The sequence below is a fragment of the Polyodon spathula genome, chromosome 15, assembly GCF_017654505.1.
Source record: "Polyodon spathula isolate WHYD16114869_AA chromosome 15, ASM1765450v1, whole genome shotgun sequence".
NCBI classification, from domain to species: domain Eukaryota; kingdom Metazoa; phylum Chordata; class Actinopteri; order Acipenseriformes; family Polyodontidae; genus Polyodon; species Polyodon spathula.
Genome location: NC_054548.1, coordinates 17274700 through 17346788, shown reverse-complemented (window position 1 = coordinate 17346788; position 72089 = coordinate 17274700). Strand labels below are relative to the sequence as shown.

At 35.9% G+C, this 72089-nt stretch overlaps 1 protein-coding gene across 1 annotated transcript; it reads right to left on the bottom strand.

The window, feature by feature from the left end:
• Positions 1-28139: 28139 nt before the first annotated feature.
• On the bottom strand, positions 28140-71310 carry LOC121327676 (cAMP-dependent protein kinase catalytic subunit PRKX-like). Its single transcript, XM_041271820.1, has 8 exons — positions 70548-71310; positions 55648-55816; positions 54450-54713; positions 51628-51747; positions 44099-44194; positions 37834-37891; positions 28761-28838; positions 28140-28268 (listed from the first exon to the last, which is right to left on the bottom strand). The coding sequence occupies exons 1-8, from the start codon at positions 70735-70737 to the stop codon at positions 28143-28145; spliced, it is 1101 nt and encodes a 366-aa protein (XP_041127754.1). The 5' UTR covers positions 70738-71310; the 3' UTR covers positions 28140-28142.
• Positions 71311-72089: the final 779 nt, after the last annotated feature.

Below are 72089 nucleotides of genomic sequence, written 5' to 3'. Positions count from 1 at the left end.
TGGGAGTTTCCTGCTAAACTGCACGAGAATCAAACAGGGCCTTACGCATGGCTAATTTAAATATCACCCACCTGCCCTCCCCATTCATTTGCATAACGTTGGGCATTCCCAGGAAAATGAAAGGCTTCACATGGAAATACAAAAAGGTACCAAGTCCATGTTTATTTCATGAGACAGAAGAGTCTCGAGTAAGAGTACACACATGTAAACTAAGCGAATGAAAAGGGAAATTACAGGTACATTATTTAAACAGTTGTGAACATGTGGGGACTTATAACATTGTATTTTTCTTTAAAGTATAACTACCTCCTGCAGAAAGTAAGTACAATGGGGTTTTTTAATGGCACAAAAATATCACCAACACGATTCCTGCCCTCCCCCATTGTATAGTGTGCAGTGTTTTGGGCATTGGTAATGAAGGCCTTCACGCTGGAAACACTGAAATAGATGAGTCTTCCAAGCGATGTTTCTTCCCAACATCGTCGGTGTTTTATACACACATTTAATTCCTACAATGAAAAGAAAAATTACAGGTACATTATTTAAACAGTTGTGAACATGTGGGGACTTATAACATTGTATTTTTCTTTAAAGTGCTTAAGAACCACAGAAAATTATACATGAAGTGTGATCTGCTGGCAAGTAAAATGGAGGTCCACTTTAGAAAATAGAAAGATATTTTTTAACTGATTAAAAGGTGGACAAATTCAGTAGATTTTGCCGTTTCCACCGAAAATGTAACCCCTTTCCAAAACCTGGCCCTGTCTTGTCCCCCGAAATGAAGTGGCTTTACAATAGGTTTAAAATTAATAACTACAGACCAGGTGCTTTTCAGATATTGGGGTCACAAAACCCAACCACCTCTCTACATTCATTAAAAAATTCTGCTATTTTTATGTACTTTAAAATCTTAGAAATCATGTAACTATAGATTCAAGGTACTATATATATAATTAGTCTTGAGAACTTCCTCTTTAAATTGCAAAGAGATGACATTTTATCTGGACAGTTGCGAGTTCAGAAGCAGGAGGATCAGTTGAGCACATGGTTTCCTTTGTGAATGGCGTTAAACCAAACACAACTGCTTTAAAAGATACACATTGGTTAATAGGATGTAGGCCAAAGAAGAAATATAAGCTTCACTCAATCATGGGAAATTGATTATCTTGTTGCAAAACCAAATCTCCTGAGATCCTTGCGTTAAGAAACATGTTGGAACGCAACTGCTGCACTTCTTTAACTTTGAGCAAGAAAATTAATGTTTCAATATCAAATTTTTAACGTTGAAACATACATATAATTTATACAAGTTCTCCCTTTTGTATACTACCTGCTGTTAAGAGATATATGTTTTTATTTTATTTTTTTCAGACATTCCAGTTTATTCCAACAGGAGCACTAACCAAGGTTTTAAAACCTGTTTTCTTACCTCTTATAAGCACGAGCAATATAACATAAAACTATTATTATTTAAAACTGAAGAACTAAAAGATTCCCAGTAATGTATCTATAGCTATTTAAAATATTTGATTATCCTGAATTAACATTAAAAAACAACAACAAGTTTCAGTTAAAGCAGATTTCATCCAACTAGAAGTCAACTCCTATATCCAAATCCCTCTGCCAGGAGTGGCGTCAGAAAACAGAGCACTTGATAAACCTGAGGCAAGCAGAGTGGAATGCAACTTTCCACAGTCTAATAGACACACAATACTGTAGCAATTATGAACTAGAATGTGGGTGTTTGGCACTAGATACAGCCAAATTCAAAAACCTGTTTGAGCATACTGAGGAGTTCACACCAGGGAGACCATTATACTGTGCTACAAGTCACATTATTTTATCAAGATATTTTGCACACATATTTTAATTTGACTGAATACTTTACATCTTTGAACTTGTGGAGGTTTATAATGTCTCTCAGCAAAGATTTCCCCTTTCCTGGAAACCTGACTTTTTACAATCTGCGCCATCAACTGCAAAATCCCAGGAAGCAAGGCATGTTGGTTTTTAAGACAGTGGTTATATTTATTTTCCAGATAGCAGGAACCTAACATTGCTGTGCCAAATATTCTGGCCTGTCATCATTCACTGTGTGGTATACTGTCTACACTAAAAAAAAACAGTATTGTGCTAGAACCCAGCAATGACCTATCAGGTAACATGGGGGAGCTGCAATTTGGGATTAAGAGAGGACTGTGGAACTATAAATGCATCATTCTGTCGTGAGGCAATGTCTGTTGGTTAAATTAAATCTTCCTTAGCTTTATAGCTTTAATAGCAACATTTCCAGAGCCCGTCTGTTTAGCTCTAACAAAGCCTTCAATGTAACTGGGGGAGTGTCAGGTATTCCAAGTCTGGCCTATTTGTTAGAATACTTCAAGTGCTATTGCTATGGTTTCAATGTAAACATTTAGAGGGATGTGATATTTCAAGGGTAATTGTGCACACCAATGCAGAGTTAAAGCTGAAATTCTTCTCAACTTTGTCAAACACGTGACTTCACTTTTAAATGCTCAAGTGTGTTTCTGCCAAATACATACATGTGATATACATACAGTAAGTATATAAATAGAATAACGCACCTAGACTGCGTCAACATGAAACCTAAATGTAAATGTAATGCGCAAAAGATACCGGAAGAGAAAACAATAACATTTTATAAAAAAAAAAAAAATTAAAAATGGGGCATGATGTAACAATTCTAGTGCTCATAAATTGAGAGTTATCATGCCATATTTTAAATACAGACTGTATCTGGAAGTTTGATTTCTGACATGAATCATATATATATACCAAGTACAGAACTCTGTTTTTCTCCACAGCCCACCAAAATGCACAACAGATGGTACAGTCCCAAACAGCCAATATCGAATTGACTAAAATGATGACCTCATGGCTTTCCTGACGACCTTTGAAAAGATCGCCAGGGTAGCTGGACAGAGCAGACCTGGGCAGTAAGGCTCATGCCATATCTTATAATGGAAGCCCAGGCTGCTTATACAGCCCTGGATGAGGACGGGGCCCAGGATTACAAGTAGGTGAAACATGCTATTTTGGGTCACCTCGAGGAAACTCTGTTGTTTATGTAATTGAAGGTACAGTACACACCTGGATCAGGCGGCATCATCCATCTACCCTACAGGAGGCAATCGAGTTAGCGGAGGCCTTCATGGATGCCGATCCAGGCAGCAACAGAGAAAGCCCAGCCCCTGTTCTTCACAGACAGGCAACAAGACAATGTTGTTGTCACTTCTCCTACTTCCCAGGTTGCTTGCTTTAAGTGTGGAGATATTGGAGGCTGAGGGAAAACACTGGGTGGGAAACGGATGACCTATGCCTTAGTGGATTCCAGGTGGGGGAGACGCTCATTTGAACTGTGCTCTTAGCTGGGACTCTGGTGCCCATTGAAAGCAGTGGGAATCTCCTGTATCCATGGAGAAGTCAAAGAGTATCCGACTACTTGAGTTAGAGTGCAATTAAGACTTGTTATTGTCTTTGTCTGGAAAAGCCCATCTACATTATACACATATTTTATTTTAGTATATACACAGTTGGGAATACTATAATAAAATCAGCTAAGGGATACAAATGGGGTTAGATCTATCATGGTAACATTTTACACCAGATGCAAAACATTTGCACAAGCATAAGTACATGGGCCAAGACTGTAGAGGGTTTGAAGTGTACCAGTGGTTTTGTAAACTTCAAGGGGACTAACTTCAGCACTAGAAAAAAAAACTAGACCCAATTGCAGCCTACTAATCAGATGGTCTGACCAAATGAATCAAGTTAGACTGATCATGGGAACCAGCTGACAGACCAGTATGTAGGAATAAGAAACCTGAATTATTTGAAAAATAATGTTGTGTGTTATAGTGCAAATATTATAATCCTCCTCTTTATAAAGTTAATTTATACAATTCTCATCATGCTTCCATTGTATTGTTTTTTTTTAACAGCGGCAGGACTTATATTAAACTATTAAACGAATATTATCTGTCATTTAAAATGTTATTGGAATATACTGTTCTACACAGTGGATGTGCTGTAAATTAGAGAATGGATCACATATTTCCTATAAACTGATTGGCCAATACAAGGGTTTTAATTGCTGATAAAAGGACCTCAAACATTATCTTTCAAACTATGTTTAATCATTGCTCCAAATCAATCCATCCGAAAATATGTAAATACAGTATTCCTATATTTTACCTTTTTTTTTTTGCTTAATGAAAGCAAATCTTAGTTCTTGTACTTGCCCTCTGAATGTTGTCTGTTAATGTACACTAATTCTGCTTCCTTGCTGCCCTATCTATTTATTAAAATTTAGTATGGCAAATAAAGTAAAAAAATAATAATTGAGAATTGTGTTTGCTGCCAGTAGCAAACACAATAATCACAATAGCAAATACTAGCGTTGAAAAAATTAAAAACTAGATGCAGTCTGACTACTTTCAGCAACTTTATTTCAATATATCACAATAACAACACAGGCACGGTGCGCTCTTCTCTAACAAAGCAAGGAAGGAGGCTTTGAATAAACTTTATGAACACATACGGTGAACAAGTTACTGAACAAACAGCATGATCAGGATTAACACATAGGCAACTAGATATTTAAACTTTTTTGTATTTACTTAGTTAATAAATGTTACAACCTAACGATAACTTAAATACCAAAACTCATACAAATACACAAACATGCACTCAAATCCCCCCCAAAAAAGAAAGTTAGCTGTACTTTTATTCTTTACATCTTTTACAAACCCTGTTTGCTCTTTTGTACGAGGTATCTGAACCGAAGAACAGCTCTATGCAACTAGAAGCTTTTTTTTATTATTATTATTTGGCAATTGGCAAATACTTATGAAGCCCGAATGAAGGCTACCAGACCACAGTTGGAATTCTGAGCAAACCAAATTACTCATGGAATAATGAGGAAAATGTCTGTATTTCATCTGCAACAAAACTAGTGCTGTGTAAAATCAATAAAAAAAAACAAAAAACAAACAGAAATGTTTTTTTTTTTTTATGTGTCCATTTTGTAATAGCAAAAGAACCCTCATAGAGGGCTTTACTGCATGGTAAGGCCATTCTCGTTATGTTAAATAACCTCGCCTTTGGCTCAGGACATTTAACCACTCAAGGTTAAATGTTATCAGACGATAAAGCCCTCTTTTTCAGGTTCTATTTCTTAAATTGTCTACTGTGACAGGGTGAAAGCCCTGCACATGTAAATAACGTCTTTATGTTGTGTATTGTTTCAATACAAATTTATTATTTTGTATTTAGGTTTGTTTTAAGGAGGTTCAGTGAAGGATAATGCCCTTCAGTGAAGGATAAAGGAGGAGTATGGAGAAACGATGAACCTTTAGTGAAGGCACTTCCCAACCTAAAAGGTACCCAGTGTGTTTTGTTTAAACCCTTTATTTTTGGCTCCTTTGCCTAATTTGTTTATTTTAGTTCTTGTTTCTGTAAATAAACGTGTGCAACAGCACTTCCAATGCAGCTTACTGACTCTGAGTCTCATTACTGATGCTCTCTCATCTACACTCCCCCATTGTGCTCTAAATAAATGTTAATGATGTATAACCTGCTTGATAAAGGCTGTTTGGCTTTGTAATATTATTTGTGTAGTTATTATAATATGAAAAAATCCCATCCAAACTGCAAATAATAATCTGCATACATTTGCATGTGGAGTAGCAAAAGGAAAATATACAAACAAATCAAAGATATATTTTAGTGAAACAACACAATGGGGTAGATGTAAGTATAGGCACAGTGCAAATAACTGCAGATGCAAAATTCAAATTGCATTTCAGCCAGATAATTATTTTGTACTGCACCTTATGTAAGCTTGTAAGCAATGTAAATTACTCAACACTCACAAATAATGATCTGCAATTATGATAATGAGGGTCTCAGTGAGCACATCGGTCTATTTAGAGACCGCACTTGCAGCCCAGAGTACAGAGGGTGGTGTATGACATTTGTGGAGCACAAAAAATACAAAGCATTTTATATATATATATATATATATATATATATATATATATATATATATATATATATATATACATACACACACAGTATATTGTTATAGTTTAACTGTATTATAAATGTGAACACATGTGAAACAATATTACTCCCCTCACAATCTACCGAGAGCAACGCAATCTTGTACTATCAGAAGTTACTTTAGGTAAGGTAGTCTGAGATAAGTGCTTTTCTGGATCTGTGAAAGCTGCTGTACTGTATGTGCAATATTAGATCTTGGCTGGTGTAATGTGGGCATAAAAGACAGACTAGCACAGCCTCTAACTTAACAGAACTAACTTAATCCACTTACTGTGGATATTTTTTGTGACCACAAGGGTCTGGTTTAGTACGCTGCAATGAGCTACAGTAACCCGCTTTTGTTTTTTTGTTAGTTCAAGGAGGTGGATCAACAGGGCATTGTCCTTTTTAAATAAGAACATTTTTGAGTTTTGAAATTTGACATATAACTGACATGTGACTCCAGATGATTTGTACCCTCGTGCAGTAGGGCGCTAAGCTGTTTGGACCCTGGACAGGGCTAGGTTATCTTGCAGCTCCATAGGCATCATGTCATCTGATCTTTGCATCCATTCTTTACAGGCTGTAAACAATATTCTTCCTTTAACCTCCATTAGTTTTGATACAAGAATCAAGCTGTGGTAGAGCAAAGCTCTGCCGTTTAGAAATTAGCAGGGATGGGGTTAATTTCCGTTACCTGCCTGGGTTTATTATATTCAGGTGGCTGGGGTTGATTAGTTGATTAAATGATTAACTTAATTAACTATCAATCAGCGCCCAGCCACCTGACATAAAAGGAGGCCTCTGCTTCTCATTTGGGAGGAGGGAGCTGAGGAAGCAGGTTTTTGTTTTTTTTGTTTGCTTGTTTTTTTAAAATTTTGAATCCAGTGAAGGCATTGCCCAGCCTGGAAATCTTATTTTTGTAAGTTTGCTTTTTGAATTGCTTTATTTGTGTTTGAATCCTTTTGTTTTGCCCTTGACCACTTTTATTTTGTGTTATTTATAATAAAATTAGTATTTACTTTTTTGAACTGCAGTCTGTATCTGGGCCTCTTTCCACTCACCAGCCTGCCACACAAGCATATTTTCATTTTCTGTACAGGCTGTCCTCAGATAACAATAACAACCAGTTCCTGACACTGCCTTTGTGTGTCATTCGTTTTAGACTGAATTACATGTTTTATAGTGTGTCAGAAAATGTGTTTTGTATTCTACCAACCAAAGGAGAGAGCATATGGTACAGTTTATGAAACAATACAGAAATAGGTTCCAGATTAAAATGTTTCCTGAAATGCCACAGGATTTGCTGGAACTTGAATTTTCCAATTTTGACACATGCTTGTTAATGAATGTAGGAATGGTCTTAGTAACATTTAATTTTTTTTTAGAAAAATAAGCCACTTTACCAATCATCATTTTGTGTTTGTGTTGGAGATTATACATTATAAAAATGTCAGTTTCTTTCAAATAGTCATCCTGAAATTTAATTGGAGGCATTTCACATGCTCAGTCATCAAGTTAACACCATAACCTTGGACCGTATGTTTTCCAGAATAAAATACTGTATATTAATACACAGGTACATTTAAGGTTTGCTTCTGATTGTTTACTTTGTCTGTATGATATGTAATTTACAGTTCTATAATTTTATCCTGAAGAGAGAAAGCTAGGCAGATATTAGCTTAAAGCAAAGCAATACTGATTTAATTAAAAAAAAAATAATAATAATTGCCGTTGCTCTGGGAGAGGCACTGGTGATTATCATTGGTTGTAGCAGCAAGCTGGAGAGTAATACAAATTACACGGATGGGAGAGGAAAAGTTTAGGAACCAGGTTTCTTACTATATATATAATATGTATTATTTAAAAATAAAAGTGTGGTTAAATGCAAAACTGCATTGTGTTCTATATGGCCGGGCTTCCATGGAAAAAGTAAAAGAAGTCTCACCTTTTTCTCATGCTATTTTGATATTACCTTTCAGGTAGTGTGGGATTCCATGCAGTTTGCGATATGACTGATATAACACAGCTTTCTTAAACTGGGTTTCCATTGAGTTTTTAGCTTGTGTTGAAGCACCACAAGTGCAGCCTGCCTCATTTGGCCACCAAAAAAAAAACTAAAACCCAGACACAGCGTTACACAAATAAAAAAACACACGACAGAAAAAAGCGCTGTGTACTATCCTTGTATTATTTGCTAAATATTTTTGACTGCATGTATTTTTATTTTAAACCTATTATACACATATATACTGTAGCGATCTGTACTAAGTGTTATGTGTTATATTGTGTCGCTGTTCCATGTTTTGTCTATGTCCTGAGTGCCTGTGCATGTGAACGAGTGCGCCTGTGGGGTGGGACAGGGGGAGAGCGTGATCGAGTCATGGCCCCAGTGTGCTTGGCAATGTTGTCCAATCGTGTTGTGTTTGTGCCTTGTTCGGTTTGTAGGGTCTTGTTATTTCTGCATTGTATGACTGATTATGTCTAAATGTTCCATGCTTTTGCAGGGTTTTGGGGTATAAAGGGGCAGCTTGCACGCTGCTGAGGGCTGTGTTGTGGTGTACTGACCTTGGTGAAGTCCGCTGTTTGGAGAATGTGAACTTGTTGCAGTTGTCTGGCTCCTTTTATTTTTCACATATATGTCACAATATATAATACATGCAACTTTTCCTACAGAACCATAGCTTCAGCAAATCTGATCCATATAGTCTACGAACTGAGCTAAAATACAAGCACTTTAGGTTAACGATATAAAAATTATCCAGTGAAACTGTGGCAGCCAATTACACATTAATTTTATTACATATCAGCTCTGAATCTGAAAATAATGAATGACCTACGTACATTTTAATAACTTACTGAATTTACAGAAATGCTTAAGTTATATATAGTAGATGTCAGTTATTAGCAACCCTGACAAAGACAACTTTTGGTTATTAACAACATTTTCCCAGGAACCAATCCCGTCCCATAGACTTTAATGTTAATGGAATTCAGATATTAGCAACTGTCTGCCACTTAATGACAACTTAATGGCAACACAAATTGTTTAGTCTAAAAGGAAATATTTTAAATATTTATTTAACAAATATACAGTAGGCCTACCTTGTTTTGAAAAATTAGATCATTACTTGCACTGTTGTTTTATAATACCAGTTCTGAATTTTATGAAAGTATAATAGTTCAAACTGTCTTTTTGAGGGACACACGAAAATATCAGAGCTTTGTTTTTATTTCAATAGATGTACCAAAGTAAAGTCAAGGGATTTATGAAACTGGAATCCACAATCAATATTTGTAAAATGGCTTTTCCTGTTCACTTTGAGGAGCACAGTTATGATGGCTACTGATAAAAGACCTACAACTTTTAGAGTGGCAGGCTGAAAATGATTCAGGTGCATTTGTAATGTCTGTAGTTTTAAATATGGTTTATATGACTGTAATGCATTTCGAGAGCACACATGATACCTTCCTCCAACTGATCAATTTAAAGACATAAATAGCAAATATTTTCACATTAAAACATATATATATATATATATATATATATATATATATATATATATATATATATATATATATAATATATCATATATATATAAAATCAATCTTTAAAATGTCTGGACCATTCCATTGGGAAACATTTAAATATATTTTATTGCAATGCTTGCAAGCGGTTCCACAGATAGACCATAATAGGCGATCTAATGTGATTGCTTCAGCTTTATCCTGTTAAATAAATCCACTTTGACCACACGATGTTGAGTGAAAAACATTTCATACTGTACTGTAATAATGTTTAAATGTTATGTGATGGTTTTGTCGTCATAATAATCAATTGTGGCCTTGTACCCAATGCACAATGCACTGTCAAGATCACATATAGTAATGCACTCAATATCCTATGTTACAAAGAGAACATTGGTTTAGGGAACAATCTATTATTTTGTAGGGTCCTATAAGAGTCTATAGGACAATCAGGTAAAGGAATCAGACGATGATTGATGACTGAATAGCCTTCAGTTGTTCATAACTTTTCTAATGTTCTTGTAATTAAAGTCTCTAGTGTCAGTGGTCTATACAAAGTTTTAATAAACAGATGTGTTTTCTTTTTCAATCATACCATTATATAACTGGACCTGGTGCTGCCCTGATGCATAAGAAGCTGAACAGTATTCACAGCCACAACTGATAGCATTTACTCATTTACTCTATGTAAACTTTCTTAACCCTTTTGACTGACATTATATCTCCCCCACCCCCCCAAAACAAAAAGGCTAGGATCATTATTACAGTATATAAAATGTTGTACTATTTAGGTGACCTGTAATTATATATTGCTCCCCTCTTTATTTCACAATTAAGCAAATTAATTGATTAAAGCTTTTTCAAGATTGACTTTAAATCTGCAGGATCTTCTGCTATCCTAGTATTCGAGAGAATCCAAATTTCATTTTCCCAATACAATAATCTAAAATGAAATACTAACCACGCGTTTTTAGACAAACTACAACTTGTTCTCCGATGTACTGATACTGTAAAACTAAAAACATCTTAGTTCATAGAGAGACACTGAGACTTCCATGGTTACATCAAGCCAGCCAGCATCTGCTGGCAAACATCTTTCCAAATTTCCCCAGTAGCTGTTTCAGACTAATTAGCAACATATCAAGATAGCAGTCATTATTAGAAAGACTACTAGTGGTTCAACTTTTTCAACAAATGAAAAGGGTTTAACTTAATAGGGAATTACACTGATTACACCCTAATGTAGATTGCAATTCCAACAAAACTGCTAAAATACCTTAAAAAAAAAAAAAAAAAAAGTATTTAAAAACATCTTAGTCTTAGCAAGGAAAAGAATGTTTCATAAAGCAATTTCTTTTGGTCACACAGACTAATTTCTACCCCAGTTATAACAATCCTTCATTGACCTATGATTTCCTCAAAGCAAGAACATTTTCGAGGGCCAGTACAGGGGGAGGGCAGTAATCTATGGTTAGTCTAGGTCTTTGGAATTTATTGTAATCAGAAACAGATGGCCAAATATATATATATATATATATATATATATATATATATATATATATATATATATATATATATATATATATATATATATATTTGAAAGCTCTTTTGTCTTGTAGATGGGAGTATTTTTGCAGAATGTTAAATAATAGTCATATGTCTCTATTTTAGGGTCAGTGGGGTCACTTTTTTTTAATCTGAATTTGTGATGATCCCCCAATAAATAAACACTTCTGAATATTTTTTCACTTGAATAAACAGTTGCTAATATAAGGGCACTGTATAACCAACCCAACGAACGCACATTTTTAATTTCACCCTTTCTACTGACAATATGCATATGTAACTGCTGTTGTGAATTCTGTCTCCCATTGGTGAGATGAGATAAGCTTAAATGAGCTAAAACCACAAATGAAAAAAAGCCTATCTCTTTTGCACAGTGGTTAAGATGCTTGTTTTCAGTATGCCTCGTCACATTGGTGCCATGACTCAGGTCTCACAGATCGGCTGCAGTCGGTCACCAAGGTTAATGGGGGAAAAAAAGTAAGGGGCAGTGCTGTGTGATTGCCATTGCTGGTTTTGTCCTGTGTCAGTGAGATGAGAGGCTCCTTTACATAATGTGTGGGGTCGCTGACTTGTGCATGGCCTCCACACTGTTACACATACAAGACACAGATAATCCTTTCACAATAAAAACAGTTCAGGCACATACACATTCTGAGGGTCCTTATAATCCTGTAATAAGTGCAATGTCCTAGTGAAATGCAATCAGAAACTTCTAAAGGAGGCTAGGAGTGTATAGTAAAATAAAGGTTTGGTGAAGATTGGATGCAAAATAAATGCAGTTATCGTGTTCATCAAGTAGGAGTGGGACAGAAATGTGGGCCAGTTACATAGTTAAATTCAATGTATAATTTAGATTTTAGTAATACTTAACATAAGTCATACTAGATAGTGTACTTTATAAAACACTGATTGTATCCATGTTACTGCTTTAATGTAGACACATTATATAATAGGAATAGACTAGGTGGTAGTTTTAATATAAAGTAATGTTGCCTAATTGTCAAAAGAAATGTGTTGTTTAAATTTGTATTCATACCAACAATAGGCAGAAGAAATACATACATTTCCCACTGCATACTCAGCAGTGTTGCATGCTTCATATGATGGATAGTTTTGGATCTAAAGACTACAAAAAAAAAATAATAAAGGGAAGCACACACTATTTACCATCAATGTGACAAACACATAGTAAAACAATTAGTGATTCAAAATAAAAAGAAAATTGTAACATACACATACCTTCTACAAAATAAAATACTGTTAATAATTGCATTTACTTAAGGTTTGTATATGAATTTAACTCTTAGCATCGGATCTGAAATCCAGTGTCAACAAAGAGTGGTACAATCGAAAGAGAATCTTCTCTGGTTAGCGAGAGTCACTTTTTAAAAAGTTTGCATGGGAATCCAGTATAAATACACGTCCCTTACATCACTAAATGGTGTGGACATGTTTTTCATCATTTATTTTCAGTTACAGCTGTGTTTACATTATAAATCAGGAACGAAATAATGTTTTGCTTGTAGACAATGGCACAGAGTGAAAGGTAAATATGTTTGTAATAAAACGGTAATAAAACTAATGGCTTAAATATTACTGTTTTTCATGTTGCATAGCATAGAAGCGACAATAAAATGGTACTTCAATAGCTTTCCTGGCTTTTACTTTGGGAAGGAGTCTGCAATATGTATTGCCCGCATAATAAGCAATAAGGTTTACTGTCCCAACTCAATTTGAATAACGTATGATGTAATGCCTTTGAACTGGCAATAAAATTAATTAGTGTATGTAACTGATTAAGTGCAATCTGAAACACCTAGTAGGAGGCTATATGATAAAAGTGTGGCAGACTGTGTTCACTCGACAGCATAACAAACGGATGGACGGACAGACGGACACCATCAACGCATTAGAGTCGCCTTTTTTTTTTTTTTTATAAGCCCTAAAAAAAGTTTTGTTCCAGAAATGTCAAACAAACATGCACTCCCTCTAGCATTCATCCCTCACTAAGCCTGCAAATAGAGCATTGGATTTAGCTAAACTTTTAGAGTAGCTTAACATTTCTTCTTTTTTTTTTTTTTTTGACTCAAACCGCACAATTTACCAGACTAGTTTTGGCTTCGGAATTACAAACAGAGAGGATTAATTTTTGTAGGGGTAATTAATAATATATATATATATATATATATATATATATATATATATATATATATATATATATATATATATATATATATATATATATTCAGACAATGTCCTTCCTTCTTTTATTTTAATGTAACCTCAAAGGCTAATAAGCCTTTGAAATCCTACATTTAAATACTGCTAAAGTGGTAACGCATGAAACAATCTGGGGATTACTAGCACATCTTGATTCATATGACTGTAGTTCAAACAGCATGAAGTAATAACTGGCTTGCAGTTTGGCATGTGCAGTACAGACTAAACCAAATCAAGGAGGATAGTTGTTCTTTCCAGAGTTTTATAGCTCATTTACATGAGTCTGGTAGTTTTGATATACCTAACAATGCCAACCCCTAATTTTAATTACATGTTGTTTATTTAAGATAATCTGTTTACAGCATGGTGACATTAAAGCTTAAATCGAATTTGCAATACATGCCAGAATGTATGTTTTTTTTTTTTTTAATAAACCAAAGAATCAGCCTTGTTGTCAACACTCATTTGGAATGTATTCACATTTTTACAACATGCATTTTCTAAAACAGTTGTATTTATAAAATGTAATATGTGCTACAGTGTTTTGCCTTCAACAATACTGCTGGGGCACTTAAAATACACTCAAGAATTTAGAAAACAAAAGCTTAATTCAGTTTTTAATCAAAATCAATTACATCAATTGCTGCTTCTGAAAACACAGAACAGCCTCTGAACCAAATGCAGCACTGGCATTGCCATAGCACAGACATAAAGCAGCACAACCACTGCTAAACAGCTTTAATCAGTATGACCAACCCTTGGATATTTATCATGATCTTATGTTTTGATAAAAAGGCTGCCTGTTGCATATTTTCCATTGAGCAATTGATACCAGAGTTTTAGCTTCTCGCTCAATCTAAATATTAGTATCATCATTGGATAGCGTCAAGGATTTAACAGGCTTTAGGACTAAGAAGATGACTAAGAAGCTGTTCATCAAAATACATTGATAGAAGGCATCAATATTTTACCTTACACTATGACTTGTGTTCTGTACTTCTCAGTCTCAAGTAAACATGGCAGTGCACTGAGAAGATATATATATATATATATATATATATAATATATATATCTATATATATATATATATATATATCGTGATCTATACGCATGTATGGAACCCCTAAAGGAGACTTATTATCTCATTAGCACAAGTTTGAGCTTAATACTTGTAAGAGATTGTGTCATTTTGGTAGATGAGCCATTTTGCATTGAAGTTGCCCCCACGTTCTGAGAACAAATACAGGATCGGGCTCACTCATCAATGTGCTGGTCCTAATAATAACTTGCAAATCACTGAGAAAACACTTTGTCAACCTCACAAACACTTCAACCCCACAAACACTTCAATCTCACAAACACTTCAACCTCACAGAGTTTCAGTTCTGTGGGGGAAACAAGAGAAACAACAACACAACACAGCTCACACTATCTATGGGGCACCAAGTATCAAAAAAAAAAAAAAAAAAAAAACCTTGAACATTTTAGCATGTCTTTTTTTCCCCAGATTTAGCCTATATCTTTTTTTTTATTTTTTATTTTTACAGATTTAAACAAAAAATGCCTATCTTTTTTCAGATTTATAAATCTCATGAAAAACATTTAAATGTTTAAATGTGTACTTTCAGATATAACTTATAAATCTGAAAATATTTAACAAAGTTTCAACATTTAAATCCACGTTGTGAAATAAATCAGAGAAAAAAGCTAGTTTTTTAATCTTTTTTTCACACTTGGCGAGTCAAGATTTAGCTAGCTAAATCTTTGCTGTTTGCAAATAAATATTTATTTTCAAAATAAACATATAAGTTCACTGCTAAATCTGGACATGCAATTTTTCAGATTTATAAAAATGATTAAATGTATACTTCCAGATATCATTTATAAATCTGAAAATATTTAGCAGAGTTTCAACATTTAAATCCAGCAAAAAAGAGCTCCAGTTTTTAAATCTTTGTTTTACACTCAGCAAGCACATTTAGCTAAATAAATAAATCTGGAGTTAGCATGCAAATGAGTTCTGCCCATTTGAGTTTATGTAAGCATTGTTTGCATGGAGGAGAGTACTGCTGCGTGCGCAACTTGTAATCTGCGTTAACCTCCTGCAGCCGAACTGTGTAAGAGAATAATTTTGTCCTCTTCAACTCAACTCCAAAGTTAACAGAACCGTCCTGGTGATAGCCTGTGCTGGGGGAGCTTGCCAACGGTGCGACCTGCCCCGTGCCGGAGTGCAGAGAGGGAGTAACGTGGCCATTTTCAGAGACACCTCATGTTCTTGGTGGGATCACGGAAGGATCTCTTCCACGGCTGGCCCAAAATATTTCCCCCGGGGATATCGGCACACCTCGCGTTTGCAACAGCCACTACAAGACTTGTCAAACTACGGCTGAGGGCTTGCCCTTGAAGACCAGAGATATGGAGAAGCGTGCCCGAGAGGAGGCGCGATTCAGTGGCCACCGGCTCCGGGAGTGGGGCCTCTTGCAGTGTGCCGTCCTTGTAGGCCGCCAGTATACCCGCCGTGTTTGCCAGGCATGTTACCTGTACCTCCGCTGCATTTGCCCTTCTCAGGTGTGTCTCCGTAACCCTGCATTGCAGGTTTGGGCTGTGGCAAAGTGCCCAACCCCTGTGTGTATTTTGTGTTGCATGTTGTGTGTTAATGTTGGTGTATAGTCATTGGTACACGGGATATAAATGGGTCTGTGTAGCACGATTGTTTACAATGTATATTTGTATTTAGGCACGAGGATTGCACAGCACTGCACATTCATTATTAAATGCTGAGTGAGACCATTCGCTCAGCTTCACCAAACTCCATATCTGTTGTTTATTTCCTGGTTCCTGGTTTCTGGTCTGACATCACCAACTCGCAACCTTTGTGACAGGGCCCACGGAGTCTTTGGGCAATCCCTCCACTGGTGGGGTCTTGACCAAAGCTGCAATAGTGGAGTCTACTGGGGAAAATCCCACCAGGCCCATTTTCTCTGTGCCTTCAAAAGATGCAAGCTGCAAGGCTTGCTTCAGCACATCTGATGCCGAGGCCTTACGATCCCAGGTGGAGGGTACCTCCTCCATGAAGTCCGGGAAGGCTGCGGGCGAGAAGCCACAGCCTGTGTCCAGAACATAGACTGGCATGGTTCGGCTGCTGTAGCTCACGGGACTTGCAAGAAAGTTACAATGCGTCCCAACAGTGCTGACGTTGAGCCAGATAGCAGTGGCACACTAGCTTCTGAGGCCACCTCGGAGTTAGGTTCCTTCTCAGCAGAGAGCTTAGGCTCCCCTCATACCTCCATCTTGGTGGGGAAGGAAGTCTCACCCCAGGAGGCTGCTATAGAAAGCGTGTCCTCCTCTGTCAGATGGAACCACTCTTCCCATTCACCCTGATCTCCCCTGGACGAGTGCACCGGTTGTACCAAGCACAGAGAGCACTACACACACCGAGGTACCTAACGGCGTGCACTTTTAACCCTGTGCGCAATGATCACCATGCGCACCAGGCACTGTTTGCACCACATATCAGGAGGACACACAGTGACAACCAAAACAAACAAGGCCCAGTCCAGCTGCCCAGACGGCGGCTGGTGGAATCACTCGACAGCAGGGTTGCAGCAAGGCCTAGGAACTGTGTTCTCCCAAGAGTGTAGACTAGAAAAGACGTACACACGCACTCCTTGAAATCAATACTGCACAGGGAGTCGCTCACACATGACAGACAGTAAGGAAAGGCAGCCTACAATGCAAGTGAGCAGGCTGCTAAAAGAAGGTGGAAAGAAAAAGAGGCTTCAATTTTGGAGCCACTGATTCCAGGAAAGCGGCAAGCCAGCTTTCAGCACGAACGCAGGGGAACCGGTCAAGGCAAGGTCTTACAGATTAAAAAAATGACATGTAGCTAAATATGCTCGCAGAGTGTAAAACAAGGATTTAAAAACTGGAGCTCTTTTTCTCTGATTTGTTTCACATGCTGGATTTAAATGTTGAAACTTTGCTGAAGATTTTCAGACTTATAAATTATATCTGGAAGTACACATTTAATTATTTATTTAAGAGATTTGTAAATCTGAAAACGTGCATGTCCGGATTTAGCAGTCAATTTATATATTTATTTTGAAACTAAACATTTAAATGTTTTTCATGAGATTTATAAATCTGAAAAATTGCACGTCCGGATTTAGCAGTCAACTTATATATTTATTTTGAAAATAAATATTTATTAGCAAGCAGCCAAGATTTAGCTAGCTAAATCTCAACTCTCCAAGTGTAAAAAAAAAAAGAAAAAACATTTAAAAACTAGAGCTTTTTTCTCTGATTTATTTCACAACCTGAATTTAAATGTTGAAACTTTGCTAAATAATTTCAGATTTATAAATTATATCTGAAAGTACACATTTAAACATTGATTTTAATGTTTTTCACGAGATGTATAAATCTGAAAAAAAGATAGACATTCTTTGTTTAAATCTGTGAAAAAAATACAAGATTTAGGCTAAATCTGGGGAAAAAAAGACATGTTAAAATGTAAACACTTGCCACCCCATAAATATCTACTATACATGTTTATCTGAGAGCTTTTGTTTTGCCATCACTAATAGTAAAGGTTTTGTCAGCTATATCACACATACTATAGTATAGCCATGTGGTCCAAGCACAGCGTCTTAAAAAACACATTTGGATGCTGTAGGAAGCACAACATGCGTTAAACAACTGCCTAGTTTTTATCACTGTGAAGGGACAACAGTCTGCAGGTTTGGAAAATTATGTCCACAATCTGGGGCATAGATTAAAAAAAAAAAATTGGTACTGGCAGTAGAATCTCAGAGTGTGACATAGAAGCAAGCTACTCCTCGGAGAACACAGACATGCTGCTGAACCATTAGAAATACCTGTTAAGGTCATTCAGTGAGGCCAAGCATTCCTCAGGTTCTCCAGTGTTCCCCTAGCACACTAGTCATTTTAAAAATGAGGAACAGACAACAGGGCTGCATTTTATTCAGGCATAAAGCAAGAGACTACAAATTTGGGATACACCAATACAATATGTAAATGTTTACTAGGTTTGATGTTTACTATTGCAACACTTAAACTAAACGGGTTCATGTGGAATCAGCCTGCAGCAGTGAAGGGCAGTGTATGGGAAATGGAAGTGACTCCCTCACATAAGCATGAGATTCATGGTGGTGTCTTGGCAAAGTGTTTAGACTGGGGATTAAACAGTGAAGCTGACAATGCAGGCTGCTCAGCCCAATCAGCCACCTCTAGATTTAACATACAGGTATGGTTACCAAGAGACTACACTGACCTTGGCAATTGACCAAGCACTTTCTGTAAAATATAAAGGCTGACATTTTAAGTTTATATTATTATGCTGTGTGGTATATGCATGTATCTTGAAAATACATGACACAGGAACAGGGAACATTTGCATTTTTAGCCACTGAAAATACTTTGTGTAAAAAATAAACATGTTTCAATAATACATCTTCCGTGATTTAAATATATAACCTTTGGTCTCCAATATTTAGTATTTAGAAAACTGTATTTAATGTTGTCCTGCCAAAATATTTGAATTATAAAATATAGCATAGATTGGAAACATATCATGGTACAATTATACATATTTTACGATGGCTTGGACCATGGCACACAACTTTGCTTGCTTTATGTAAAGGATAAAGAACAGAAAGTGTTCAACTGACAAAGTAATTCATAGCTTTGAGTGCCGTTAGACATTGCGGGAACTTTCAAATGTATTTAACCAGGATAGAACTCTTGATTTATCCATCTCATTTCAAGGGGGTCCTGGCAAGAGTAGGTGGCAAGAAATTATAAAAGCAATGGCAAAAAGAGAAATAAAATAATTAGAACAGGACTAAAAAAGTTTAAACTATCTTAAAAACAGTGATACAAAATAAAAACAAGTAAAACAACACTAATTGATCCTGGTCATAGTCAGTATTTACAGGATTTCTAACCCTGGTCAGATTTAAAATACATATTTATGAGATATTTAAAAAGGTATTGTGAAGAGGCCGTTTTTATGGTTTAAGGCAAAGATGAGATGCCTAATATACAAAGGTGCATTGGCCCATATTACATCTCAATTTAGGTATTTTGAAAGTAGGCACATCATTTAATTTTAGTGCATAGGTAGAATTGCAAGGTAACTTGGAGCATTTCCAGTGTACACCTTATAAACTAAACACAAAAATAGCACAGCCTTCTATTCTCTAGACTGAGCCACCCCAAAGTTTCTTCCAGTGATGCTGGTTGTAATCTTGCAGCACTATTATAGATGGGAAACAACACTGTCAGAACTGTATGGGATGCGCTCATGTATATTGAATCAGCATCATCTACTAATATTGTTTAGGTTACTAATCGAAAATTTGTGTACCAGATTCTCAATACAGTTCTTCATCAATCAAGCCGCAAACCGAGGTATTTATATTTTGTAAGGCATCATAGTCTTTTTTTAAGGTTACATTGGATTTCACTCGAATAACATCCACTGACATAGAGGACTGTATAATACACATATAAATGAAATGTGAAATACTTAAGAACATTAGACATGTCATTTATTTTGATGAAAAAAATAATTGAACCTTGAGTAAAGTTTGAGGAAAAGGTTTATTTTACATGGTTATTGTGTACCCAGTTGTTTATATAATACATGCATTTGCATTTTTTTTAAAAATCATTTGCGATTATTGAAATGGGGGAAACTATCTAAAACATTTTCTTTGCACGTTGTATTACTGGTTTATCTGCAAGGGGACTGGGCGCAGTTTGTGAATACAAAAGGACAACTAATATGCAATTCCATCATCTCTAAAATTATTCAGTGTAAAGATAATTAATCTACTACTGCTGATCAGAGTGATGGTCAAACTGGTAGATAGGATTTTAAAATTACTAAGGTGAATAGATGTATTGAATTAGTTTTTGACAAATATTGGATCGTTTTTGGGATATGCTGCTAAACTTTAACTTTAAGTCTGAATAATTTAATTATACGGACATTTCCCTTTTAAATGTAATAAATGTAAGAAATTAAACTGTGTTTCAGTTGTAAATGAAAGCGTATACGGTAAATTGGAGTAGGCTGATTTAGTTTTTTATTGCCATGGTTTTGTTTCCGAATTCAGTTTTCCATTGATTCCGAAGAGAAACTGTGCATTTGAAGTCTAAAGTATGAATTTGTTATTCAACAAGTTCATTTTCCCCTCACTTGCCTTATTTTCAAAGCCGCATTACAGACGTAATTCGGAGAATGAATTCATTAAATGATCAACGGGTGACATCACAAATATGTTTTAAAGGATGTTGTTATGAATGTAAAGAAATGAAAGGCTGTTGTCAGTGAAAGCTCTTATAGTAACAAACAAGTGACAATCACCTGATACTCGTGGAATACTGAGATCCTGAAGCTGCCCCAATTTAGTATAAATGCAGCTGTCTGATCCCTACAGACTGACATCAGTGTTTCGTTTTTTTTTTTTAATTATTATTTTTTAAGAAAATAGACACTCCTGCACATGTTAAAGTCTTGTGAGTTGCCTAGATTATAAGCATGAAAAATGCACTCTGGTGATTGCCATAATGGTCTAGTTTAATCTTCCATAAATTACAAAAAAAAGACTCTGAAGCAGGACATATGATAAACATATTTGGTGTTAATCAGCCATACTTCCAGGAGTTTTTAGTTTAGTTTGCTGTATGCAATGTGCAGAATAAGCAATACCAAATTCAATACAAAGCCCCTGTTGCAAAATCTTAATTGCACCATTACAATTACATTTTGATTTTGTTTGTGCACTGTTTATCTAGTTCCAGTTTTAATGGTTCCCTGTTCCTACATTGGGGAATTTTACATTTTAATGTCACGAACATTTTAGTGAGATGCACTGACAAAAAGAGTACACTGCGACTAAAACCAGCCCCTCTACTGCCTCGCTGACTTTGTGTGCAGGCCAGTTTCAATGGGGCAGAGGCAAGGCCCCAGTCCCAGGAGTGGTTCATTGCTATCTGATGCTCACCATTTGCCAGCTTTTTTGCCTCACTAATTGACACCTGCCAAAGATCAAGTGAACTAAAACTATGGCTATGCAGACTAGCGCTTATGTAAGCATCTCCTGAATAAATATACAGTACAGAGACACCCTGTGGGATAATAATGTTTATTTATGAGTGGTACATATGTACAGCAGGAGTCAAATCTGTATATTTAGACTGCTGCAGGTGTTACGTCAATAAATCACTTGTGGTAAAGGTCCAGCAATTCATCTACAGTAGCAGCTCACATATTTTTTTTCCCTTATTCTACAGTTGTATAAAAATGTAGGCAATCTGTTAATGATGTTCACAAAGCAGTCTGCTGTCTCAAGCAGTTATAAGTATGCTGAATTGAACAGTGCTGAAAGTGACATGGGGGGGTAGCAGCCAGCTCGAGGCTCCAACCCTCAATCCTCAGCGTTTTTTTTTTTTTTTATTTTTTTTAGACATTTTACTAAATTTTGCCAATAGTATGTTTTGTGCAAGCACAACATCAAACCTATCAACATATCTGCATTTTTTACTCATCAAAATAAATACATTAACATTTTAATGTTACAGAAAATATGCCATTTTTACACCAGACCTACAGTACAAGAGAGCTAATTGAAAGAAAATTGGATAGAAAAGGGTAATATGAACTCGCCAGAATGATGCATTGGTTTCTAGCATTTTAATTTATGACATTTCGGGGAGTGGTAGTCTGCCCCTTCTTTTTTTCAAAAAATGTGTATATTTTTTAATCAAAGTGTTGTGCACTTTATAAAATACAGATTGTCAGATTTATTCTGAAGATACATGTAGTGTAGCTTGCTCTCAATAGTAAGAGCCACTTCAGAAAGGCCTTCCAATCTTCTCAAAATTAACTAGCATTAGACCCTATAATATTGCAAATACGAGGCTCTACTGATCCAAACAGTCTACAGACAACAGCTCAATCACATTTTAATAAATCAGTGAGTCCATTACACATGGGTTTTTGGACAAGAAAGATTTAATGATCTATGATATGGCCCCAAGTCAAGTCAAAGCTACCAATGACATTAGCTAAAGTGCACAGCAGTTTTTATATTCTCTCTGTGTTTAGTTTTCTTTAAAAGTGGAGTACCTAAGGTTTTGCTACCATTAAATAGATATAGTACATATTTAAGACATTTTCTTAACTTGGAATAACTCTACACTGTAGAGTAGCATTAACATTCTTACACACATTGGAAAAAACGTCCCTTTTTTCATTTCCGAAAATTTGATCAAAGCAAAAATGGCAGTGTGTGTGTGTGTGTGTGTGTGTGTGTGTGTGTGTGTGTGAGGCAGTTTCTACTTTTACTATTTTCTACCTAGGGGGGGGAAAAACAGGTGCTAAGAAAGCCTGCTCTGCATTTTGTAACTTTTTGACACTTGAAAGAGAATGGAAGTTAAATGCGGACCAAATGGGAGATTTCTTAGTTGAACACACGGAAAATACAGCAGTGCCAGCAGCTGACAGAGAAAGAAAGCCGAACCAGAGCCAGCAGTGAAGGAGTTAATTTTAATGAAGTCAAATTTAAAGCTACTCTTTGTCAAACTGTACAGGTGGTCTGACACTAATGCGTGCAGTGTTTCACCCACCTCAGATGGTGTAAAAGCACCATTTTAAATCGAACCTAAAACACACATCAGATACACCAATAAAAGTAATGACCTTATACAAACAAAAATGCAAATACATTTAAAAAAAAATGTGGGCAGACGATCGAGCAATACAAAAATAAAAGTAAATTCACAGTTTATAACAAACATTTAATGCTTTGAAGATCCTGCATTAATACACAGGCAAAGATACAATTGTTCATTTTTAGATGCAGTTAGAATTAAAAAGACTATGGTTTGCTTACAAAATGCTACTGAGGTTTCTAATTACATTTGTGATAACAGTGATTGCTCTATCAGTTTAACATACAATAAAGGCTTCGTTGGTACGCAGTGATGATACATCCAGTTTTAAAATAACATCAGAAGACACATTTTATTTTTGGAACTTGTATGTAATAGAAAGTTGTGGACAGACAATAATATTAACAGTCAATGAAACACTCCTAGTAAAAGTATTTTACAATGGCATTTATAAAGTAAAATAGGCAAAATGAAGGGCAATTCCACACATGAAACTGGGTAATAAACACTTCATTCATCAAAACATTTCTTGCCTTCAAAAAAAAATAAAAAAAAAATAAAAAAGCCAAACTGCATTTCATTTGTGTTAAATCAGCACAGGGTATCTGCAAATTATGGCAAAATATTTGACAAAAAAAGTTTAGTATTTTGGAATAATAAGCTTTCTAAATCTTAAATGTTTTGGTCACGTGTCTTGATGAAAACTGGTTCAAACACTTTTTTTTTTTTTTTGCAATTCTACATTTGTTCATGGAGGTCTTAATAATAACTTGCTACAATGCATGTATGAATATACCCCCCCACCCCCAACCCCCACTAAACTAAATCAGATGGAAAAGTTGCCTGCTCAAAATCTGTCTGAGATTCACTACTGTCTTAGATGAAGAATAAACAGAGTGATCCAAAGTATTAACTATTTCTTTCATAATAGTGAATTGGCAGCTAAACAAACAATTAACACACAAATAAGATATCATTCACATACTTAAAAGGTGATAACTGTTCCATTTCCTATAAAACAACATTTTGCAGCATGGTCCATTATGACTCTTAAGTCGCAACAGTTATTTTTCTGAACGGAGAACTCCACTATCATCAGTCTGTATGACTACGCAAACCTGCTGTACATCTATTAGGACTGAAATCAGACCAGTGTCCATCATGGTCTTTTTGTACCCCTATTTAATATAGGGTGCAAGTGGTTAATACTGCTTTATATTCCATGCATCATGCTCTATCTAAAGATGCGCACCACACATCTAATTGAAAAATTTAACAACAAAAAAACCCCAAAAAACACGATACACCGTTCTTAGAACAGGAACAAGAAGGTGGTTATATGGTTTATACCAGCATCATAGTAATAACCTGATGCTTTTACCCTACATCTCGATTCCCCTAAAAAAAATAAAATAATAAAAACATTCATCAGAAAGCTGGTTTAAAACAGCTCCTCAGAGCTTCCAGACAAAATAGTGCAGACAGTACTTTCTACGATTTTAAATTAAGAGGAGGCAGCTTGCTTTTTTTTTTTTTTTTTTTTTTTTTTTTTTACATTTATGGCAGTCGTAACCATGAGTGGTTTTGAGTTCGGTTGCTCCCTTATTGAGTTATTTTTCTCAAAATCTGCCTTTACCTGGTTGAGCTGCTTGTTTGGAGTACCCTAAGTGAGGGCACTGAGCAGCCTGTCTCATGCCATTCAATTCATTTGACAATGCATCTATTCTACCTATATACACAAGCGAGCATAGGTTCAACAGTCACATTGTCACATCACTTTACTGGAATGTGGACTGCTGTTCACAAGTCCCTGCATTTAGGATTCACCAGGCTAGCAAAGAGCATTCTCAAAGGCAGGTTAATTCAATATTGGAGCATTGGAGTAGTTAAAATGACATTTGAAGCTACTTACTCTTCAAAATGACTTACATCCCTCTGAGGGGACATATAGCTAGTGATGGATTCAGCTAGACCAAGGACTCTGGGTAGGACCCCAAAAGACACATACTAAAAAAAAAAAAAAAAAACCTTCTGTTCAAGGCTTTTTGAACAGATGTATATGAACAGTGGGATTATCTTCACACTGTATTAGCTGTCTGGAAGAGTTTTAAGACCCTGTTTTTTTATCAGCAACATCTGTGCTGGACCCCATTAAATTATAATTGTCCCACAACACCATTATTTATCCCCTATGGGCAAGCACAATTGGACTTGTAGACTGAACTGATAACAGACACAAAAACAGCAAATTCAGAAGAGTATCATACAGTGTGCACGTTTACCAAATGTTCTTTCTTCAGCACATGTAATTATTCATTTCTGCAATAAAATAATAAAAAACAAACCTATGGTATAGGATGAAAAAACAAATTCAATTTACAAACAGAGAAGGAATGAAATGCCATCCTTTGAAGAAAATGACTAATTTACTCTTAAATTCAATGTCCCAATTACCAGTATGACTATTAACATTTAGATTTTTCGACAGCATGTGTATTACAGTTTTTACCTCTATGTCCAGTACAACACAAGAATACAAGCATACCGTCCCTCCTTAAGGCTATATAAACTAGAGGTCATCTTTACGAGTTAAACATTTCTGGCTCAGAGACCCCTACCTGCATCCTTGCAACTATTTCAGCCTGAATTATGTTCAAAGTTACATTAAAAAAAAGATAAAAGTAAGGCCTCTAATTATGAAAGGTACTCTAATCTAATACACACATCCTTTTAGTTTCTTTGTTTTATGAATGTGTAGCACATGAACAGCTTTATAAGGGGTTTTGCAGTGATGTTCACATGCTAAGAGCAAAAACAACACCTTTCCTATGAATGAACATCCATTAATCAAAACCACCACACTCAGAAATAAATAACTCAAAACAACTAAAATGTACTAAATGATAGCCCTCAGATTACTCATTACATGAGAATGTGGCCACCTTGACCGGTTAATGAAGGGTGTTTTACTCAACATAAAACTGCTCTATAGCACTGCATTTTAAAGCACAAAGAAAATAAATCCCTGTGAGGACTTACTGGCATGTATACATTTGACCATTTTTTGTGCTTCAGTACCATGAAATCCTCACTACATACTATATACACATATTCAACAATGTGCACCATTAAATTTACAACTTTAATATAAACTTAGAGGTAAATGTTACTTCTGTTTCAGTTATTTTACTTTGAACGTTTTACATCCCACACAATTTTGTAAAAGTTGATGCCCATAAAAGAAATATATTAAAAAAAACAAAAAAACAACAACAAACCTGCACACGAAGGTTTATGCACGTTTATCACTCTGATCTTTAAAAACGGTCTTTTATTCCTCTGGTTTAATTAAAGGGAGACGTAGGGGGCTTTGATTCTGGCATATATTGAAAGGCTGAAGGATGATAACCAACACATTCCCAGCTAACTAAGAAATACCCCCCCACTTTCCGACTTCCTACTATTTGGTTGTGTAAGGGTCGAGAAAGACTTTCGTAAGGAAATTAATACCATTATCATATAATATATATTATACATATATATATATATATATTATATATATATATATATATATATATATATATTAGATATATATATATATATATATATATATATATATATATTACCAGAGTTAAACAGTGTCTATTCACTTTTAAAAACATAATTTTTCTTGTAACATTGATAAACAAAAAGACCAATTTTTCAAGTAACAAAATAGTGGTGGCATTTAACTCTGGCACTGTTTATTTAGATCAACTGAATAGACATCAGCTTATGTATATGTTACACGTCCAGTCAAAAAGTACTACCAAGTTTGTTTTAGTGCTATTTCGATTGCATGCTTTCAAAGTCATGAATGCAGTACAATACCTACATCATCACAAAATTAAAAGCAGCTGAGGCAGAGAGGTGAACACAGTGTAAATGTTGCACTCTAGCTCAGGAGATGTAATACCGGTCTACATATACAGAAATGTGGCTGTTGGGTGTAGAAGAAATAACTACAGCAGCCTCACTCCAAGGTGTGATATAAATGTGGCTTCAGGCACCTCCTCAAGTTATGTTTAAAGTAGCCCTACTGTGGTTGCAGGTCAGGGCTCTCTTAATACCTTCACAGTTAACATCAGGATGTCAATGCTTTTCAAGTGGACTTGCAAATGTATTATTGAGGAACGATAAATCATATTTGGTTTTGTAACAGTTGTATGTGGGTTTACGAGGAAAAGACTAACAAAAAATGTGCTGTAGTATTCATTTTCAGCACTGAACGTGGTTACTATTGTATTTGACGAGAAATGACCAGTACCAGTTATTGCTATTTGTAAAGAAAAATGTGTATGTCCTAAATGTCTGAACTTCTAACCCCACGATCAGTTTTAGGAATCTCAATGTCGAGACGGATAGTGAAAACTTACTTTCCTTAATAACAAAGTAGGTATACAACTCTTTCAGTAGCTTTACATGTGCTGCGTCCTGTTGTTTATTTATTTATTTATTTTTTAAATTTTTTTCATCTCAAATTACTTATCGTAGGTACATGCTATTTTACTTTAAAATCATGGGAAACAGGTTTAAGTCACTTTACCAAGATAAGTATGCTGGTGGTATTTGCTAAATAACTGTAAATACTGTAGCAAAATGTAATTAAATGTCAACATTAAATAACTATAGAATGAGGACAGCCTTTAAATTACATTTACCTATATAATTTGTGATAATCACAACATAATGCCATGCAGTAAATATATTTCCTTTCACAAAGTGTAAGTTTCATGTGCAAAGTTGCCTGATCTAGCAAAATCACAGAACAATAAGTAGTGTCTTTAGAAATTAAATAGTGGTGTGAACACCCCCCCCCCCCCCCCCAAATTATATTATCAGCTTAGGTTTATAATGTATGTAACAACCTTCATCATTTACAAAATAGGTTTACAGGTGGTTACTTGAACCACAATTAGCACCAATACAAGAGCGTTGCTGATCAGTTGTACTTTCATAACACAAAATAAAGGAATAATATAAAAATATAAAATACATTTAGATTTGATCCTTACCAGATTTCATCAGAAATTCTTGAACATTTCCAAATCCTTATGAGGTAATGGGGGGTCCTTTTTCCAGTCATCTTCTGGATAAGCTTCAAAGTTTGACGTATCCCCTTCGTGAGATACTTTGGGCACAACTGGCGGCTAGTAGAATTAGAAATGAAATGACATACATGGAAAAAAAAAAGTGTATTTAGATAAAAGACACAGATGTAAAACAAAGCTGTATTGAGAGTTTTTACTATGCAGTAAAAAAAAAAAAAAAAAAAAAACATTTCTACTGCAGAAAGCAAAGTACCCAAGGCATCTATCCAGTGGCTCCTTAAAAAAGTCACATATAGTTTCTATGACAGAAGGTGAGGTAGGTAAACAAAAATCAAATATACTCTAATTAAATTCTGCTTTAAAATAAGTTATTAATAATGTCTCAGACATGTGTTTGTTTATTCGCTTCATTCTCAAATACAGCAGATTGTTGAAAGCTACTGTAAATATTTTTGTTTGTTCATGGACTCCTCTGGTTTCAGAACAGTATAAGGCTACTCAATGAACAACACCTGGCCAGAAGCATGTATCATACATTAAAGCACAGTTAGAAATACGGATACATAAATAGGCCGTGTCAGTAGAACTCACCTTAAGTTTTCTCTGGGGCACTGCATCCCAGTCTATATGCTTGAACCATCTGTGTTTCTTCACATCATCTGCTCCATTCTGTAGAAAATGCAGGGTTTTAATTCTGGTTTTGTTCACTTGAGTAAACTTTAATTCAGGTTAGTGTTCAGTGGTGAAGATTGTAGGCTGGCTGTCTTAAATGAAACTAGCCTCAATTTACCTGCTAACTCATTTGAAAATAACTTTGAAAACCACTGTGTGAAATAAAATATTGTATGACAGTTATAATGAGTTCAATTTTGTATCAACTCTTCCAGCTGTTTTTGACATTCCAAAATCTGTTTTCGGTAATACCAAATTGAAAATTTAAAACCAAACTGCATTTGTGCAGCCAAGCGAATGGGGCATGCCATTATAAAACAAAAAAAACATGATGTTTTTAACTGTTATAAATAAGCTTAATACAGTGTTATTGCATCATATCAACATATTGTACTATTAGACACAATGTAGAAAGAATAAAATAATGTATTAAGAGATATTTTCCTGGTAAAATGATACATGTGGCAAATCATGTTTGAATTGAACTGTAGATGAGGGTTTTGAAATTGTACTTATTAAAAATCAACAGCTTGGCTTCAAAGTGGCTGAGATGTGTGGCAGCATTTTATAATAGTTTCTGGAAACACTTCTAATTTAAAATGTCACCCACAGATTTATGCGAGCAAAAAACTAAAGCTAAAACTCATACCTGACGGAAGACATATGCCAAGTTCTGGTTTACCGTAGTATGCTTATTATAGCCCATTACTATAATACATGACTCTTTGGTAAGGCTGTTAAACCTGAATACAATCAATATTCCGATAGAATGCAGCAACAAAGTAACCAAACGAAACAAACTAATTTCAATACATGCACAGCAAATGAAGCTACCTAATAAAAATAAACTGACCTGCTCACAGAAGCATCTACTTTAAAGCAGCTTATATGTATTCTGCATATTCCAGTGTTTTTTTTTTTTTTCTTGGATGTTTTGGTCCACTTAGCATCATTATGTAATTTGTATTAGGTCTACTCACGAGTAATTAAACAGATGAGACAGCCTCACCAAACTTTTTTTAAATAAAATTTCCAGTGTTTGCTTTTCAGTGTTAGCTTTTTCATATGTCTGTCTGTACTTTCATTAACAAACCTATAAACAAAACAGCCCTAGACATCTGAACATCCAGACTAAGTATGAAGCTGCAGTTATCCCTACTGAGGGCAATCAGACAAGTCAACTTGATTTGTTACCAAATTAAAATTATTGAGCATGTCTACATGTACCAATGTGTGTGATGAGCTCCCTAAAATGCCACCAGCTTAGTGCTGTAACTGCCAAATGCTTTTTCATTGTACAAAATAAAATAAATAACAAAAAGGAAAACTGTTGCCATCATTCATTTTTGAATGTTATGCAAATGTTGGTTTCAGTTCGGTTTGGGAAACTCAGAACCGTTAGATTTCCTTATTACTGCTTGTTGAGGAAACAGATAAGTAAGTACATGTATTAACAAAGACAATCCTTTTACGATTTTAGCAAGTATTTTACTAAACTGTGTTAAGAAGCTAAATGGTGTTAAGATTGGGACGAATGAAATCTGGGAAAACTGACTACTGTTACAATGGATCAACCCTTTTTTTAAAGAACACTGTAAACGGTATATATATATATATATATATATATATATATATATATAGATATATATATATATATATATATATATATATATATATATTTGTATATATTTGCTTTCTATTATCTTGCGTCTGGGTTTAATCAGCAGGCTTTTTTTGACCTCCCCATATCCGTTACAGTTTAGACATTTCCAAAACTAATAATGCATACCATTTTTATTAATTTCATCCATGTGGACGTTTAACAACTTAACCAAACTGTTAAAAAATATTAAAATCCATGCATATGATAGAATATCCACAGATTGTATACACATTGAATTACAAACTCCATTCCTTGCTGACATCACTGAAAATACCAAAAAAAAAAAAAGAGTGCATGCCACTGCCTGCTATGCAGCACTTAAAACAGAGTTTTGTATCTGTAAACATTTGGAAAAGGTAATGCAAAAATCAGAGGCGAGGGGGCTTGACTGTGAAAAAGAAGAAAATAATTATTTTAAAAGTAATTTACTTCTAATGATCATTGATAATGACACCACCACAACACATGTGACAGACAAAGAAAATATCAGACTCCAAACAAACTCTTTCAGTATCAAGTAACTTTACAGAAAGATTACCAGGGATAATTGAACAGTTTTAGTGATACATTTTTCCTGATACATAAGTGAAAAGAAAGAGACATGTCTGTATTAGGTTTACTGTTCTTCTATTTTTAGGAGAGTTATCTTTTCTATAATACAGTACTTGAGGGGTCTGGAGTTGAGTGGAGATATCCTTACTAGAGGGGTCTGCAGTGTTGAATGAACACGTTGCGGAAATTCTGAAATAAGACACTCTGCCTAATCCAGGACACTCATTTTAAAAACACTATGTGGACTTTATTCATACCATGTGTGCTTACCAGAGCTAGGTTTGACATCCAGACAACTTCTAACATTTTAGAATACAGTATAATATAGCACAGGCGCATTTCATTGATAACACACAGAAAATGTGTCCAGAGCAAACTTTAAAACAGTGGTGAAAATGGAAATGCATTTTTCAATAGTGGGTTACAGTGGTTTAATAAGGAAACTATTGCTTAATGTCCATGACTTGTACTTCAAAACTACTGGTTTCATTACAGCCACATCATTGCAAAAAAAAGCTGTCCATCTGTTTAAAACTCAAAAGCACATTTGTCGGAGTGCATTACTCACGTGGTGTATTTGTTTTCTGTGAAACCCTGACGCTTTACACTGAAGCGTGTCTTGAGACAGAACATACAGTAGGTACCCCAGTAGGTATTCACTTTTTATTCTAATTGCTCTTATTTAAAATTGTTCTTATTCATTTATCGTACTTACTATGTGCTCTTAATTGACTTTAAACAAATATTTTTACTATAAGATTAACTGCTCTTACTCGCTCGTAAATGTAATTTACTGTATTTATTTTGCTCTAATTTGAATGTGAGCTTATTTTCTACTGACTTTACTGTACTATATAACTGCTCTTATTTGTAATGTGATCTTCTATAATGTGATATTGGATTAGGGTGTCTGCTAAGAAATACATAATAATAGGTTATGAAGATAATTAAAAAAGCAGATAATAATATATATATATATATATATATATATATATATATATATATATATATATATATATATATATATATATATATATATATATATACACATATTTTTTGTGGAATAAGTATTGCCTGTTTATTTTATTTCCAATAACCCCTTAAAAACGATCACGAAAGTGCAGTAACTTACACTTTAAATTGAACTTTAATATTTTATGACAAGGGATTATCAAAGTCAAATGACTTTAATTAAAGAGGACAGCTGCCGTCCTTTTTTTCAATAAAGATCAAGCTCACTTTACCGCAAACAACCACCTGTGCATGTGGAAGCATCATGAAAAAACAAAACAAAGCTACACATCTTTTTGCTTAAGCTAAAGGTGTTGGCATGTTTTCAAAAACATTCACAAATGTTGTATAGGATTTTGTTTAAACTCTTTGTTTCAACAGAACAGTTACTGAAAAAAAAAAAAAGTTAGACCTAATAATGAAGATCCATGCAAAGTTTGATCAGATTCAGGCAAACGATTCCCAAATTACTGTCTTCAAGTAGTATTAATGTAATCTGATAATAAAGCATTATCAGCTGATTTTCTTGTGGCTTGGATAGAACTGTTCCTTTACTTGCCTAGTAATTAAACTCAGCTTAACAAACAACATTTCTCATGAAAAACTATGTATCTTGTTGCCCCAGTCAATAGTGCAGTCCTTTATAGTGGGCTACATTATATACTAAGGGTACATGCTAAGTCATTACAAAAAAAGAGCTACAGTAGTGTAATATAAAACTGTGTGCTTTGAACGAAAATGTGAAGATTAAGAATAGTAAGCCTGCACCAACAAAATAGGTAATAAACTCCATTTTACATACTGCACTGTAACTGTCTGAATAAATAGTTACCCAACACTGAATCACGAGATGGCGCTAGCTCTCTCATGTTACAGATATCTATGGCAGGCAACTGGAACTGAAGAACAGCTCCTGAACTCAGATAAAAAACCTTTACAAGATTAAATAAAAAACTAACACAATATTTGAGTCATTGCAATAAGAACCACTGATAATGACTGTATTCATAAGGGGGTGGTAATATCAAAGTGAAAAAGTATGAAACCTAAGCTACTTACTCTTTAATATTGCAAAGTAATCTGTTGCAGTTTACTGCCTAGTTTTACAGCCCTCTGTTGGAAAACCACAGTCTATTATGCAGTACACGCTTTGTAACTTATTATTATGTGTTAAGAGGAAGAGAAAACGAGAGAGCGAGAGCGAGAGAGAGAGAGAGAGAGAGAGAGAGAGAGAGAGAGATGCCACTTTCCCACTGTGTGTAAACGATGACAACCATGAATTCAAATTCCAGTATGTTTTGGAAGCACTGGAAATACGTCTACTGTAGTACGTGGATTAAACAACTGTTTATACATAAAGAAATACAAATATAAAGTAAAAACATTTGACTTCAAGATGATTGTATTAATTATTTTAAAATGAACCTGTTATTTCCATTTAAAAGCCCTGCTTTTACTGGCTCCAAAAATAAATAAATAAATAAATAAATAAATAAAATTCAGTTACTGAAGCAAAATGCAGGCTAGTTCAAAACAATGAGTACAAAAATCAATCTTGGGAAACCAGTCAGTACACTCAACTCAATTTTGCATACAGATCTGATTTGTAGATAAAGTAGCTTCAAATTATATTGTCATAGGTTTGTTTTGTGTTACCATCCCCTTAACTTAGGCTAGATCAGTCAAAGTGTCTTCAAAGTAGAAAGTACCATCTAGGGAACCCCTATTCTGTTTTGCCAGCAATACAGTGTGAAACTAAACACCAGTACACAGTTCGTGTTCACTAGATGGTGTGTAAAGATAAAGACACTGGCTAATCTAGCCAGCGTTACATATGGCTGTTAACAACAAATAATCACCAGCTTAGCAATGACTATTTCAAATAAATAAATATACAGAAACACAGCATTCAAGTAAATGGAAAAATAACCAATAAGAAAGGGGACAGAAAAAACTAAATGTGAAAATGATCTGAAGCAACTTGCAGAACTTTAACAGTACCTGCGTGCTTATTTTATATTTCGTTTTTAAAGCGTATCTTCAGGTTCACAGAGCCCATTATTCTCCAGGGTGCCACTAGCCCATGGTTAATTTGCTCCATGTCTACAGCTTAACTGTAACCAAATGTTATCGTCGGACTTTCCTGCTGAAATGTACCATGCTGGAATTCTCAAACTACCTTTTAAAAAAGTTATTTTGAAGTAAACAGAACATGTTTTAAATGGTACACTTTGTGTTCCTTCTTCTGAATTACAGCATTTTACAATGATATCTTTGTTAAATGAACAACTCCACTTAGTTTTGCAGTATCTTTAACAGCATGGTAAAAAACACTGCCAATAAAGTTACATACCTTTTCCAGTCTGCAACATACAGTGGTTTGCAGAAGTATTCACCCCCCCTGCAAAGTTTTTACATTTTGTTGGCAATTGAACATACTCCACGACACTTTCAAATGAGACTATAAATGTAGAATTTACACAAACTACTCCACATTGATAAAGTTAAAAAAATGCATATATAATATAAATAAGTTTTACAGAGAAAAACAGATTATTCTAATTTGCATAAGTATTCAACCCCTTTGCTACTGCAGCCCTAAATCAGCTCAGGTGCAAATGATTTGTTTGAAAGGTCACAAAATTAGTGAAATGGTTTCAACCTGTGTGTACTCAAAGTGGTTTAACTTGTAGATAATTCTCCTCAGGTATATAAAGGCAGTCTAGCTGCAACTCACATAATGATCCAACAACCACAAAGACCAAGGAGCTTTTGAACCAAGTCAGGAATAAAGTGGTAGAGAGGCAAAGAACAAGAGAAGGGCACAAGAAAATTTCAAAAGGCGCCGATTATCCCTCTCAGCACAGTGAAGTCCATCATTAAGAAGTGGAAGATGCATCATACCACCCAGACACTACCCAGATCAGGTCACCCTCCCAAACTGAGCAGCTGGGAAAGCAAGAAACTGGTTCGGGATGTCACTCTGAAGCTAGCAATGACCTTGAGAGATCTGCAAAGTTCTGTGTCTGAGATGGGAGTCAGTGTTCACACATTAACAATAAGCCAGTCCATACACAAAGCTGGTATGTATTGACGGGTGGCAAGAAAGAAGCCATTACTCAAAAAGCCTCATCTTAAAGCATGCATGGAGTTTGCAAAAAAGCATGTAGATGTTACTGCAGACATGTGGAAAAAGGTTTTGTGGTCAGACGAGACAAAAATTGAACTTTTCGGTCTAAATTCCAAGCATTACGTCTGGCATAAAGCCAACACTGCACATCACCCAGTCAACACCATCCCAACTGTCAAGCATGAACAAGATGATAATTCATTTTCTTGAGTTGCCCAGTCAAAGTCCTGACTTGAATCCAATCAAAAATTTATGGCAAGACTTGAAGATTGCAGTCCATCGACGATCCCAACAAACGTATCAGAATTGGAGCAATTTTCCAGTGAAGAATACTTATGCAACCAGTAAAATTCATTTTGTACATTTTCTTTCCAAGTTTTGCTGACATTTAACCTCCTCCTCATATAACAGTGTTCAGTTTAACCACTACAGCTTGGAATAAAAAAAAAGTTTGTTTGAAAAACTGTGCATAAATTATTTGCAATTCAGAAAAATGTGACATTGAAAGGGGGTGAATACTTCTACAAACCACTGTATTATAGATACACCTATTCAAAGGGGTAGTATAGGTTTGATATTGCAGCTTCAAATTACTGTATTTTAAATAGATGCACTTTTTTATGACTACAAATGCATGCATACAGCTCTACCTGTACCAAGGTTCAACACTCTTTAGCGAGACTGAGCTCCTCCACTAAATCCTAGTTTTTTATGAATGGTTTTAAGATAGTGTAAAGCAGACAAGTAATTTACAATGTAGCTGTCCCACTTGGTATTAGAATGATGTCTTTCTAGGAGTCCAGCTGCTTCACAATTTTCAATGTAAACCAAGTGAAAAGCTGGGTTAGAGTCATTAAAAATGCCAGTTGCTTAGATTATCTATACAAAAAGACACATTGTTCCTTCAATTACATTATTTATAGTACAGTCATAATCAGTTGTCTTAAATATGTGAAGGTTAACTGTAGGTGAACTTTCTTGTGCTTTTCCAGAAGTCAGACTCATTAGCAGTCATTTAAGACTATATATGACATTGCTGGTCAGTCTGTAGCAGCAGGTTCTACCTCATAAATTCAAGAAATAGCTTAGTTACAAAGCCTCAAGTTACAGTGTTCAAGACAAAACAGTTCACGAGATTTGTTTCTGACTGGAAGCAAAGCAGGAATAGGAAATGCTACCCAATTTAATTCAAGTTGAACTCAATACACATTGCAGTAATCTATTAAAGTTCCCATCCAGTTTGAAGGTCAATAATTGAGATTCAGTAAGCCACAACCAAAACATTTAACTTTACTTCATTTTCCCCACTCTGGTCAAGCAAGCATTGAACAAGCGACACTTCCTCACTTGGATGACAATGTTGTTCAGAAAGCAACTGCAATATGAGCATGTGATTATTTTTAATTGTGTGCAATGCAGCAGTTTGTCACACATGATACAAGCAAATCAATTAACATAAAATGTATGCTGCAAAATTATTGGTAAAATACCTTAACTTTGTCATAACATAGCAATAACTAATTAACAAACAACAACATTAGACTTGCTTTTTAAAACTGACTTCACTGTTTGTGCTATTCTTTTAATATCCCTGTAAATGGTTGCTTTGTCTTGGAATAGTTCACTCCCAGAATAACACTTTTAAAAGATGTGTTATGTAATTAACCAGGAAAGGGTTTTGGCACAGCTATTTGTTTGGGTACAGTCATTTGATAGGACAAGCAGACACCTTGTCATCATTTATGTGTGGCCCACTTTTCTCCCACTCGCCTCAGAAAACATTTACACCGTTTCTTCTCAGCAGCGACTGCTTATATAAAGCTATTCTAGCATAAATCCCATTGCATTCGATTTCATAAGAAGGGTTTAAGTCAAAACCACCGTTCAACTACATCGTAACTGTTCCTGATGATGCTGCCATTTCTGGCCCAAGTGGTAAGTCATGTTCTGACAGTTTCTTCTGGGAACCATTCATGTTCATGGAGGAGGTGGTTTTCTACTTAAGAAAGCTTACAATGCTGGCAGGTGCCTGTCACAGTGAATAGTTTCTGCTACTGATGCCCTTGTCAGTATAGCGGTCAGGCTGAGGCCATTACCCTGAAGGTTTTTCACCTTCCACATTTCAGGCACCTTTCACCTGAACGTGGCTCAACATACAAATAAAAATACCAGGTGAAGTGAAAATCAGTCCTATGCTCCTACAGTTGTACATGCGGGATGCTACAGAGTTACCAGTGTATTAAAATTGTAGTAAAAACATCAAAGAACTACTATAGTAAATTGTAGGAAACTGTAAAGTACATCTCAGATAACACCAGCTACTACAGCAGTAGAATGACTAGGCAGTGTACTGTATGGGTGGGTGGACAGCTAGATAAATAATATACAGTATGTCATCACACAGAGCAATGTTTATCCTACAAAAGAAAACCATCTGTGTAAAAATGCACTTCTCCCAAATCCCAGCTCAGAATTTTGGAATGAAACAATGAAGATTAAAAGATTTTCATTTTCAGAACTATTTGGGATTCACAATACTCCTGAACCAGGACATTCAAATGTGAATGAATGAATGAATGAATGAATGAATGATCGGACATAACATATTTGTTTCAATGTAATATCTGTGTACCAACCTTCATGTTTCCTAGCCGCCTTGTCCTCTCAACAACAAGGAATTTCTTAATGAGGTCTCTGAAAGAAAAACAAACAAATTACACTGTGTAACAAATACATATATTTTTTTGTTCCTGGGTAGTAAGTGTTATTTCCTAATTGCTTATGCCTCAAAAGTATAGAAAAGCAATTAGGAAAAAATTGTTTCTTAAATTCATATTGGTTTATCATAAAATATATTTATTAAGTATGATTCTGAATACCCTCTTCAATAACAAGACAGATTTGTACACTGTACCCAAAAAAGCATAAATGTATTTTTTTTTTTTTTTATTATCAGCTGTTCCATAACACCACCCTTCATTTTCCCAACAATATTAAGCGACTAGTTGCCAAATAAAACAACCCTCATTTCAATGGCTAGATTCTGCAGTGTCAATAACAGAACACAGTCCCTCTGCAAATATAAAAAATGACACTTCTTTTACATTAATAGCGTTAATATAACCATACAATTACTGAAGATAGTAACATATACAGTACTACACTTAAAAACTTGTCATGAAGCATGTACTACCTGTAACCTGTAATGTGTATTACTTTTGGTATAGTATTTATACAGTAACAGAAGACCTGCAGCTTAGTAGCCACAAATTATTCCTCCAAACAGCAAACCATACTGCTTTTGCTGACAAACTGTGGAAGGCCACTAGAGTTCTATAAGAAGAGAGTTCTGATATTCCAAAATTAAATCTTGTAAAGTTCTTTATCAGCCAATATTCAGTCTTTAAATTGTACTGTAGTAAATCCATCCAACTGTTTAAAAAAAGCTTATGATGGATTAGTTACAGTGTTTGAGACCTTTTCAGAACTGATGTGCAACACATGAACAATTTCACAACTGATGCATGAACAATGAGGCATTTCAAAACGGAGATGAAACTTATATTTGTTCCAAAAAGTACAATTGGTCATACTGCATGATTAGAGACAAGAAGCTAAGGTTGCTATGAAGATTTGGAAAGTGAAAATTCCAATTTTGACCCCTTTGCTTCCACACACCCCCACCCATCCCAATAAAATCGCTTTTACAACCAGTAACATTTTGATAAAGCACGGTACTAAAGTACATTTATGTGACCTCCAAATGCAAAGTACCTTCAAGCCTGTCTTCAAGTCAGCGCATAAAAGTATGCATTAACAGAAAACATAACCATTGTAACAGCACTTTATAACTTGTTTCTGGTTTGGTGTGAGCTGTCGTCTGTTTAAATTCCTGTGTCCACCAACAGCTGCTGACTGTTGGTACAGTATGAAGATTTAAGGACTAGGTCCAGAGACAGCTGAATATGCCATTAGAGTTTACATGTGTGGAGAGGGCAAGGGACTGTTTTCCTTTCCTTTATGTTTTGCACACTAATTGACTAAACAGTTGGAGGGGAAACATTTAACACAAATTCTGAAATAACTTTACCAGACCTGCTTTCCCCTGGTGTCACTCCAGCTAGCTATGAATGGACAGTGTGCCATTACAAGATCACCTGCATTGTGTTACACAGGGATATTCCTTTAGCTCAGTTATCAGCTTTCTAGTTTGTCTTTATGTCAGCAAAGACAAATGACATGGACCATGCACCTGCTGAGTGAATACTGGACAAGGAGCATTTTCTTTTCAACAGCAAGTGGCAGGTTTAAAAACAAATTCATACTAGGCAACACTGAATATGCTCACCCTTAAGACACACACTTCCCTCCTTATTAACATATAATCTAACTTGTGTGTGCAGGTTTTTTGATTCTCCCGGACAACAAAACCATCAATTCACTGGACATGATCGAGGGCTGCGAAGAGGATGAGACCTCGGGAATTGATAAATAGGAGAGATGTGTTTTATGACCTAAGTTGGGTACACACCTTAAAGATCAGTTGCATGCAACTGAGTCACTTATATGTGGATGTACCTGCAATCAGTTGCGTAACCCTTAGCGGTCCCCCCCCCCCCCCCCAAGAGTAAAACAGGTTCAAAAGGCATTGAATGACAAAAAAAAACTCAGTACTCTATCTACAGCTAAGCCCCACCCCTTGTTTGCTGTATTTTTCACATACCACTTTATAGATGTGCATACCGATAAATCCTCTCCTGATCACTCGTTTTATCACCAAACTCCTCAATAATGCGATCCAAGTCATTATTTTATTACTATAACATCTCAAAAAGCTCTGCAAATGTTTGTGATATTCTTTGAGTGCTGGATGCAGAAGCAGCTACTTCCTTTGTTATGTCCGTGTTATCTCTGTAATGCATGGGGCTATGAGAAACTGCCTTTTTTTCGGTTTCATTCGGCTCCTATTGGTCTCACTCGGCCATTGAAAGGTTTTCTCTGCTTTTTCTGGAGAAAAAACGACTACAGACCTGTGCTTTATGTCTTTTTGATGATGTCGGACAGGGTCCTACATTGGACTGGAAAGGGAAAATTGTAATGTCGGACCTGGACAGACATAGGACCACAAAGGTTTAAAGTAGAGCTGGCCTCTACTTTCCAAGCAACCTCCTGAGCGACTTCTGTAGACATAGGCGATCACACGGAATTTCGCGAACTCTGATTGGTTCACATAACGCTAACTGCACGGTAAATTGCCAGACATCGGGGATAATCACAGACGGGGCTTGCTTTGAGATTATGTACAGATATCCCAAGTTTGCATAGGTATCACCGGTGGCCAGATATCTCAGTGTCACTGACAGTCTCTCTTCTACATGTATAGGCGCTCTGAAGAAGGTATCTTCTTTTTCAATTAGAGGTCTTACTAAGTTTAGTAATATTATGAGTGATTGGGTGTCCATTCATAAAAAGTTTCGGTACTTTCCTTCAAGCCTCATCAATGGCATGATGTGCCCCATGTTTCTGCCGACGCCTCAACCACTGTCTCATCCAGCTTTTACGTGGCTTTGTATTTTTTTTTTTAGGGAATATGGCATTTAAAACAAGATCAGTTGAAAAAACAACAGCAGCCAACTCTTCTTTGTTAATTACTGGACACATTACGACCCAACCAAAAAAAGTGTTACCTCAGTTGTCAATACCAAAAAAAACTACTTCACCTTGTAGATGGAATAAAAAAAAATGTAAAAAAAAAAAAAAAACCCTGTCACCTCGACTATCATAAAAAAACCGAAACCTATAGCTGCGGGAACCTTGTTACACAGGTAATTGCTCGGTTGTGGACACAGCAATTGCTCACAACTGAGTTGTGCTTCGCCCCCCGAATCACAGTATTTAGAATCATGCTAGGATTGACAATGATGACACACACTTAAGTCATCTTCCTTGGACTCGTTGAGAAAGTTATAGGATTAAACTGGTTACCACAACACTTTAAACTGTTCCTAGTTGACCCAGTACTCCTGGAAGGAGGGGCCACAATCCCACAAAACCCCTTCAAACAACTCCAGAGGCTGTCATTATGGCAAAAGGTGGGCCCACCCAATATCATGTGAAATATACAAACTGAACACTGTAGACTATTTTTCCATTATACAAACTGCATCATTATCAAAAAGGACAAAGCTTCCTGTCCATAGCCCTGCAAACATCAAAGGTCATCAGTCTGCAAAAACAGAAACCATCACACTGATAGATGGCGGACAGATGTATGGCTGTTGGTATTAGTTACAGGGGTTTTAAAATAGACCAGATGTAATGAACGTTAGAAAGAAATTAGGTAAATGGCTGCATAACATAAAGAGCGACAGGCTCATTACGTAATGTAACACAAAGTGCATCTATTGTTATATAGCACTCGGCACTTAAAACATTCAGCAATTACAGCACTGTATATTCAACCTAAAACATCTCAGTTCAGCAATCCCCACAGTTTGTGTTACCATTTCTCTAAAATCCTTTCCATGCAAAATTTAACTGAAGTCCATTTACGTCTCGCAAAAAAAGTTATAATAAAAAACACTACAGCCAGGATGTTAGAAAGTGTATGTCCAAAATCAATATGACAACTGCACTTGAAACAGTATATCTCCATTGTTGGGTAGCTCATCACAGAAACCCACACAATACCAGAAACAGCAGAAAAATACAAAAGCCTATAAACCTGGTGGAAATATGTTGAAGATGTGAAGATTCTTGTGGTATGAAGAATCTAAAAGATGACAGATTAGTTCAAAATGTTATAAAGTGAGTTTTTCAAATGCTGTATTTTGCTTCTGGCTTTTTCTTTGTTGTTGTTAGAACAACAATTATTATTATTATTATGTGGTAAAAATTATTCTAAACACATTATGATTCAAAATTGCAATCTTCTTTAAAAGTTACAGAAATAGAAGACAACTGTTTTCTAAATATTACATGTCTAATCAGGGCTTTCACTGCCATCCAAAGTAGACAAAACTACGACTTACAGGACACAAAGTTTTTAACACCCTCGAAAAGCATGTGGTTGCAGGATTATTACTTGGCCGCCAAATACTAAACTTCACTCCCAAGGTTAAAAAAACAAAAAAAAACCAACAATAATAATAATAATAATTTAAGAGCTAAACAAAGCAATTTAAATGCAATACACAGAACAGAGGAAATTCCATTCTGAAAGCAATCCCCCCCCCCCCCCCCCCCCCCCAAAAGGCAGCAATAAATAAAGACTCAATCAGAACTTCTTGGGGGCGGTTCACTATGTTTTTACAGTATTACAGCCCCCCAAACCTTCAGCAGCAGGAGGCCTTGAAATCACCCTCATCTCATTAATAACAATTAGCTTGATTAAATTATTTCCCGGTTGCTATTGCAAGGTATAAAAATGCGACTCTCCCCCTGGTCGCTGGAGGTCGATGCGACCCCCCCCCCCCCCCCGGTCGCTGGACACTCTGGCTCCCCCTTTCTGGGCCTTCTCAGATGACCTTTCCTCCTGTTATTGGGATGGGTAGATGGCCACTGTGTGGCCAGAATTACCACAGCTGGGGCACCACTCCTCTGCGAGGCAAATTTGGTAGCCAGCCAGCAGTGGCTGTTGCTGCTGTTTTCTTCCCTTTTTTTTTTTTTTTTTTTTTTTTTTTTTAAAACACTTCTGGAAAGAAAAAAATAACCTCCCTGCAGTACTCTCCGGGTTTCTGAAGGCTCTATATATCCCACTTTGTGATCAGATGGCTGTAGTGGTAACACCAGGAAGTAGTACACAAAACGGCACAAGGGCCAAAAAGAATACAAAATACCGTGCAGGTAGCAGTTTGTTTCCTCCTTATGTCTCACTCTGTCTCCAGCACTCCAACCCCTCCTCTATGGAGCCCTGGGCTACCTTTTATAGGATATGGCTGGAGCCCAATTAATCAATAATGAAATGGTTGCCCAATTAAGGCTCCAGCCACAGTCTCGCATGTATTTTGGCAGGGACAGAAATTAACCTCATCCCTGCCAACCACCACAATATACAGAGTTACTGAGCACCTTAACTAAGATCAAGCATTCACAATTGCCAGTTTAATATCTATGTTCAATTGCCTGAAGCACATGGGAGTTCTGACAATTATTAACATGTGCAGTATATGGGATTACAATAGATAATATTGCATTAATAAACACAAAGTAAATTAGGAATTTAATTAAATGTTAACTAACTATATGCAGTGGTTATGATTATCCAAAAATGAATTATATGCAACATGGTAACCTGTACAGTAAAAAGCATAATCTGCAGTGATGTCAAAAATACTCCTAGAACATTTGATGATCCAGTGAAATATATATTTTTATGCAAAAGTTGAACCGATGTGTTGGCAGAGGAATGTGGATTCACAGCCCTCTATGTAAATATTAAGGTTCTCATCAACCAAGTGTAGAAAGCATCACCCTATTTGATCCTATTCCTTCAAAAAAGTTCTTTCTGCGAAACATGTACTTTGAGCTCAGGAATTTAGCATTCAATTCTGAATCTAATGTTATAAACATATGCTAACTGAAAAGGGCTCACAGACAAATGCTCTGTTGTTTAGGAGGGAAAGTTAAAAAGAACATATGAAAAATACAAAAGGAAAAGTTCACTGCACAATGCAGGGAATACAATATTTAAACTATATGAATATTGATTTGCCTCTGTCACCAAATTATTGAAATTAATGAGCAAGTTTATTACAAGATTAGCATAACTACTTTTGCTTATCAGCTTCAACAGTGCCTTCTTTGTATTGATATAACAGTAATACATGTCAGAAAGAGGTTGTATTGTCCAGCAAGCTTAGTCAAAGTACCATTTGAAAACTCAGTTTTACTGAAACTTACTTTACATTGAAATCCAAATGTCTTGGAAAATCTATTTTGCCAGCCAGAATCTTCTGATAAATACCAAATGGATTGTCATCAAAAAATGGAGGATATCTATAAAAAAAAAAAAAGGGGGGGGGGGGGGGGGGGGCAAAACCAATAATTATGTATACATTTATGAATATCAGTATCGCCAAATGATTAAACCTGTAATTCAGAAAACTTTTCTGATGTATTAACATCAGTCTAGATCTATAAATTAAATATTAAAAAAGACAGATGCTGAGGTTATGATAGTGTTGTCAAGACAGGTCTGGTTCAACATTCAGTGCAATACCTGTCTTATCAGTCGGCATTATAAAATAACACTGTATAATGTTTCATGCATTCACTTTAAAAATGAGAACAAACTCCTCCCCTCTATGTAATAGAATGCATTTTACTACTAGCTGTATTAAAGAATAAAAATTGTCCTATGGTTAAAAACTGAAATTTTATTTAAATTAAAGCTTAACAAACTAAGTGCACGTAATACAAGAAGAGTGTAGTAAACAAAACACAAAATAATTATACTTTAGTGTGAAATTGAAACCGATTGGTGTGGGACAGTCCAGCTTTGAAGTTTTCAACCATAAAACTGAAGGATTGGATTACCTGAGCTTTTAAAACATATCAAGATGGAGGTGAAGAGAGTCCCCATTAAAAAATGTGTGTGGGGCTCCACTACAAAATGAGCACGGAACCGTCAAACTTTACAATCATTAAATAGGCACTACAGAGAACATTGGTCTTGCTCAGCAGTGTTACCCAAACGACACGGGCAAAGAACATACACATTCAGAACAAAAACGTCAATGCTCCACCTTCATTTACTGCTGTTAGCAGCTGCTCTGGTGCAAGGGCTAGTAGTAACTTAATATTTAACTGCATTATCACATGAACTATGGAGAAGTCATTAGTAAAATTACTTGAATTACATTTTTTTTCGTAACCAGCAGGTGTAGTGAAAGCACAATGAAACAAACAGCCTGAAAAGGTAAATTACAATGTGTATTGCATTCTACCATAAAATTAACCAGCCAGTGTGGTAGTTCAGAACAGTACAGTTGGTGTCATCAACATATCACACAGCGTGTGTGTGTGTGTGTGTGTTTTTTTTTACGTGCACAATGTAGTTGTGTTCTTTGAATTATAAATATTTCCTCTGGCAAAATTCCTGCAACTTTACTATCACAGTCTATTTACATAAACCTAAAATAGGTGCAGGCAGCTTTGTTTAAACAATTCAACAGGAATAAAATGTATTTTGAATTTGAGGTTCAACAGATCAACTTTAGGTAATCTTTTTGGGATTGGAAAATACTCAGCTGTTCTAGTTTGCAAATGCTGTAGCGTATGAGATCAGGCACTTTAATGGAAAAAAAAATAAAAAAATAAAAAATCCCTCACAATCAGAGACAGGATCAAGTGTCCCCCAAGCCTACACACTGTACTTCCTGAACAATTTAATAATTTCTATTCGACTTACTAACTAATTGGGCCAGACCAGGGCTTTTTCTGTTGGCTATCATTTATGAAAAAGCAAGATTTACTGTAGCTGGCACTGCTTCACTGTATTCTAATGCATAATGTCACAAACCTAAATGCGCTGCAATAGCAGTTTAAGGAATATTTAAGGCCTACTCTTTATTGATATTTGCCAAAAGTACTTCATGCAAAACTCATTACCATTATATAACATTTTTATACTAAGGTCTCTTGCATTTATGTTTTTCTACACACTATATACAGTGCCTATAGAAAGTCTATACCCCCTTTCAAAATTGTCACCTTTTGCTGCCTTATAGCCTGGAATTAAAATGCATTCAATTTTTTTTTTTTTTCATTTATCTAAACATTCTACCTCACTTCAACTTCCAATTGAACAAAATATTCTAGAAATGTATAGAAATTTAATTAAAAATAAAAACTGCAATAGATTGGTTGGTTAAGTGTTCACCCCCTTTCTAATAACAGCCTTAAATTAGCTGAGGTATAACCAATCGCCTTCAAAATCACACACCAAGTTAAGTGGCCTTCACCTGTGTTAAATTGTAGTGATTCACATGATTTCTGGATAAATTCAGCAGTTCCTCTAGGTTCCCTCTGCTGGGTAGTGCATTTCAAAGCAAAGACTCAACCACGAGCACCAAGGCACTTTCAATAGAACTCCGGGACAAAGTTGTTGAAAGGCACAGATCAGGGGATGGGTATAAAAAAATATCAAAGGCCTTGAATATCCCTTGGCGCACGGTCAAGACGATTATTAAGAAGTGGAAGGTGTATGGCACCACCAAGACCCTGCCTAGATCAGTCCGTCCCTCCAAACTAGATGACCGAGCAAGAAAGAGACTGATCAGAGAGGCTACCAAGAGGCCAATGGCAACTTTGCAAGAGCTACAGGCCTTTATGGCCAAGACTGGTCAAAGTGTGCATATGACAACAATATCCCAAACACTCCACAAATCTGGCCTGTATGGTAGGGTGGCAAGAAGGAAGCCATTACTCAAGAAAGCCCACCTTGAATCCTGTTTGAAGTATGCAAAAACAAACTCAGGAGATTCTGTAGCCATGTGGCAAAAAGTTTGGCGCAAACCAAACACAACGCATCACCCAAAGAACACCATACCTACTGTGAAGCATGGTGGTGGCAGCATCATGTTATGGGGATGTTTATTGTCAGCAGGGACTGGGGCACTTGTCAGGATAGAAGGGAAAAATGAATGGAGCAATGTACGGAGAAGTCCTTGAGGAAAACCTGCTGCATTCTGCAAGAAAGCTGAAACTGGGACGGAAGTTCACCTTTCAGCATGACAACGACCCAAAGCACACAGCCAAAGCTACACTGGCTAAAGAATAAAAAGGTAAATGTCCTTTGATTGGCCCAGTCAGAACCCTGACCTAAATCGAATAAAAAATTTGTGGCATGACTTGGCGATTGCTGTCCATCAACATTCCCCAAGGAACTTGACAGTGCTTGAACAGTTTTGTAAAGAAGAATGGTCAAATATTGCCAAATCTAGGTGTGCAAAGTTGGTAGAGACCTATCCCAACAGACTCACAGCTGTAATTGCTGCCAAAGGTGGTTCCACCAAGTATTAACTCAGGGGGGTGGAGACTTATCCACTTATCTTATGATCTTTCAGTTTTGTATTTTTAAAATATAACTTTTTTCCCCCCCTTAACAGTGTGGAATATGGGGTATAGATAAGGGGGAAAAAAATCATCATTTAAATGTATAAAACTCTGAGGCACTGACACAACAAAATGTGAAAAAAAGTTCACAAGGGTTTAGACTTTCTATAGGCACTGTATATTTTATTTATTTATTTTATTTTTTAAGAAAATCTGATTAATTACTGCCATCTACTGGAAGACTACAAATACTTTGTGCTTTACATACTCTTCAGCAAATATGATCAAATAAAAAAATAAAAAAATAAATAAAAATAAATAAAACACTGAACTGAAATGACTCATAAGGAATTATTTGAAGCATGGAGGGTTAACCAGGGGTCAAATTTCCTTTCCCTGGGAAGGGAGGCCGGGACTCTGGGGGTTTGTGTGATACAGATCAGCACGACTCAAAGCCTGGGAGACGTGTTTTCACTCAGTAAGACTGCCTGGGATCCCAAGGACATGTGTGCAACAACAGGAGAGGACTAACCCACTTTCCCTGAAAGCAGCACTGCATTTTTCAGTACTAGTGGTTTTATTACTAAAAGCATTGAGGCACCAGCTAACCATATGAATGCATTTTAAACAGGTTTGTGGTTCACTGATTGTCTTGTGGTCACGACCACTTTTCATCCATGGTGACGATCAGTGGCAACTGTGTAAAATTCAGGATGTACATTTTTATTTTAAAAGAGAAAAATTTGAATCAGGGTTTAAATCTATCCCGAGCATTGTGTTTACAGAATAGTTTTTTAGATGCTCAGGGTACAGTTTACAGCAAATGTACGGTTTACTGTTAACCTCAGCATTACTCTGGGAACATTATCATAATAAGCAGACATACATTACATAGACTCGTTAGCTGTTCAATGTATGTTCAAAGTTTATTTAAATGTTATATTAATGTTTGGCTGGCATTTTTAAAATCTTATTAAAAACTCTTTGTTCATACTTAGCTATACATATATACACTTTTATAGTGCACAGTCTGGGGAAAGATCACCTCATTGTAACTCATAATGAGTCACAAAATATTGCAACATGGATAACAAGGCAAGACTTTGTTTAAAAAATGGTTCTTAATGTTAATGGTTCCTCCTTATTACATAGACAAATAAAAGCTCAGTGTTGATTTTTTAAAATTTATTTATTTGCCATTTATGGGATTCACACTAGTTCAAAAGACACTGTTCCCTGCATCTGAACAGGATTTTACTGCCATTCAATACTGAATTTCATTGTTTCGGCCCAATGCCCACTATTTCGGTACATTCCATGTTATCTCGGCTCACTGACTCCAAGTTAACACTGGTTTCCTGACTGTTCAAAAGCTTGTGTGTTTTTCCTTTACTCATCACACAGGCTTGGATTAGGCACTAACTCCAGCACAAGGAAGGCAACGGATATTTATCCATCCCTCCCACATCTGTAAAACTCTGGCCTGATGAATAGGGGGCTTTGTCACCCTGGAACCAGCAGGCATACTGTACTGTATGTTTTGCTAATCTGTCAATAAAGATGTGAGCAAAGGGGGCTATTGTACCACTATGCATACAGACTACCATGTGTAAGAAATAACATCATGAAATCTCTCACTCCTGAGCTAAAGAGAATCTCTCTGGACATGCAATACACTTCGTGCAAGCAAAGATCTGATTAATATCGTTTCTCAAATTCAATGGTAAATATTTTACCCAAAGGTTTGTCTTGCATTAAGATCAAGCCAGACCATACAGTTAATGAGACTAATTGTCAATATTACACAGAAGCAGAAGTGGACCTTAGAAATGTCTAACCCACCTGTTGCCAATACAAATTGCAAGAAAAACTGTGCAAGTTTCACATTAAACTAAGATACTTGGTTTCCTTACCCAATAGCAATATAAATTCAACCACTTGCACCCTCTATTGGAATTACCATCTAAAAGTATTAGAGAGACGGATTTGCAGAGGCACGTACCTTTATGTACTTTTAAAGTCACGGATCTCATTCAATTTTACTTTTTTTACAATTTTATTTGAGTTTCAGCGGTAAACTGCAGCATTTCCTCTTAACGCATCATGAATTAAAAGGGGTCAGAATTAAGAAGTTATTTTTTTAGAAGTATTTAGGGGCATAAAAGGTCTCCTCTTTGGTGGCATTTTGCTTTAGGGATATAGCTTATTCTAAATCCCTACATTTTTTCCTTAACTTGACTTCCAATACTCACATAAATAAGTCCCCTCTCAGTTTGCATGACAAAAAAAACCAACAAACCAAACAATAACATTGGGGAAATGTTCAAATTAGGAAAGTGTCTACTGTACCTTATTATGAATGGAAAAACATCTGTTTATCATATGTGCAAGCAAAATATATTATACTTCCAACTATTTTATTGCTTGTTTAAGGGATAAAATACCCCTTGATATGTCTGTAGCAACTTAAGGCACAGAAAATAAAAAAACAGCACTCATATGAAGAACTTGAAAAGAACGGAGCTGTGTAATTATATACGGAGCTGTATAATATATATATATATATATATATATATATATATATATATATACACACACACACACACATACACACACACACACACACACACACACACAGTGGTTTGCAGAAGTATTCACATTCCAAGTTTCACATTTTCTTGGCACCTAAGCGTACTCCACGACACTTTCAAGACGCAAGCCAGACATCACCCAGTCAACATCATCCCAACTTCAAGCACGGTGGTGGCAGTATCATGTTATCTCTTCAGCAGGGACTGGGAAGCTTGTCAGGATAGAGGGGAGAATGGATGGTGCAAAGTACAGGTGAATCCTTGAGGAAAACCTGTTTGAGTCAGCCAAGAGGGAGGAGATTCACATTTCAGCAGGGCAATGACCCAAAACACAAAGCCAAAGCCACACTGGAGTGGTTGAACAAGAAGAGAGTTAATGTTCTTGAGTGGCCCAGTCAAAGTCCTGATTTGAATCCAATCAAAAATTTATGGCGAGACTTGTAGATTGCAGTCCATCGACGAGCCCCAAACTTATCAGAACTGGAGAAATTTTCCTGTGAAGAATGGGCACCATCGTTCTGTGCAAAGCTAGTAGAGACCTATCCAAAAAGACTCATCGTAGTAATTGCTGCAAATTGTGCTTTTACCAAGTACTTACTTAAGGGACTGAATACATTTTCTTTGCAGGTTTTGCTGACATTTAACCTCCTCCTCATATAACAGTGTTCAGTTTAACCACTACAGCTTTTAATAAAAAAAAAGTTTTTTTAAAAAACTGTGCATACATTATTTGTAATTCAGCAAAATGTGACACTATTGGTAGGACGTGAATACTTCTGCAAATCACTGTGTGTGTGTGTGTGTGTGTGTGTGTGTGTGTGTATGTATATAATATATATATATATATATATATATATATATTTTTTATATAGCACCTTTCATAGTGGACCACCATCACAAAGCACTTTACAGAGGTAGGCTGCGAACTGTGCATTACATGCAGTGTCACTTACAATAGGGCATTGATTTAACAGCTCATCTGCAGGATGGAGCACAAGGAGGTTAAGTGACTTGCTCAGGGTCACACAGCGAGTCAGTTGTGGCAGAGGTGGTATGTGAACCAGTGACCTTCTGGTTACAAGCCCTGGACTTGAACCACTGGACCACACTACCTCCTGTAAGGTATACATCTAAACACACTTTTTTTTTTTCTCTTGAGTGGCTGTTTACTTTGAGACAGCAATTTACTCTATTAGAATATCACATGGAGGAAGCAAACTTCTATCATATTTCAGTCAGTACAACACTTCATATTAATGTGAATACACACTGCCATCTGCAGGAAGGTTTTTTTTATACACTTCAACACACACACTGCAAGCAAAGCAACCAAGTAACTATGAATAAATGTGATTTATTGTCTGTACACGTTCCAGCAGATAAAAAGTATCATATCAATTCAGTTCCATTACATGTATTGGCACATATTCGATTGTGACCTGTGTACCCAAAACTTTAGTGATGTTACCTCTGCACCTGGGACATTAATGGGGGGAACAAATTGGGTTTACAGGATAAGTCAAAATCAGATCTGACAATTGCAATTCTCTCATATTTCCAAAAACCTTTGTCTAATATTTTGACATACTACATAGAAGTAAAGTAGCCATATGTTTTGGATTATGCCTTCTTCATCTACATAATTAAGAACAACATGGTGGGTGACTGGGTGTGAATGGTGAGGATTTGTTTTTAATAAAATAGATGTACTGCCATAGAACATGCAGATACATGATACATGGTACATGGTACAGATACATGGTACAGAGACATGATACGTACCCAGAGAGCATCTCAAAGATGAGTACTCCCAAAGCCCACCAGTCCACCGCTCTGCCGTGACCTTTACTCTGGATCACTTCTGGTGCAAGGTATTCGGGTGTCCCACAGAGAGTCCATGTCCTGAAGAAACAAACAACTACTTATTAACCGGTTTATACAAACTGTCCTCTACACTTAGCCAAATCATACTTGGTCAGGAAAACACTTGGAACAAAAATATGACTGTCATTAAAAACTACATTTTATTGAAAATGTGAATCAGTAAACACAGATCTGTAATAATGTGCTATCAGAAAGTGTTTGGTTTAGCTTTGGCTTTATAATAGTTCTATAATATAAAATAAACTGTTGTCCAGATAGCTTTTCACTGAAGCCCCCACATACTGTACAGTATGTAACTCTTAAAGTTAAGGCTCTTCCACTTACCATTGAAAGCACCACCTGCTGCTGGAAAAGGGGATGATGAGAATGGGACGAAATATATACCAGTTATGTGGTACTTTTTACTTGTCTATGCTACAACTTTGATTAAGTGTATTTGTTGTCAGACTCCTTTTAACTCACAATGTATACAGTAGTTCGCCTTATTTTAACAATGCTGTAACATTTTTTTTTTATTGTAAAATGCCCCTGCCAGTGGGTCCCAGTGGGTCCCATTGTGTTCTGATGTTAGATTAACAGACATAAAAATGTGGCTTCCTCAGATTTCTGAAAGAATAATGCAAATATACAAATTTGTTATCACTTAAAATAAATACAGCAAACGTTTGCCTTATTGATGCACTACCTGTTACACTGCATTTAGGAACCTGGCAGCCGGTTCAGGTTGCTTCCGATAATTGAACACACTCCATAGAGCTGTGCAACTTCTGCTAAAGATCACTCTGTCCAGTACAAGGAAGAGATATTTCACATGTCTTATTTTTATATGTATTTGTGTTTTTATTTTGCTTGACAATTCACTGATGTTGAAACTAGAAATGTCTTTAATAGCTGGACATAAACTAAATAGTCTACAATTTAGAATTTATTGTTTTTCAGGTAAGCACTGAAATATTTAGGAACATTTATTGTATAATAAAGTGACTTTGAATGTCACAATGCTATTTTGTAAAATATCTTGAAATACCTATTTTCATACTATGAAATAAGTCATATTACATATGAAACACCGTATAGATAAAGCCAGAGCCAATTAACAAAACCACTCAGTTCAACTACGGCAATAATACTCACAGAGACACTATAATACAAGTACAATTACTGTACTTTTATAACAAGAGCAACAGTCTGATTTTAACCTTTTTTTAAATGCTAGAATTACTGGTGCTTCGACTTGATTCATATTTAAATTGCGATTATGATATCCACTAGATGGCAGTGCTTACTGCTACCAGGACAGACGTGCTGTATTAAAATAACCAGGATATAATGGATTGACAGTGTGCCTTCTAAAAAGACAACTGTGCTCACAAAATTAGGTTACTTGTTTTTAAGAGGGGCATTTTAATAGCAATGTCTGGCTCAGTAGAAAACGTTCTTTAAAGCGGCAGTGTCCAACACTCTTGTTCCGTGTTACAGTAAAATGTGACTTAACTGCACACTCCACCAAATAAAAAAATAAATAAAAAAGGTGAAAGTGATACATTTTTTTTTTCTTGCTGCTTGGTACAGCACTCATATTAAGGCCTTTACCACAAAATTATAGAAAAAAAAAAATTTAAATTTAAATAAACAGTAAATAATATACCAAACACAGAACCGGGAGTGTTAGCAAAGTATATGGTGCTTCAGGACCGTGTTATTGCTGGGTGGTGATTTACCCTTCAAATAATTTCCACACGAGTTCGGGAACAGTGCTTTCTGATTAAAGATGTAACCCATTAACCCCTAGGACCCTCTTGAAAAGGGGAATAGTTTCATCTCAATGCAATTTCTACTAGCAGACAGGTCGTCCTTCTACAGAGGTGGTTAAAAGATGTTCAAACAGTACTGCCAATGTCAATGTTGTCAAAGGCTAAGTGGAATGCAGGAACCCTTAAAACCGGTTTCTCTCTATTCCAAACTCAAAACAAGAGATAATGGCTGTAAACTCTCCTCCCTCTTCAGTTTTATCTTCATAGGATAACAGGTTGTGCTTACTTTTGGTTTCAGACCAGCAAAAAAAAGTGCTTATTGATGTTATTGTGAAATGCGACAAGGGTGACCTTTTAAAATACACACCGCAGTGCCATAGTGCCAACAAAAAACTAGCCTAACAAAAATCAGATTTTGCATATAAATATACTGTAGCAAAAGCAAAGAAATAGACAATCAAAAGAAAACAGCTTATTACTTATAAACCCAACTGAGTCATCTGCCAATCTGAGCTGCAGACATACATATCCATTCAGCTCTCAGAAAATGGGTGAAACGCTAAAGCAGCACATCGTGTGCTCCACCCAAATATTTTTTTTTTTTAACTTAAGATCATGCAGTACTGGAAGATAAGAAAAGATACAAAACAAGGAGGAGTCCATTCTGCCCATTCATGCTTGTCCAGTACAGTATCCAGACAGCTATTGAAAGATCCCAAAGAATCGGCAGGAACAAGGCATGGTAACCCCTGCATCAGTCTTTATTCATTTTTCAATTTCCAAGTTTAAAATGGTCTATGCAATTGAGTTTTTTTGTGTCTCTTCTCTCACCCTTCTATTTTATAAGGTCAAAAGGTGCAGCTCCTTCAGTCCTGAAAAAGCATTGCTTGTGAAATATGCGTTTCCCTATGGTCTGTAAGCATTTGTGAGAATATAGGTACCAGCTGACTTTACACCAATACATACCTGTCTACCAACTTTTTAGCAAATCCAAAGTCTGTAAGCCTGATATGGCCGTCTCTGTCCAGTAATATATTCTCCGGTTTTAAGTCTCTGTAAACGATTTCCTTGGAGTGTAGGTATTCTATTGCACATACGATCTCTGCAGAATAAAACAGTCCTGTGCTGTTGTTGAAGCGGCCCATGTTGCGTAAGTAACTGAAAAGTTCGCCACCGGGCACATAGTCCATTAACATATATAAAAAACACTCGTCGTGATGGGTCCAAAACCTGCAAGAGCAAGAGTATCATCATTTTAGGAAACATGCAACTTCTGCTCAAAGGCACATTTTAAGGCAGAAGATTCATAGTATTATTGCTGCAAAATCTATAACTATATAAATAAATTATTTAGAAAATAATTAATTTAATCAGCTGAAGGGCTTTTGTGTACATGCAAAGTGTATTTTAGTACCGATCACGTTGAAGACCCGAACTTTAAGTATCACATATAAATATATATATAGTACATAGTAATCATATATATATATATATATATATATATATATATATATATATATTACCAACTGCCAATGATAACAAAACACAATACAACACAACTTTTACTTGAAGCTATAAATTTATTCATGGCAATCCCAGAACCAGCATCTTGAAAAGCAATTCCTAAAGGTGGCCCATCAATAGATGTAATTGATTATCGTTAGCATTATACTAAAATGAAAAATTACAAAATGTACTTCCAGATAGTGTGGATGTATATCATACTGTAGTAATCAAAACCAGACAAAAGGTTGCTAATCAGGTGTCTGTCATTGAGACCAATCCTCACATTATTAAGGAATAACTTCCTGTAATAAGGTTGCTTGGTTTGGGGTATAAACACTGTACCATGACTTATTTTGCCGACATACAGTACAGAGCTGAATTTTGGGAACACAATGCAATACAAAAAATAGCCAATAGGGGATGCTCACCACATGGTTAATTAACTACTGTATAGATATAAAAGCTGGGCGTTTGAGACCTCAGCTCATTCCTTTTGCATTGTGTCATGTTATACAGTACCCCAAGCAACTTCATGTCACCCCTTTACTGTATTTCAAAATGACAGACCTCTCTATAAATGTGCACTTAAATGTTTTTATACATTGAAAACCTTCACGTGATTAAACTCCTGGCTAACAAGAGTTAAACTGACACTTACAATCTGATTAGAAATGGGTGGTTAACCTCCGATAATACTGCTTTTTCATTCTGTACATGCTGTTCCTGCTTTAGTCGAATCACATCAGGTATTTTCATTGCTTTCAATGCAAAATATCCTCTTGTTTTCTTTTCCTTTACCAGAAAGACACGCCCGAAGGTTCCAGTCCCTAAAAAGCAAAAAGGGATGAGTCAGTGTTTTCAGATTCAGTAGCTGTCTAGATTATCACATTGTTTTAACACAGTAGTAGTTCCTTATCAATATTTCTTGTGATTTATCGAGTGAAAAGTGAAGGCAATAAAACAATAACTTTGTGGCAACATCTCAGTGACAGCCTGGATTTACGTCAGCAAAATTCCTAAAAAAAAAAAAACAAACAAATAAAAAAACATATCCACTAAAAAACTAGTGTGTGAGCCAAACTAGGATGTTCATGTAAAGCTAAAAGAAGTCAAGTAGACACATCTTTCAGCTTGTGGCTCTTCAGGTGTACTGGGATGCTATAAACCAGTAGTTCTCAAACTTTTTGAACTGAGAAGTAACTCCCCTTTCTTAATATATTGCACAAATACATCTTTATGTAGATTTGACATTACAAAAACAAAACATTTCTGACAGACTAAAACAACTCAGAAATTGACTAAGCAGGTATACAACATAAATAAAAATAATTATGCTTGTGATACAATTGTTTTGGTGACCCCTCTGACCACCAATTTTAGACACTATCCAACATATATCTTTTTTGATAACTATATAGCCAACACTGGCAATAACAGTTTACAGTACAAGTCTACATTCTTATGTCTAATTATTTAAACAAATTCAGAAATGAATCGGATATGTAGGATACACTGAACATTAAAAAAAAGTAGCATTTCAAAGCAGCTCATTACACAGTATATTTTGACAAATCTTGCATTTGGAGAAGAAACTGTCTAACACATTAAATGTTCTACACACCAGCATATCTTCATAACCATCCCAAGCTTGCATCACATTTTCCACTCTGTATTCGCTGTACTGTTAAATCTCCCATGGCCAGAAAGATCAGCAGATTAAAATACAGTTAAACAGTGGTATAATATATTTCCCACTGTTTTATATCATTAATAGACCTCATTAACAAGGATGATAACAACAACTTAAGTATTTCCCCTTTCATTACTGTAGCTGTGGATCATTTCATGTTAGCACACTCAAACACTTAACATTAAATTAAAAAGAAAAGGTACTCATTGTTACTGGAAACTGTATCATGGTAAGAGACAGGAGTGGCTTGTACAGACTTGCAAACATCTGAACTACCCTATAGTGTGGCTTAACAAAAACCTTCTTTATGGAATGGCAATAAAAATGTAAACAGCTTTCAAGGTTACTGCTTACTGTCACTGTATACTTTTCAATATTGTTCTCATCATAACCATAAAAAATGAAGTTGTTACTGTGCGTGGTTGAAGATCATCTGTATGCATGAAGTATACACAGTAGCTAACTAAAGATTCCCATTTATCATAATTTCCCATGTTACTTTTTTATTTTAATGCTACAATGCACAAACAGAAAAAGAAAAAAAAAAACTGTACAATTAACCTGCGATCAACTCTTTAAATCAGTCCAATTAATCTGTTAACAGCCTTAATATTAGGGTGTGCTGATTCATCGATTCACACATTGAAGCATGATCGTTTTCTTGACGATAGGATTATCGACTCATGACCCCTGTATATTTTTTTTTTTTTTTTTTTTTTTTTTTTTTAAGTAAAAAAGTCTGCTAATATAAACATGAGCATGCATTAAATTTGTGTCTACACTGATAACACTATGTAACACAATTTTTGTTCCTGGGTAGTAAGTGTTATTTCTTAATTGCTTATGCCTCAAAAGTACAGAAAATGTCTATTATTCCCCACAAACTTTGCTTTTGTGACCAGGACAGTGATATTTTGAAATTTACCTATTTCCAATGAGAAAACGGACGAATGTGTGTCTTTTCGTTCACATAAAGTCAGAAAAAAACAACATATGAATCCAAATTAACATGTATTTATACTAAAGTAATACAAAAATGACTACAAAAGATTTAGAAGCGAGTAGTTTTGAGATTTACGATTATACTGTAAATCACTTTCACGAATCAACCCCCAAATGTAGTCTCCCATCACGTTCTCGTTATACTGTCCTTGGTAGCGGTGTTCAAAGTCCAGTATATCCTGGTGGAAGCGCTCGCCTTGCTCCTCCGAGTATGCTCCCATGTTCTCCTTGAATTTATCAAGATGAGCATCAAGGATATGGACTTTGAAGGACATCCTACAGCCCATTGTGCCGTAGTTCTTCACCAGAGTCTCAACCAGCTCCACATAGTTTTCGGCCTTGTGATTGCCCAGGAAGCCATGAACCACTGCGACAAAGCTGTTCCAAGCCGCTTTCTCCTTACTAGTGAGCTTCTTGGGGAATTCATTGCACTCCAGGATCTTCTTTATCTGTGGTCCGACGAAGACACCGGCTTTGACCTTTGCCTCAGACAGCTTAGGGAAGAAGTCTTGAAGGTACTTGAAGGCTGCCGACTCCTTATCTAGAGCTCTGACAAATTGTTTCATAAGGCCCAATTTGATGTGCAGTGGTGGCATCAGCACCTTCCGGGGGTCCACCAGTGACTCCCACTTGACGTTGTTCCTCCCCACAGAGAACTCGGTCCGCTGTGGCCAGTCTCGCCTGTGGTAGTGCGCCTTGGTGTCCCTGCTGTCCCAAAGGCAAAGATAGCAGGGAAACTTGGTAAAACTGCCTTGGAGACCCATCAGGAATGCCACCATTTTGAAGTCTCCTATGACCTCCCAGCCGTACTCATCATACTTCAAGGCGTCCAGCAAGGTCTTGATGCTGCTGTAATCCTCTTTGAGGTGCACCGAGTGAGCCAGGGGAAGAGACGGATACTTGTTACCTTTATGGAGCAGCATGGCTTTGAGGCTCCTGGATGAGCTGTCAATGAAGAGTCGCCACTCATTCTGGTTACAGGCGATTCCGATTGCCTCGAACAGACTGGTCACATTGTGGCAGAAGCAGAGCCCATCTTGACGGGTGAAGAAGCTGGAAAAAGGTTGGTGATGCTTCCTCCGATCTGCGACTTGCACACTTCCATCCAACAAGCTCCACTGCTTGAGCCTAGACGTCAAAAGCTCAGCATTGGACTTGGTGAGACAGCTGTCCAATCACTAGTGAGCAGAGGCAGGGCAACTCTGTTAGGGTAGGGTTTTGTGCGATATTGCTTATTATAAAGACAGTTATTGAGGATTGTATTGAGAACTTTGAAGTAATATTTCAAATTGCTTTTTACAAATTAAAATGTCATAAGACAACTGAGACATTGTAGTCGACTTGGTTCCGAATCAAATTTTAAGAACTGTCTCAGAAAAAATTATAGGTATAGTACACACCAGAAATACTTGAACTGATGAAGGCACCAATTCTTCAAATTTAGAGGTAATTATGTGGAATTACTTTCTCTGATTTCTGACTACGACAGCATGTTAAGCGATCACTTGTCAGTAGCCACAGTATTCTCGTGTACCTCACTGTAACAAGATCCCGAATGGCTTAATCTCTTTGGTGCCTCAGGTTCTGCTAGATTCAGAGGTACAAAGAGAAAGCCAAGTACATAGCTATGTAAACAACCGATGTTCTATGAAGCTGTGTTCCATTTACTAAAATAAAAACAATAATAACAATGATGTTAAATAGACCAAATTGCCATTGCCTTTTTTTTTTTTTTTTAAGATTCTACTGATTTTTTAGCATTACTATGCAGGAAAGCCACTATAATATCATTACCTTTATTAAAATGTGCACCGATTAATCAACTAATGCCCATAAATTAACAAATCAAAAATTGTAATCGATTGACAGCCCTAACAATTAGATAATATTAATTTACTAGTATCTAATTAATTTACTAGCAGCCTCACCTACCAATCGCTGTGTGACCGCTCCATAAACGATTTATGGTTATTGTTATCATTCCAGGTGTGACTTTACAGCAAGGTTTTATATTTTTTTTAGCAATTAAGAGGGGCGTGATATTGCTTATTGTAAATTTAAGAGATTTGTGTTCCATATTTAAGTGAGAAACTCTCTATAATTAGTACTTTTACAAGGACATTTACTACACAGAAAAGTGATTTTCTGATTTTTGTAAAACAACACGTTACAGGTCTCAGATCAGTGGTACTGTATTTTCACTTCATCAAAACAGCTTCTAATGTTCATATCTTATTAGTAGCATATGGTACTGTACCTATTAAGTCTACTTTGTTGATAAACCAGTTTTGACATTTATTTGCCGAGAAGTACAATGGCTTTATTAAACAGGGGCCCTTCTTAGGACAAGATAGAACATTTTGAAATGAAACGTATCTTCTGTAAAGCAGACTTGGAGGGTGCTGGGCCATTTATTTACTATATAAAACTATAAATGGAATAGAAAAAAATACGTACTGAGTACTGAGCCAGAAAGCAGAACCTTTAAAACCGTGCGTCACTTGAGTTAAACTTTGACATTATGTGGTTCAAAAGTTCCAATTTTGCTCGAAAGTAATCAATTCACCTAAAAATATTTAGGTATTTTCTAATGCTACAGTAAATATCAATCTTCAACTTGACAAATGTCATAAGTATTAATATATTGCATATGTTAAAATGTTTAAAAGTGACCAATTTAAAAGAGCAGAGTGTCAAAAGTACAGTACTTCTAGTTCTCAAAGTTGATAGCAGTTGACTGTCTTGGCCTAAATATGTTTTACCACTCTTATATCCAACTGCATCACTTGTTTTAACTGCCCAAATGAATACTGCATTTGGTAGTACTAAATACATATAGAAATAAAAAGCCAGTGAACATGTATATGAAACTGTTTTGTACGCTGTGAACAGGATGGCTTTAGCGGGGCGTCAGACCAGGAAGTATACAGACACAGTACTGCTAGTGAAGCACTGAACTGTTAGAAATAAAAATGTTGAACAAAAAGACAAACATGTCTACAAATAAACGGCATGTTGGCCAAAATACAGACAGAACACTCTGTTCTGTACTCATTTTAAAGAGAAGATCATTGTTATGGAGGGCTATGCTTATAGAACATTCATTTTAGAGTGTTTATGTGGAAGGATACATTTAAAAAAAAAAAAAAAAAAAAAAAAAAAAAAAATCAGTTAAAATCAATACAAATTATAGTTAATTGTGCTGTAACACTGAAGTATATAAGCAATAAGACCCTTACCATCGGGCCTTACCAGGCATTATACAACCATTTGGTTGTAATCGTCTTGGGCCCCATTACCCAAACGGTCGTATAATGCCTAGTAATGCCCTCTGTGTCAGGTCTTATTGCTTACTATGTTGTTTAGATTTACTTTGTATTCTATTCTGTTAAAGTCATAATATCCAGGCACACTTGTGGTCTCAATAAAGATCCTTCAGTGGATGTACAAAACACCACATAGAACAGAAAGTGATGTGATAACAGTACATCTAAACAAGAAGAGTCCATCAGTTAAAAATGAATTATATATACTGTATATGCCAAGTGGTTCTTTAAGGATTTAATACCTGCAGTACAAAATGTAAAATTTGCAATTCAATTAAGCAAGACACATACTGTAAAGGACAAACATGGCCAGGAACAGAAGCAAATGTCTAATTTGCATTCAAAACCATTAAAAAAAATCCTCAGGTTTTGAGGCAGGAAATAGCTACTTACAGCAGCTTCTATGGTACTGTAAGTGGTGAAAAGAACATGCATGATTTATGAAGAGATGGAAGCCTATAATGAAAAAAACTTGTGTATTCAGTAACTGTATCACATAGTATTGTACTATATTATTCACTTATTCATGGTCATCTTTACAATGAGGCTGGTACTAGTCTATTTGGTAGCAATATTATTGTTTAATATGCTGCCCAAGTCACTTGAATACATTTTTACCCCCACTTCATAACTTCAAGGTATTTTAAACAAACGTTTCAGTTGATAATGTTGAACCAGTCATGATACAACTTTGTAAATTAGGATTTCTGTGCATTTGAAATTGTATTTAAGCTTTAAACAGAACTCAAACATTTTGATGTATGTATTTTGATAGATTATACAAATCTTCCACAAGTGGATAATAGCATAATACTGGTAAATCAAATAGCATGTGACATGTTTACTGAGATGAAACTTAAAAAAGCATATTCTTGTACTGATAGTGGATTAGGAAAATTAGTGGCACAGTACTCAGGGGTCGCACTACATTTATAAATACCTGGGTTTTTCTAACCTTTTTCAATGTAGGGACCACTTTGGTGTTCAGATTTTTGCCACAGACCACTTGCCACGTATTTTTTTCATTTCAGCATTTTGAAACAATATTTTATGTGTATAGGTATAAGTACATGTAGAAACAGAAGTGTTTATATAACGTACCTCTTAATGAGATTCCTGGGCTTGAATCCTATCTTCGTCAGCAAGGAATGTTGTTATTTTGCACATTGAAAGTTGCTGATGGCAAAGTTCCTGTTTCTTTATTTAAAAACATGTTTAGTTTTTTCACATTCTGAATGCACTGCAGATAAATGTCATCTCAATTTTGCAGGTTTAAGAGTTTTGTTGGTCAAAACTTCCTGACAAATAATGCACTGGGGGTTGGGTCGTCCTCGGATCCAGTAAATGTAAACGCCAGTGCTGGACCCTGCAGTCACTACCTTGTGCAGTAAATTAATCTATCCATTTCTAACGCAACTTTCCATTCGCGAACTTCACTCGATGTACATATAAAAAACACTGGAATACGAAGAAGAGGTGGGTGGGATGCAATCTGAAAAATTACGAAAATGACTACAGAGTGTACAGGACTTTACTAACCACTTCTGGAATTTTCTTTTGGCATATAGTCTTGCGAGGTATTAAACCTGGCTGAATAAACACACATAATAACATGAAGCTGAAATTGATCATTCACACTACGGTACAGTTCACAAGTCAAGCTACCTATATAGCCTATTTTTGTTTCACATTAACTTGTTATTATATGCAGCTAACCTCTCCAGAAACGTATGGAAAGAATAACTATATTTCTATATCCCTGGCAACACCGTAGCATACATTTGAATTTGTTGAAAATGAAAAGTACTAAAACTGTGTTTAATATATTTATTTATTTTAAATGTAGTAATTCCAAAGGAATATTCAGTGCAGCACGCTACTTTTATGGACAGCCACAAGCAGTAGAAAATAGCACAAATTAGGAAGATGTGGATTTATATGAATGATAAATGTACTTAAATAATGCTGGATAAAAAAAAAAATTCTAATTTTGACAAGGCACATGTGCCTGCACAATACGTAAGCTATTTGGTTACTATTTGTTTCACATTTGAACGCTGTTTCAGTCAATGGTGGCTTTGAATGCAATGCAGACTTCTGACATATCTTGTAATTACATATCACATGGTTAAAGCTCTTTGTTGCGTTGCTTAGTAGTAGCACAATCTGCGATTCTATAAAAATGCGGTTTTGCAAGAACTGTGTAAACACATTTTGGGAGTTTTGTTTGCAGATCACCTGCAGTTTACTTACAGACCACAGGCTGGAAACCACTGGTATAGCAGGATTTATATTGCACTTCCATTTAGCCTTGTAAACATGAAACGCAGCACAGTTGCCACAAAATTGTGTGCACTAGAATACCAATAAAGACATGCTTAGATTGGAAAACCTTTTCATTTTGAATTTTCATTAAGTACAGTATATAAATATACTACAATCTGACAGAATTTGAAAACAGAATAGAATTGGAAAACCCCAAGCACACGAACAGTGGTTTCAGAAACAGAACTATGTTCATAAATCGTTAAAAGTTACATATTGTATTGCACTTCACACAGTGCCACACCCACCTCAGTGTGCTGTGACCAATGCTCGAGCTGCTGCTTCTATTTGAAAAGCGGGACCATCTTATTTTGTGCTTGATTGATGGGGATAGCCACAGGCATGGGACGACAACGTCTGACCCCTATGATAAAGTATAACATCGTAGACCTGACAGCGAGCTTTTAAATTCAAAATATATTGAAATCTTTAATTTTAAAGTATCTCTACAAAGAATGTTTCTGCTTGGCTACAGCATCACTGCACCACTGAAAAAAGGCTAATAATAATAATAGGTAAATAGCATTTTATCAATAATTAGCAATGATTCCAGTTTGATTATTACTGAATTCCTACTTTTAAGTTCATATATTCCCATAAAATACATGTTCAATGCATTTACAATACATAGCACCTCATATAATATCATGAATGAGAAGAAAGAATATAGGCTAGTTTTCAAAATACTTATTACAGTGGATTCCCTTTAAAAAGTACAGGATATGATATGCAAGTGTAACATGCCATACAAGTGGCTCCTGAGATAATATTCAGGTCCTACAAAAACCACAAGTCAAACTGTCCCAAGTATAGCAATTGTTACAAACACATAAAAAGCAGAACCCCAGGCGGCTATAAATTATCAACATATCAGTCAGCCGAGGAACTGCGGCAAGAGAATCTCATTGTCATTCTCTCCTTAGTCATAATCCCAGGGGAGGGCGAGACAGCCGGTTTACTTATCTTGTCCGTTACTTTATACACATGGAATCTTCTGTGAACCCAGTCAAGCATCTACACAGCCTGCCCTGTCCACACTGTAAAGACGGAAGAGGGTTGGAAAGTAGCCTGTAGAAAAGCAATACATTAATGACAGCAATTGGTTGTCATTACCATTTGTATGAACTTTTGTATCTGTAGTCAGTGAATTGGCATTATCCTGAAAAGGCAACCGTGACATGAAAGGGATACAGTAAGCTGGAAAATAATGGTTATTGATACTTGGCGTTTCTGCGTTTGTGGTTTATTCCGAATTTTACTGGATGTAGGTTTTTACTGATTTATACCAGATTTTTGTCTATTATTAAATACTTTCCTGGTACTATTTTCTGGGAAATACACAGTATTTTGATAAAAAAAGGCTGTTTTACTTTCCCTTCAACAATGTCATAAGCAGCTCTACACTGTATATCCAGGCTGCAGCAGATGTTTAGACGTCTGAGGATCAAACAATGTTCAAACGTGGTTCTCTGTCACTTCACAAACACATTATCACCTGATTATGTTGGCCAATCAAAGTCTGATTTTTGTGGCAATTGCTGGGCATAGTAACTACTAGCTTGATCAAAAACTAAATTGAAATACTTACACAAAAATATAATATTTTTACTGGATGAGGAATGGAGAGAAAACATAATATCAGTATGAATATTCAAAAGAAAACAAATGTTTCAAAGAATGGAAAAAACAAAAATAGCAGAAGTGGGTCAGATGAGACAGAGGATGCATAGCTTTGCAAATACTGCTGCACTGAGGTATATGTTCACACTGACAATAAAAGAACATACTGAAATTAAGCGACACATTCAACTAAATCAAGAAAACGAACGGAGGGACAAGCAATCCACGTATGCTGCTTTTACACACGCTTGAATAAAAAGAGAGCGCAGAATGACTGTGTTAATAAGTTTTTCAGATCGCTGTGCTTTGCTGGACAGCCACTGTTTATTGCAAAGTAGTATGTATTGGTGACTGTGAGACAGTACTGTCTGCAGTAAAACACTGCCTAACGCCGACAATCTTAATTGTAAATATTTGACAGAAAATGGTGATGCTTTAGTTGCCAATTTTCTTTTTATGATTTCAAGGTGAATAAACCTGGCTTGTTTTGTGCCGACGTCATATTCATACCTTCTGTAGATACTATTTCCGTCAGCTCAGCGAATGCACAAATGTTCGCAAACTACCAGCTAATTTGGGAAAATGTTGCACAGATTCTGCATCATCACACGTGCCAGGGACATTATTAAATCAAACCAAAACTGCTACTTATCATATTCCACGTGTAAAGTTGTTGCCCCCCCCCCCCACCCCGCACCACCCCAATAAAACCCCACCCACCTGGATATTCTTTTGCCAAAAGTAACAAAAACAAACATATTTGTTAACGTGCAGTCATCTGTGAAGTCTTCTTGCACCTTCAATGACAGAAATGAATGGATTGCACACCCAGTCAAAATCTTCTGTATTGGCTGTTCGGAAGCAGCATTTGAATTTGTGTTTTATGATGCACGGAGATGAGATTTGAGTTGAAGATGTTGACATTAGGGTCTGCAGATGACAAAGAGCAAGACATCCTCAGTTCATGAAAATCCATACATTAGGTACAGTAACTGCCACTGTACTGCCTGTTCACCAGTTTTGGTTTCTTTTGTTAGATTCACTTGTTTCAGCACTGTTGGAAGCAGAGGTGGATGCCTCAGGGTCTCCTTTCTTCAAGTTGTAAAGCTCAACACTTTTTTTTAGGTAAATTAATCATACCAGTGTGGTCTCAGTGTATTTTTTATTTATAAACCTCAATGAAAAAGTCTAAAGAAGCAGGATTATGACTCTTACTGTTTTTTTTTTTTTTTCATTTTTGACTAATCTAATATACTCCAATTCCAATAGATCATGCATGCAGCAGATGGCATTTCACAGCATGTAAAAAAATAATTAACAGATACTATACATCAGCAGCAGGACTAAACCTGTCACACACCAAGAGATTTAGCCACTTACTCTGTGCCAATGCCTATATCCACCAGACTGGAACTTAATCAAAATGTAACTGTGCTTTTCCTTTTTTGGGGAGTGGGGCAGTTAGGGTGTGATTCATTATTTCTTTCTTTCTTTTTTAAAGAAAATAAATTAGAAAAATAGTTTTCTAATAGCGATAGTGCCCATCGATGAAGGCTCTATGAGCTACACCCCCACCAACCAGCTTCAGTATCACATGGACATTAGAGCTCCCATGCAGAAAGGGGAAGTGACAATTGAAAAACTACTGTATTACAATAGAGCATGCTAAAACATTTTTTCAACAGTGCTGACAAATCTAAATTAAAAAAAGCTGTTTCACTTGAGCATTGCTGCATCAATTTAGGGACTAGCACCCTAGTATCACCTGGTTATATAAAACATCTAAAAACAGGTTCCATTATTTCCTCACTCCACTGTTGCCTCAACAATCACAATCCTTAGTTTTGTCCCACAAAAAGTGTGAACATTTCTATTGTCATTGATTGAAGTAGTAAGCCCCCTGACATTCCTAGACTGTCTTTTTCTTTCCTGTGTTAGCTCATCCTGGGAAGTGTGTTTTGTATTATCATATACTGTATTAGCACAATAATATTATGGAATTAAAGCACTCAACATATCTCTAAGGGTTAATCTACCAAGTTTTTTTTTTTTCTTGGCAGGTATAAGAAGCTTTGTGTTGAATAATTAGTATCAGCATAAGCTTATCAAGTAATTTTTAAATAGTTTTAAAGAAATCTCATTTGTCGTAGTAACCTATTTCCAATGTTGAGAACTCTTTGTCGTAGTCAAAAAAAAAAATAATAATAATAATAATAATAATAATAATAATAATAATAATAAGGGTAGTTTTGTCCTTCTACAGTACTGTATGTCATGATGTCATGTACATACTGTTGTACATCATGTCCGGTAGAGGATGACCTACGTGAGTGTAGTAGAGTTTGAGTTGGAGAGGTTGAGTGTGTTAGTGGGGGGTGGGTGGGTGGTGGGGGGGGGGGTTGTGGCCGTCTAGGCTTCCCCCCCACCCCCCCCAAACTCCATTTATCGTACTTGCTACGTGCTCTTAACGGAATTTACTCTTATAAGCAAATATCTTTACTGTAAGTTTAACAGCTCTTGGTCGAATTCAATCTTAAATGTAATTTACTGTATTCTTTATTTTGCTGTTATTTGAATTTGAGCTTATTTTCTACTGCTTTTACTGTACTTTATAACTGCTCTTATCTGTAAGGTGATAGTGTAATGTAATACTTTGTACTGTAACAACTGTAAGTCGCCATGGATAAGGGCATCTGCCAAAAAATAAATAACAAATAATGTATAATGTACCGTAGAGCTGAACAAAATATATCTTGCAATTATTGATTTAAACAACTTAGAAACAAGCTCTAGGACATATTTATTTCCTTATCAGCTTACAATTAACAGAATAAAACATTACAGCTAAGCATTTAACTGGATGTAATGGGAAGTAAATCTTATGAGCCTACAAAAGATGCATTAAATTGGCTTTCCACACAAGGCTCAAGGTCCATCTTTTAAGAAGTAGCATGGCATGAAATCAAATTTGCTTCGGGAAGAGAGACATTAATTCATTCTCCACCCACCAGGCTGTGAGCACTCAAAGCCATGCTGAGAAGTAAAATCAAACCAACCTCAGAACATCACACCATTACTATTCTTGGACTACGGGTAAAATTTGGCAGTCCAACATCTATGAAACCGCCCAGTATACCGTAGTACCTCACATGTATTTGTTTCTTTAAAGTTTTACCTTTATTCTTTGATCATTTATAAATAATAATAATAATAATAATAATAATAATAATAATAATAATAATAATAATAATAATAATAATAATAATAATAATAAAATACACCTGCAATTACAGCACTGTGGCAGGCTGGAAGTCCTGTCCATGTACATTTTATGTTGGGTGTAAATAAAAGATCTATTATTTTGATTGAGTTTGAGTTTGGGAGGTTTGGATTCAGTGAAGGTAAATGCCCAGCCTAAACAGTGGGAGAAAGTTTGAGTTGAGTTTTTTTTTTTTTAATCTTTTGTTTGTTTTTGTTACTGTTTTGTGAATAAAAGTGTGCATCCACACTTAAACTGTAGTTTTCCATCTCTGGGTCTACTTCCTATCGGTAACCAGCCATGTATGTGATGCTACCCTTTCACAAGCATCTACTGTATCTTTTGTAACACAAATTGCTGCATTTTTCATTGAATACGAAGAAGATGCAAGCAAGGAATTTAGAGGAAACAACTGGTTCCTAAACAGTCTTCACTTCAAGATTACATTTGAAGGTATCTACAAGCTGTGCTTACTGAACACCTACTTAGAATTCAAGGAAGAACTAGGGCTACTGATAGTCCACGATCGTGGATTCGCGAAATTTGGCATTGGGAACGGAATTTGGCATTTTGGTAATGGATTTTTTTTTCTCCTCGCAACTCCAGTTTTCTGTGTTATTTTGCTCTACACCCAGCCAAGTTGAGTTAATTCATCATGTGACTTCACTCACATGTCTCTGCTGAAAATCAACATAGCACCTGCGCCAATGAAGAAAAAAAAATGCAAGGTTTCAGTAAAAGAGAGCTAATTATCTATATGAGGATGGTGGGATAGTATTCTTAAAGTTTTGTGGTCATTCGCTTGATCACGAATGTGTCAATACCATTAAAGATCATATTGCCAGTCTATGCTGAAAAGCTTTTCAAAAAACCTATGGTGCATGGAGAGTGGTTTCTGAAAAACTATGATAATAAATGGTGTATGATATTAAGCGAGGTGATATAAAACAGTTTCATCTGTACTTTGGAATCAATACTGCAACTTAATTTTCATCTTACTAAAAGAAATGAAGGTCATACGGGAAATCATAACAGCCCCCTTGCGGTAATATTAAAATGAAGCTCCACTCTCGCTCAGCCCTTGATACAGCCCTGCCATTTCCCAACCACTGGTGTAAAGGATCTCATTACTAAACTACACACAGTTTGTTTCATAAACATTCTGACCTTAAAAAAACTTCAACCTTAAAATGAACACCACAAATCTGTGCATTCTGATTAAAACGGTGATAATTTGCTCCCCTCAAATAAATTTAATGTTATAAAACGATCAAGAAAAACTTACAGTAGGAGCAATTAAACTAATAAAAGCTGTTATTTTAGCACACATCCCATTAGTACAAAACTACTTAAGAGTTATTCTGGGTCAGTGTTTATTCTTATGCAAGACAGTAATGTACCTTATAGGTGTTTTACTTCCTGAATTTGAAAGCCTGCAGTATTGTGACTGGTAGGTGTTAATAGAATGGAAACATGTACTGAGTGCCATAAATTACAGAGAACTGCTCCTCCAATGGTCTCTCCAGGATAAGGTGACCAAATGGTCCATGTTCAGCAGGGCAGTTTGGAACAGTTCAGGCTTTTCAACTCACAGCCCAATGCATTCTGTTATGTTTTACTTGTCTGAGGTGCCACTCTTTCCTTTATGAGAAGCAGGACTACACTTACAAGAATGCATTGGGTTGTGAGTTGAAAGGGCTACTCAAGGGTACTCAAGCAGTATACATTTACATTACAATAATCCAATGGCAGGCAGAGGAAATTGGCTGGGTTACTGATTATCCTTAATTCTGCTGGCATAAATAAGCACTGGCTGCAATATACAAACTGCTCAAAATGGCCTACCAAGGGCAAGCAACAAACAAAGGCAAAGCCAGTGGGTTAAACAAAGTCAAGCATGTGTGTACTTGACAGCTTCTGATGTTTTGCTCTATTTCCAGATTAATGAGACAAATACTACAGTAGATTCTTAATGGATTAAGTTAAATTTACTTTGCAAATTTCATACACATAAAAATTAAATGGTCAGCTATGAAACCCTATTTTAATACATAAGCTGAATATCGATAAACCAGTTTAGTACCTTAAGGACCAGTGGAATATACCTTAAACTTATATATATATAATATATAATATATATATATATATATATATATATATATATATATATTATTGTAAAAATCAACATTTAGCCTTCATTTTTTTTACTCTATACTCTTTCTTGCAATTTACATGTTGTTAAGTAAAACGTATCCTGCATTAAAATAATACGCATCAATTACGTATTGTTAAACACTGATGTTTTAATTTGTAAAACAAGAAAAATTACAACTCACCAACAGTAGACACAGTATCAAAGTCGTCCAGTTTGTAACTTCTCTGCTCCAGTGTTAGTGCTGCTGTTAACGCTGTTGCGGTTTGTGCAGCTGCATTGTTGGCATCCTCTTTCACCATGCCACCTTCACAGCTAAGGCTACGACCAGCACTATTCACAACAAAACATGTCTTAGCCTGTGCTGATGCCATCGTTCGTTTGGGTCGAAAAATTTAATGCGCAGCTTCTCTTAAATTGCCATGTATTTGGTCTTTTTTTCGTGAAAAGTTTATTTTCTTATGTACCAATCGCCTTTCAATATCATATTCATTCATTCACTCAATGTTGTTCAGTTTTTTCATAGCTCCTTTGTTTCGGTTAGCGCCATCCCTCTTATTCTTTTGCAGTGTACACCTGCAAAACTGCAAAATGCACATTTATTTCACCTGACTTTTTTCAGAATTTACAATGTAACTAAAATACGACAGTGAAACTGGTACCAGCAGTAGTTGATTGTTTCTTCCCGTGTCCTAAACAAGCCACCGAAACTTCCTCATTTGATCTATGCGTTGAGCATTTTCCAGGCGTGTTTTTGCAGTATTGATGTGTCCCGTCACGGTTTTTTTTTTGTTTGTTTGTTTGTTTTTATTTTGTTTTTTAAATAGTATACTTTCTTCTCCCGTTCCCGTAATGCAACCCTGACTGCCCTTCACTTCAGTTAAAATTTCAAACTGCTTTACACCCAGACATAGAAGACGCAGACAGAGTTCATTTCTGACCGACAGAAAAAATTCCCCCAATTAGAAAACAGACGCAGCTCAGAAGCCCAATTAGTTTGCTTTAGAGGAGGGACCTGTACGGACGGGCGGCTGGCGAGACTTGCTTTTCCTGTTATTCCTTCCACATGGAGAGTCTGCACTAGACTTCATAAATAAACATCTACCAGATGATACGAGGAAGGAATGAGAAGGATCACACAAGCATCAAAACCATGGGGATAAGACTGAGGCACGCCCTGTTGCAAGGTTCTCTAGCATAGTACAATAATGGATACTTTGTTTAGGATATAAATCACAAAACGCAAACTGTTGATGACAATAACAAATGTAGAACTTCACGTTGTGTGTTAATTTTCCTGCCATGTAAATGACAGTATTTTGAAATAGTCAAAATAACAATAACAAACAAACAAATCCTCTGGTATCAAACTGTTTCCATTGCTCTAATTCAAATTAATCCCTTAACATTTTCAAATTTCCCTAAAAAAGTATTTTTATTTGTACAAAATGTTTGATTATAATTGCATTAAAAGATACATAGTATTATATATTATAGGACCTTTTTTCTTGCACTGTATTATATTATTATGACGTATATGTTTTGTTTTGATATTTTCGTCTTTGTTCATAAATCAGTTTTTGACACTTATTTTCGTTTCACATCGGGTGACTGCCCAATGTCTGTATCCATTATCGCAACACCCGCTGTCAACACCGACCCCATCTAGTCTGGGGGCAATGTACAGCAGTCCAGAGACAGCAACAGTAAGTATTGTGTATTGTGT

What these genes read in the sequence shown, in the direction of transcription:
- LOC121327676 (XM_041271820.1), bottom strand. Translation starts at nt 70,737, where the DNA reads ATGGCATCAGCACAGGCTAAGACATGTTTTGTTGTGAATAGTGCTGGT. An exon ending in CACCCATTTCTAATCAGATT is followed by an intron (nt 54,714 to 55,647) that starts GTAAGTGTCAGT and finishes TTGCTCTTGCAG; the next exon opens with GTTTTGGACCCATCACGACG. An exon ending in GCTAAAAAGTTGGTAGACAG is followed by an intron (nt 51,748 to 54,449) that starts GTATGTATTGGT and finishes TTGTTTCTTCAG; the next exon opens with GACATGGACTCTCTGTGGGA.